Here is a 72,089-nt window from a genome sequence, read left to right on the forward strand (position 1 = left end):
CAATTTCAAATTTTCAAACCCCCTACCTTTCCATTGGAACTTGGTATATTGGAATTCTGATTAATGTACTTCAATATCTCACCACAAATATTGCCGCTGACTGGATGGCAAATTAGGAAACAAAATACTGATGAGCTGGCTGAGTTAAATAACCACTGACAAGCCCATTTGAACTTACTTCCCAAGTGATACCTTCTTGTTCCCAAATCTCCAAATTAAAATACTGGCTGTGACATCTGTGTTCAAAGATCTTACAGACTATTCCAAAATATATTTCATAAACTGTTATCACAAATTATATGTACCGTAGATATTCTACCTTTCAATTCAATATAGTTTGGTTAAAATGACTTATTTGACTTGAACATAGCTCAGTATTCTGTTATTCCACAAGTGTAGTTGTTCATATGATAAAGTGCTCTCTAATTGATGTATTGTGTACCTTTTGCATGCACAATTTTGAGATGGATGTGATGTCTAAAGATGACTGTAAATGTGATGAAATATTCAAAAACCCTTGCCTTGCACCTTGTAAAGCATTGTTTAGTTCTGAATGTGGGTGTTCATTCTGCCAGTATGGTGGGGAATGTTCCTGCAAGTTTTAAGGCTTCAGCTGATGTAACTTCAAACTGTCAGCTCTATAACTGTGCTATTCTATTTCAGAAGTCTCATGGCCAGGATTTAAATCTTCTAGTCAGCTCACCCCTCTGAACCCACACCGTTGTGAAAGCATGAACTCTACAAGAACATGGAACCATAGAATCCCTTCAGAGCAGAAGAAGGCCATTCGACCCGTTGAGACTGCACTGGCTCTCTGAAAGAGCGTGTTACCCATTACTTATACGAATAACATAGATTTTATGGTCAGGTGTTGTCGTATTTAGTTATGTCATTTACTAAATTTAATATCTTGTATGATTCCATCAAACAAAAGTTACACAATGTAAATATGATATTTAGAGGGTGGGTAGCACTATGGTTAGCACAGTGCAAGAGTCATGAGTTTGATTCCCGGCTTAGGTCACTGTATGTGCAGAGTCTGCATGTTCTTCTTATGTTTGCATGAGTTTCTTCCAGCTGGTCTGGTTTGCTTGGTGCTGGTTAGGTGTCTTGGCCGTGCTAAATTCTCCCTCAGTGTACCCGAACAGGTGCTGAAGTGTGGTGACGAGAGGGTTTTCACAGTAATTTTAGTGTAGTGGCTGGGCATGTGTGGGATTCGTGCATGCATTCCTGCTATGTGCACATCTCCCAGTGCCGGACTCCTAGCACCATCAGATCTGCGCTGGATCTGCAGTGGGAAGTTGCCCCAAGGGGCAAAGTGCCCATGCTCACCAGGCATCAGGCAGTGCCAAGGGGCAAGCCTATTCAGAGTGGGGCGTATTCAGGGCGGGGCCTATGGGGTGATCAGTGGAGATGGGGACTCCCGCTGCCAATCTACATTTGGATCGATCAGGGCATGAGGAAGGCCAGTGATCGGGGCAGGTTGTGGTTGGGGAGGAGGAGGTATTGGGGGGGTGATCAGCCAGGGGTGTCTGCGGGGGCCGGGGGTGGGGGTGGGGGGAGGGGAGGTGGATGCGGGGGAGGGGGGGGTGAGTCTGGGTCTGCTGGGTGGGGTGAGAGGTCAGCAGGGGGGATCCTCAGTGAGGTGGAAGTCTGTCTGTTGAGGGGCATCAGGGTGTCAAAATCCAATTTCTTCCTTTAGGAAAGGTCGAGGTAACTGTCTACTGTACTCTGGAGTCTTTCTAAAGTCCTGAATTACAATGTAGATCTCATTGTTCAATGCATAGTATTATATATTTATTAGTTCTGCCTTGTCACCACGCATGCAGCTAATAATGAACTCAGAAATCAGTCGGAATTTTCATATCTGATTTTCCTACATCTCAAGCTCCACTCATTCTACATCAACTTGTGTTCTGAAAATGCATGAAGTTAAAGCTACGGTATATTACTTTCAATCATTATGGAACTTTCGATTCTAATGCAGGGCAGCAATTCCCTCTTGGGAGTGCCAATTTATTATAATTTCTTGCAGAAGGCAGTCTTATAAATATAAATGGTAATTACAGAGGGAAAGCCATTCCTAGCTCTCCTTGGGGTTGCCATTTATGAAATATGTCATCCATATATGCATCATGTTTGTGGCCCAACAGTGGAAATAAGCCAACCAGAGCTGCCACTTATATCACAGAGCACAATCTCAGGTGATAATGGATAAATAAATTATTAATAGCCGCTTGACCCAAATTGTATTTTTGCTGTTCCAATGAAGATTTCCGCATGGCTTGCCTTGGCACAATGATGCGCACCAAAGGAAAATGTACATGCTATCTCCAAGTGAATTGTTGATGAAGGGATGATCATTATCTGCAATGTCAGAAACTGGTTGACATAAAGCAAAAAAAAAGTGACCCGCTGACAAGAATTTCATGAAACGTAGGGATTGACATCTGGCATCTACTAGCCAACACAGTGGCCCAGTCATTAGCACAGCTGCCTTGCAGCTCCAGGGACCCGGGTTTGATTCCTGGCTTGAGTCGCTGTTTGTGTGAAGCTTGCACATTCTCCCCATGTCTGCATGGGTATCCTCTAGGTGCTCCGGTTTCCTCCTACAGTCCAAAGATGTGCGGGTAAGGTGCATTGGTCATGCTAAGTTGCCCCTTAGTGTCCTGGGATGCATAGATTAGTGGGGTAAATATGTGGGTTTACGGGGATAGGGCCTTGGTGGGATTGTTGTTGGTGCAGACTCAATGGGCCAAATGGCCTCCTTCTGCACTGTAGGGTTGGTTTTTATGTTTCTAACTGTGAATGTCTGAGATCCTAAAAATATTCAACACTTCCCGCTACCCATTCCTAAATATTAGACATGAAACAAATCTGAGAAATTGCCCAATATGATGACAGAAGCATTCAAATGTTGAATAAAAATACTCAGCCAGAACACATAATTACCACTGTTGCAATTATGCTCATCCTGGAACATTTTGTACTGTACATGTTACCTGGGTGACTTCAGTGTAATTTTTCTGAGCCAAGATTCCACACAAGCGAATAACTTTCTGTTCACTCCAACTGTGCATCAATTGCAATCTTATTTAAATGCATGACCAGACACAACATCAGCAGCATACTTATTAATCCATTGTGTTCTCACTTATACCAGAAATCCAGCTTTTTGTCTTTTTGTTTTCAAGTAATTTTTTCCCCAGTACAGTGGCAGTAGCAGTTGATAAAAGCACATTGTGGAGAACAGTAGGTTTTACTTCTTTTCAACAAAGATTGTTCCGGTCACAACTGATCAAAACAATATTTTTTTACAGATCTGGACATATATCAGAATTTTCCTATCCCTTTCGCCATGGGGACCGTAGCGGGTGGGGAGTAGACCATGAAAAGATCTATTGACCTTGGGCAGGATTTTCCAATTTTGGGGTGAGCACAGCTGGAAAATCCATCCCATCAATGTCTCTGCTTGATTTTGTAGCAATCTCTATTTTAAAATGGCAATCCCCTATCAAAGACATGCACAATCCATTCAAGCCAAATAATATTAAGTTTAAATTAATGACATACAAAATGAATACATGGAAACACATGCTCTAACATTTGAATCTGACTGCAGGTTGCAATCAAATCCATTTATGACTAACTATCATCAGAAGTTTTAATTGGCCATTTTTACAGAAATAATCAGTAAGTACATTCTGTAACAATCAACACGTGCTTGGTTTAGCTTAGAAAGGAAAACAAAATATTTTGCAATATCCTGCTATTGCATGTTTACTTGCTTTTGAGTTGGTTGCAGAATTGATAGTATGCAAGAATGAACCAGCCATTTTGACAACTGGTCAGGTTGTAGGAAGCACCATGAGCAATCCTATTACAACTGTTAATTTATTTTGGCAAACAGCTATATGTTCATCAGAATTCAATTGTAGTCTGTGGATATGTTTCTTATCAACATCAGCGCCTGATTTTACCATTGCGTTGCGCCCGTTTTTGGGCATGGAGACTTGGTAAAGTTGGGCGTGAGACAAGAAGCACGATCCCTGCCAATTCCCCCTTTACCACGGCCCGAAAATGGATGCGATCGAGACTGTGCCAGAAACAGGCGCGACGTCAATTTAAATGCATTTACATGCACTTAAATTGACTTAATGCGCTGGGCACCCATACTTACCTACATTTCCTCCTTTACCACAATGTTCGCCTATCCAGATTCGGCGCGAAACAGACATGCTCGACAAAGGTCTGTTTTGGGTGCTCCAGCTTTTCAGCTTCTGAAGAGGTAAGTTCAGAACTTCAAATGGCTCTCCTATCAGATCAGTGGTGGAGGTGACTGGGGAGGGTGGAATGGGGGGGCCAAGGGGCAGTGCTGGGGAGGGAGGCAGGCCAGATCATTCTCTGGTGGGGGGTGGGGGGACATTGGCGGGTCAGATCATTCTGTGGTGTGGGGGAGGAGGAGGGAGGCCAGATGGTCCTCTGATGGGATGGGGGAGGAGAAGGGAGGCCAAATCATTCTCTGGTGGTGGGGGGCGGGGTGAGGAGGAGGGAGGCCAGATGGATCTCTGGTAGGAGGGGCAGCACAGGGAGGAGGGAGGGCCAGATCATTCTCTGGTGGGGCGGGGAGGAGAAGGGAGACCAATTTGTTTTCTGGTTGGGGGGAAGAGAGGCCAGATGTCCTCTGGTGGAGGGGGTGTAGGGAAGGGCCAGATCATTCTCTAGTGGGGAGGGAGGGCAGATGGTTCTGCTGCCACTCTGTGGGAGATCAGTGGGGGGGGGGGAGGTGGGGAGGGGGCGGGTGTTGATGGTGGGGAAGGGGTCAGGTGGTCGCAATCGGTCTGGGTAGTGGGCAGTGGTGGTAGATAAGAGACAATTATATTGTGGGGATAGTGATAATATCTGCGGGGACCATCTCTCCTAGGCCATTTTATCTGTTTTTTGTGGCCCGGGACTGATGTGACGGGGAGCATTTTTCAAATTTTTTGTGAATGCGCATGATCAGAGAAGCAGGGGTTTGGGTGCGATAAAACCCACCCGCAGTACGATTCAGACTCGCGACTTTTTTTTCAGGCTGAGTGCGTCTGAGAGCACCAGAGAGTGGGGTTTACAAGTCGGATCTGAATCACGCCCAGATTCAGCATGGTAAAAATGGTAAAACCGAGCCCATTATATCATTTGGGTATGAAGTGGACCCCAACAAGCTAGATCTCATCTTTGGAAACTACAGATCTATTTTGAATAAACTCAGGTGTGTAACTGTTGGTATTGAGTTAAGAAAATGAGACCTGAAGCATCAGAATGTTTTATTGCCCTTAATATAATATTGTGCCTGGTCATTTTATGCTATAATAACTTATATAAGTCATATTGACTTATCCAGGATTATGGTTTATCCTTTATGAGTATTTTCAACATGAAAGTTATCAACAAATATTTTGATAATTTGTGATATGTTCAATTTTTGTGGGTCTATTTGTATTTCACTATTATTTTTCTATGGCTGCAGGAATTTCACTATTTCCTTGCATTGATGTTGCAATTGGATGGCATTTTTCTTTTCGATTGAAGGTATTCAAAATTTGTAGATATTTCCCCTTCAACGATGATAGTTATTCCTTTAAACATTATGAGCATTTTACATCTCTGAGAGTAGGTTCACGCTGCTTACATCTACTTGTATGCATCTTCTTCTGATCTGGATCAAATTCCCTCTCAACTTAAAGCTAATTATTCAACTCCCCTCTCCAGTGTTTCAGCCTCTTTACAAGCCTCTGCCATCTGATTGATTGCTCTTCCTGCCAACATGCCATCCAACTTCATCCCACCTATTCCCTCCCTCCTGTCTGTCAGGAACAGGCACTTGCAATTTAAGCCTAATTTTACACAATAATTTCAGCCTCAATGATTATTTCCTTTTCACTGGATCGAATTTTAGGCCCTGCTGTCATTGACGTTGGGCTGGAAAACGTGGCTTGCTTTCAGTGGGAATGGAAAATCCTGCCAATGGGAGGAGCTGTAAAATTCTGCACCATTATTTGGCATCCTGAATGTGTAATCTTGCATGAATAAAATGTCAAACTTATTTTGCATAGTTGCACTTGCCACTTCCTCAATTTCGGAGGCAAGCGAAATGTTAGAAACTAAAAACATACTTGGTTACAACATGTCAACAATGTCCTCTTCATACATCCTCAATTATCAGTTTACATCAATGGTTTTTAAATGATGTGGAAATCTCCATTTAAAGCTCTTTCATGTGTTGCATTCTGTCCTTTTACCCCTTTAACTGATAAGAGCAAAGTATCCTCTTCTTGATGGCTGTAAAGGTCTCAAGAGAAAATAAAGTTGGTGCTTTCACTCCAGTCCCATTGGGAATATATCCAGCCTATAAAACTGCCCATAATTGGCAGACTCACTCAGAGGAGCCATAAGATCAGATGGAGTAGGAAATAGAAATGTCACACTGATAGAGCAGAGAGTCTTAGTTTGCAACTAAACCATGACCTCGCCATTTGAGACGCTAACAAGTGGAGGTAGAAAAAGACAAAATAAGTCTCTCTCACATACCAAGAAACCTCAGTCTTACATTTAACTCACTCTTTTACCGCATCAAATTTAAAAAGATTTCACTACACATATATTGCAGTAACAAAAGCTGTTTAAGATAAAAGGGGAGGGGGGAGGAATTTATTTTTATTCTTGGACTTTGATTGACAATGGAAAGGCTGTATGAAAGACAATGGCACAACTGAGTGACTTGCTGAGTCACTTCAGAAACCATTTAAAGTCAACCGGATTGTGTGGGTTTGAAGTCACTTATTGGCCTATTCGTGGTAGATCCCCATTCCTGATTGGAATTAAGCCACTAGGGTTCTAACAACAATCCAGGGCTTTCCATGGACATTTTCTTTTGATACCTGAGTACAAATTACTAGATATATTGAATGATATGTTATTAAAGGGTTTCAACTGTTGTGACTTGTTAGCAGGTGAGGTTCCCCAATTTGTTAAATCCTGGATGAGATACTCCCAAATTGTTATGCCCTAGGCAAGGAAGGACGAAGTCACTCCCTTTCTCCATCTCTTTGTTCGTGGCCTCATCTCCATGGCTTGTAGAGTCTGGTCGGGCAGCATGTAAAAGATAGGTGGATGCCTCTTCCACAAAGAGCGCCAAAGAGCCATTGCAAGGAAATGAATGAATCCTGGCCAGGAAGCCCTATCTGCTGAAACCGTGACTGATGAAATGGTTCTACATTACCACAATAGAGCATAGGGAAGGTAAAACTGCATCCATGCAGTGGCACAGTAAGTGGTTTGGAGGACTAAGTGTATACACACCTGCGGCAAGATTCTCGGGTTTCCCAGCCACGTGTTTCCCACTGGCAGGAGGGGGTGCATTGTTTGCTGGATTCTCTGGTTTCACCAATTTCAATGGGAATTCCCACTGATGTCACTCCACACCAGCAGGAAATCTGTGATTGGAGGTGCACTGCTGGCAGGACTGGAGAATCAATCCTGGTGTATGCATACTAAAGTGAGTGCCCTACACACTGCTTTAGATAAACATTGTAGTGATCTGCTGTACACGGCAAAATTTCACTCCATAGGAATGGCTCACTTTGGGCTTAGCATGGAGGAGCTCAACTATCATGCCCATGGGCCCAGAGGACAGCACAGCAGCCAGTAAAGGTCAAATGGCTCAGGTAATTCCTGTGCACTGCTCCCTCTGCCCCATCAAAATCAACACCAACTCCCAACACACCTTCCCCAATTTTGTTCCAACAGAGGGATAGAGATAAATAAAAGAGTTGGAACAATTTTACCTCAAAATGCCAGGCAAGATTATAGCTTATGCAGCTGAACTACCATGAAGAGACTATGGGAAAGGAGCAGGCGAGTGGGAAGAATCGCATATCCCATTGAAATACCCAGTGTAGGCACCATGGGTCAAACAGCTTCCTATGCTGCACAACCTGATTCTACAAATTGTATTCAATTCAAAGGGTGGCATGGTAGCACAGTGGTTAGCACTGCTGCCTTGCAGCGCCAGTGACTCAGGTTTGATTCCTGGCTTGGGTCACTGTGCATGTGAAGTTTGCACGTTCTACCCATGTCTGCGTGGGTTTCCTCCGGGCACTCTGGTTTCCTCCAACATTCTGAGAGACATTCTGGCTAGGCGTATTGACCCGAACAGGCACCAGGCTGTGGTGACTGGGGGAATTTCACAGTAACTTCATTGCAGTGTTATTATAAGCCTTACTTGTGGCTAATAAATAAACTTCACTGTTCATTGCAACAGTGATTTGTATTTTAGCTCTAAAATGCAAAGGCAATCTCAAAAGATAGCAGCCAAAAATAATTATTGTGGAAGTTACATTTGACAGTAGTTCAGTTTAGTCATGTACAGGAGCACTGCTTTGCAAGGCTCCTGCAGAAATATAATTGAATAAATTGAGAATTGTGCTGAAGAAAACATTGTGGGCTGATAGTTGCTTATATTTCTTCTGTAGCCCAAGGCTATGTCCGAGTCCTTTGATCTGGCTGATTTCCCCGTTCTGAGTTGCATAAAGCATCAACAGGAAGCCAGCACAAAGAACCATCACCTCCTTCACTGTTTAATCAAAAGAATCATTTCAAAAATTAACACATGCTCATTAAAAAAATACCATTACCCCAGAGAAGAGAGGTAGTGACTTCTCAATGATTTACTTCAAAGCAAAAACTCCTTTACTAATCCTTCAGGACTAAATTAGAAACAAATCAAAGTACAAAATGATGCATTTGTTCACATTTTTCGACTCTAAATGAAAATGTGCCAGCTGTGAAGGGTCTTTTTTTAAAAAAATGTGCAGAAAATCATTGATTTGGGCCTCAATTCATCAGAAATGCAGCGGAATAGGTACTGTGCACAAAAGATGTGGTGAATATTTTAAGCATTCTTTGAAAAATATTAATTTGTTATTCATGCATTTGAGATTGTAAGTTGTAATGGTTTGAAATTAATTATATTTGATTAATGCATTGCCAGAGAGTTCAAAGAAGACAGTAATCACATAAGTTTTTTTAATTTTCATGAGATAGTAACTATTTGTTTGTCCGTGCGCAAGATATGTTCCAAATTATTAAAGACTAATTACATAGTTATTTTTCCAATGCTTCACATGTACCTGATTTAAATATAACTTTGGTTATATAGTGGGGACCATTGAGTATGAGTTTCCCTGGTAACGGATATGGCCTGTCCAGCTGGAACTCATTCCCTGAGCCATTTATAAGGCAGGCCCAAGACTGAACCTGCTGAACTGTTGTCCCAGGCAGGGACCAGTGTGTGCACCCCGTGGTAGTGGTTTTAATTTGCCTTCTGAAATAAACTGTGTTTCTTTCCAATTGCATTTCCTGAGTCATTACAGGGGAAAGAGTCTTTCAATTCTTGCCATAAAACTGGTCAATTGGCTGGTCATAACATATGCTGAATTGTCTTTCTGTATCAATTTTTGACAGGCATGGTCTTTGAACTGTCACTCACAGTTAGATCAGAGAGTCAATGGCGGATTGTAAAGCAGCTGCGTTTATTCAGCCAGCTAGATGATTTAATTAAGGTTGGGCCACCATTGTCAGTTTCAAGTTCAAAGGGCCAATGTGGACTTTTTTTCCATTTACAAGCAGGCTACAGATATTCTGATAAAAACATCTACTATTATTGGACTTTCATAGACTATGGGTAGGATTTTCCAGCCACGCTCACTCCAAAGCTGGAAAATCCCACCTGAGTTCAACGGAACTTTCCATGTTCCACCCTTGCCCACCATGATTCCCGTGGGGGGTGGAATGGTAAAATTCACCCCATGATTCAGCTTAGGGCTTTTTGTTCCAACCAACTTTTCTCTTGGATGTTTATGGGAATGTGGGCCCTTGAGAAAGAACTGGCGAGTGACATTCTTGAACCGTTTATGTGAAGCAGGAATCCCACAGTGTTGTTAGGGAGGGAGTAGAGATTGTCGGTTTGAAAGGTGCTGTTGAAGAAGTTTTGGCAATTTGCTGCAGTGCATCTCTGTAGAGGGTACACACTGCTAACATTGTGCACTGATAGTGGATGTTTAAGGCTACGGATAGAGTGTTGATTAAACAGAGTGTGTCTTAATGGATGCTATTGAGCTTTTTGAATGTTGGAGTTGCAGAGTATACCATCATGCTGCTGATTCCTGCCTTATAGATGGTGGGAAGACTTGAGGAATTCTTCAGAGTTACTCAATGCAGGATTCCCAGACTCTGCCCTGCTCTTGTAGTCACAGCATTTTTGTGGCTAGTTAAGGTTCTGGTCAGTGGTAATCCTGAGGACATTGACGGTGATGAATTAAGTGACATTAATAACATTGAATGTCAAGGACGGTGCAAATCTGAAATAAAACAGGAAATACTGAATAAACTCAGCAGGACTCAAAATATTTATTCTGTATCTCTCTCCACTGATGCTGCCAGACCTGTTGAGTTTATCTTGCATTTTCTGTTTTCGTAAAATCTCTTTACTTTAGCTCAAGCAAGACATGTCTGAGGCAGCGTTGTTTCACTAAGAATGGGGTTACTGACCCTTGCCACATCATCTAACCAGTCCTACAGACATATAGCAGGGTAAGGATGAGGTGCCAGTGATTGTGTACACTGTTTCATCAAAGTTCCCACCCGAGTCTTTTGCAGTTGAACCCGTCTTCAAGCTCATCCTTCATTAAGTTGGTAAAATACTACCCTTTCCAACACTTTCCAACTATCCCCACTGCTTGTTCCCAGTGACTCAGACAAGCCTTATCCTGATTCTGTTCCACCCTATAACATAAAAACAATATCAATGTCTGAGCTAGTGATGTGTTTTTCAGGTCAAGTGATCATGCTCTTTCAAGTGAGGCTGCACTATCTGGCCAAGTGAGAAATCTTGGGAACACAGTAGGCTGGGAGACTCAAGTGGAGATGGTGTAACGGGCTTTTTCTTTGGGTGCCACAGCCTCGGCGTGTCTCCGGCCACCAGATCTCCTGCTCTGTCAGCTTCTTGCCAGATATCGGCGCAGAACTGAATAATTACCATCTCATTTGGGCCCGGGACTGAAGACTCTGGGTCCACTAGAGTCTCCCTCCAGCGGGATTCACAACAGCTCCTCACTAATGGAGAGCTGGCAGCCTGAACCCGATGAAGTGAAGGAAGGGCTCATGGAGGTCATTCCACAATGTCCAGGGGGCATCTTGGCACTGCTGAGCAGACATGGGGCGTGGGGAGATCAGAACTGCTGGGGGGTGGGAGGTGGGGGGGTGGGGGGTGAGGGGGGGTGGAATCAAGGTGGGCTAGGTAGGGCGGGGGTGCGGGTTTGATGGGTGGTCGTACAGCTAGTAATGCGAGTGTTGCAGGGCTGGCCAGCAATCAGAAAGCTGGCATGTGCAGTGCCCACTCAGTACTATGCTGCTGGCCTCTCCAGCAGGAATAGGCCTCACCCACTGATTTTTAATGACATTCACGTCGGTACACTCACAGTGCACAAAGTGTGAGAGATTCATTTTGAAACTCTGGCTTTAAAAAAAGTGGGATTTTCTCTAGTTTTTGCACAAAGATGAGAGTTAGAATTTCATTTGGGAGAACTCCACCCATTGAGTAGCTGAAAGCAAAAATTAAGAATTTTTCAGGGGTTGGTGATTGGTGGCTGCTATTGGTGTGGGGAAAGAGTGGAGGGTCATGTGGAAAGTGAAAAGTAAGAGGTCCATGGGCCACCCTCTGTATCTTTGTCATTATGCCAGATAGCAGGATGAAAGTGAAGTTTTTTAAAGCAGGAAGATACCATCATCCTTCACCTTCTTGGTGACATCACACGCAACAACCTCACTGACTGTGAATCCTATAATTCAGCGCATCGTCTCCTGCAAAAGGCTCAGAAGATGCGAGCATTCCTGTTCAACACCGGTTCTGTTCTGCTCCATGCAGTTTTGTACCACATTGTTTTGCAAGGCAGAGGGGAAAATGTCACTGTCTGTGTTAATGGACGGAATTTTCCTGTCCCGCCTACCACGGGAATTGTAGCAGGTGGGACATGGACTACGCAAGTTCCTTTGACCTCAGACAGGATTTTCTGACTTTGGGTCGAGCGTGGTTGGAAATTCCCGCCCAATATGCTTGGGTAATCTTCCTGTCTTAGCTGAATAGCTAGATGTATATGGAGGAAACGAGGGTTGATTAGTGCATGAGGAGAAAATGGACATTGGAATGTTAGGCACGAGACTTGATTGGCAATGGGTGAGTGCAGGGTGCGGAAGAAGGGATGTAAACAATGAAAAACCTTGGGGTCAATGGGCTGAGGGTGGGGTCATACTCAGTGTTGTAAATGGAGCTTTAATTGTTGGCCAGACTGAGCAACTAGAATTTCAGACCTGAAAAACCAGGTTTTAATACAATTGGAACTGTCTCTGACTGACACTTCCAATTTTTTTTAAAGCTGGTCTTTCATGTCAGTTTAATTGACAGTTGCTACGCTGCTGCATCCAACCTTGAGGCAGCTTCATGGTCCTGATTTTATTTTTAAGAAGCCTGACAGCAAACACTGAAGCTGCACAAAGTTCAGCAGCAGTAGTTAATTCTATTCACAGCAACTGTCACCAGAATACTCATGATTGAAGAGCTGATTGAAAAACCAGTGCAATCTTGAGAGCTTTTTCAGAGCTAATTAAATGGTGGGAGGAATGGGATGAGGATTGGGTGGGAGTGGGGCGGGGGGAGGGTGCCTTTAAATTAATTTTGGATGGATGAGATATGCTGGGATAGATGGTCTTTGTCACCCATAATTACGATTGGGACAGGGAGTAGAATCATGGCTGGAGTTATGTTTATTATGCGGCTAATTGAAGTTTACTACATGCAATCTTTGTGGTGTGAACTAGCCAGGAATGCATTATGGGCTCAAAGTGAATCAGTAACTTGTTTTTACACTGCATTGAGAGTCTTCTCCAATGACTTCAATCTTGTGTTCTTTGCCTACTTATTTGTTGTCCCATTCTACCATAGTTCTTTTTATGAATTATTTGGGGTATTGAAATATTGTGATAAAATTGTGTTGCATAGTTGATATTTAAAAAAATATTGTGATGTGGAGAAGATTTCACTGGAGTCTTCAGACTTGCTGATAAGAAAGTATAAAGTATAATTGTGAACTATTCAGGCTTTGTTCTCAGGTCTCTCAATAGTTTTATTACACAGACATACCTCAGGCCTCCAATGCTTCTCACTGACAGTGAAGGCTTACGTTGTTCAATCATTCCACTTTGTTGCTCAGAAATCAATTGATCCTTCTTGTTAAATTACTGATAATCTAGGATCCATTTAAATCCCTTACATTAAATAATAATATTGAATAATACCATGCACAAAAGTAGGAGAAAGTTTTCTAGTTCTTCCAAAGATTGGAAAAGGTCCTGTGCAGTTTAAATAGTCTACGTGACCACAGCATGTGCCAAAGCATTTAGCAGCCAATGACCTACACTTAAAGTGTAGCTACTGCAATAAATCTGATGGTTATAACCTTTTCTTTCAAAAGCTGGTCAGCCAGAAAGCTTCAAAAGGTCTTTCCCCATCTCAGCAACTGTAAGGTTTATTTTTTTAACATTGACCGTCAGTTAAGCTTTCATTTGCTAAGATTCAGAATGGGCAGAAGAACACTGATTGGAGTAGTAGCAAAAATAGAACTACTCCTTGAAATACAGAGGCCAGAACTCTCTCGTCTTGCCCACTACAGGAATTGCAGGAGGTGGGAGGCAGACTATGCAAAGGTCCATTGAGTTAAGGTGGGATTTTCTGGTTTTGAGGCAAGTGTGGCTGGAGATTCTTTCCCTCCCACACTGGATAAATATTCCTTTTTCTTTAATTTCTTTGATTCTTTGCTGATTTGCTTGCAACATAGTTGTTCCAATGGCTGAGAATGGTGCTGCCCGTTCCTCTCTCCCTCATGCTGATTAGTCTGTAAAGGTGATCAATGCACTTCATTGGTACATAAACAGAAACAAACAAGTTATGAACAGATCTGCAAATGTGAGTGTGCACTGCAGAGAGCTTCCTTTTGAAGCTCTTATATTATCTTCCATTGGGACAATCTAATGAGACTGTGCATTCAGTGACCACATTAGTCTTTACTCTAGTTCCTCCAATCACTGGTTACTTTCCTCCTGCTCTTGCCACTCATCTAGAGACAAAACATGTGACTGACAGAGCAGGATGGCAGGAGAGAGAGAATCCATGATTGAAGGAACTGGAGCAGTTATCCAGTTCATTCCACCTGGCCACGGTGCACTAAGCGATTTGTCACCAGATCTTCTGGATGGCCAAGGGGAAGAAACAGAAAATGAGAGAACAGGAGGGAGTCTTTGTCAGTAATGAGGTTGGAGCAGGCCTGGGAGAGATTTCAGTTAGTTTCGCAGGAGGCCACACTCAACTTCCATCTGCGTCCCCAGCACAAAGCACTCCCAAGGAACTGGAACTTCACTTCTAGTGAGACAGAGTAATATTGAGTGAGGTAAGTAAGTGCTGTGTGAGTGTGCCTGGGGAGAGAGAGAAGTGAGCCTAGATTTCAACAAATGAATGGGAGCATACTCACTGCCCTTTGCACCACCCCACCATCCTCCCCACCCCCTCCCCATTCCTCTCCGAACTGCCCTCACTCTTTCCCTTCTATAACTCTTCAACAGTATTACAATATGAGCTGCAGAATGGAGATTGCTTTTTGTTTCTTTATAGAGTAGGTGAAGTATAGAAAACAAATTTTGCAATTTGGATTAAAAATATTGAATCTTTCCCTCAAATATGAATTTACTATCATCATGGTACAATGTGCATAACATTAATAAAGACAAAAGCAGTCATCAAAATCAGTATTATCATCTATACAGTGTTATAAATAATAATGGAATATTTTTCTGTCAAATCAACAAGATTACACAAAACTGATAAAATAAAATATGTACTCTCTGGTTTGCCTAATAATCACCTATAAGGTGCCACAAACAAAAACATTGCATTATATCTTCACTGCTCTAAATATTGATATCCCATGCTAATAATATATCAGATGATATTTGTATCCAAATGCCAACAATAAGCATTATCATTTTACACCGACTTTTCTGTGATTCTTTGCTGAATTGATTGCTGAATCTCGAAAGAGGAAACAAATAACATGCATGATTGAGGGGGGAGGGTTAAAGGAAGGGGTTGGAGGTAGGTTGCTGGGGAATAAGGGCCGCAGAAACATGAGAAGTGTGAACACATACCCACGATTTGGCTCCCTGTTCCTGGGCTAATGATGATGAATTGAGCTACACTAGGAGGCTAAAGATGCAATGGGTTGGAGAACTCTTTGAAGAGCCATTCACTGTCCTTGACCACCTGCATGAGGTCAATGACCATTTTCTGGCATTGCAGCCAGGCCTTTGGGGTCAGACTCCAGGAATTAACCTGAACATTTAAAAGTGTCTTTGAGCACTGAGACAACGCAGTTCAGCACACCACATCAATGAGTTTACAACACATACTGTTGGATATTTAGCATCAATTAAACAATAATCCTCATACAAGTTACACAAATATGTCATCAATAAAGAGAATAGCAACTTGCACAATGCAAAAGCTAGTCAGATTCTTGTTGGGTTTTCCTACTCTCTGCAATTGTAATTGATCACATATATATATATATATATACCACTGCATTTGTCAACACCGGATAAGTTGGGCTTCCTCTCATGTTGACATACCATAAAATCAACAGCTATAAAACATGTGTGCCAATTATGTTCTTATTTCATGAAAAAGTTGCTGCAATTAAAAATAATTTTTGAAACAATGGCCATGCTACGCCAAGGCACTAGAAACTAATGAGCAAGCTTTAATGAAACGAAAAATTCCAAACAGCATTCTAGTCTAAAAATATCAAGCAGAAGTAGGTAGCTTATTAAGGCACAAGGGAATATGTCTATTGTAAGCACAGCTTTGTCAGTATCAGTGGAAGTAACAATGAATGTTTACACTCTTAACATCTTCCCAACTTAGAACAGTAAATTAATTAATTTCAGCCCATTGCAGTATGGGGATGTCTTCAGCATGCTACATTTAAATGGTGAAGCAAAAGCACCTCCATATTTATTACAGTACAACACAACAGCAACCAGAAGGATTAGATCTTGAAAGCCCCGAATGAAACATTTGTTTCAGTTTGGATGACTTATCCTCATTGAAAGACTCAAAAGAACATGCAGGTAAAATTTGATGGGAGGAATATTTGCATGATTGGGTTTGCTCGAGATGTAGGATCCTCATTTGTCCTCTTAATTATCTTTTCATAGGGAATCTTAGAAGGAGTTGCAAGGTTTGTCTAAAAGACGTTAGTGACTATGATCTTAAGTCATGGATGACATTTCAATTAGCTGGTAAGTTTTGTGCATGCAACTTGCAAGTTTATTTTTGTTATATTTTCTCCATAACATTGTCATGTACTTTGGCTCCAATATATTGAGGACATATTAGATTCTTTCAACAGGGAAGGATCAAAAGCATAGTTCCACACTGATGCAGAACATGGGCTTGATAGATGCAGCATTTTAATTTAATCCCGCAACATTTTATCTAATGATGGCCGCGTTTCTCCCAAAGTGCTGAATTGGCAGGAAAACTGCTCTAGATCCTGACTGTTTTGTCAGTTCAATTTCTCACCCGAATCTCTCCACTCTGTGCACTGCAGAGGTCCCAATCAGGAATATTATTAAAAACCCAGAGGGGGCACAGTCTGACAGTTCTGGAAATCTGTGCATGCGCAGTGGCTCTGATCTCCTTGTTTGCTGGCTAGCTCAATTGCTGGCCAGCCCCCAGGACACCCTCAGTGTTGCCCCTCCGACTCTCCCTGACGGCCTGATTGTGGCATCCAAAATAATTCCCAGGCCACCCCTGACACCCCCCCCCCCCACCCCCCACCGCCAACCCCCCTGCCCGTCCTGGAGCACCCTGTTGTCCAGCTCGCCCACCCAGCAGTGGCAGTCCCCATAGACCCCTCACCCCAGCAGACTCCCCCTCACTGACTCCACCTCCCTGGAATCAGAACCCCACCCTGGAAAGAGACTACTCCTCCCCTAGCCTGCCCCAATCGCTGCCCTCCCTCCATCCCACATCGATCCTGTCTGCAGAGTGGCAGCAGGACCCCCTCCCCCAACCCCAACAATTGCCCCAAGGCCCTGTCCACAGTGGGCCCCAACCCCTTGGCACTGGTCAATGCCCAATTGCCGGTGTCGAAGTACCCTCAGGGCATGGGCACTTTGCCGCTTGGGCAATGCCAGGGGGAACAGGCTGGCACTGCCAGAGTGCCCACGCCCAGGTGACATCACCATCCCTCTTCGCCCGACACCCGGGCAGCTTCAATTGTCCCCACTTCATTCCGGTGGGGTATCCTGCTAGTTCCCCAAATGTGGGGAGCTAGTCTAAACCCAGCTGGAATGAAGTACCCCTAGCGATGTGGGAGATTCAATCGGGACCAGTAAATTCCTGATAATTAGATTTAAATGACATTTAAACATATTTAAAAAAGATTCAAATAACTTATCTGTCTTCCTGCCGGTTTGCAGTGTGGTCTGGCCGGCAACTGTTCGTTGGATCTGGGAGTTGCACATGCATTCCCGGAGTATGTGCAAATCCCGGAATGAGGCCGGCGACACTCATCTTCCACTGCAACCTGCCAGAAATGTTGTGGGCCGCGATAGGAGAATTGCAGCTGATATATGTAGCTTCTCTATTTTCGGTAACTAAGGAGAACTTGAACTTGATTCAAAAATCACTATATTATTTTGTTCAATCTAATACCCAGGTCAATGCAAGTTTCACTTAGGAATATTCTGACTTTAGATGTTCTTCTGATCTTCTGAAATGCAAAATTTCCAAATATAAGTTACAAATAAAAATGGATATGATCATGCAGTTTTCTGTAAAGGCCTCATTTTAGTGTTATTTTGTGTCTTGGTAACAAAAACTAGGGATATAGGATTGAAGTTGCATAGAAACATGAAAATGTACAGAGCAGAGAAAGGTCATCATGCTTGTGACAACTCTCTGAAGGAAATATCAATCTCATCCCATTACTTTGCCCTTTCCTTATACCTTTTTCACCAGCTTCACCAGTTCACTACTCAATTTTAGCATCTAATATTCCAACTTATTACTTCACCAAGTGTTGTGTTGATCATGTCATTACTAACATTTCAGCTTCCTACCACAGGCTCAATATAGCAAATTACAATATTAATTGTTCATGTGCTAATGAATTACATTTTTTAGGTCAGTGTTTCAAAATATAACTATCAAGCACTTAACCTGCACTCTTTCTAAAATCAGATTTAAAGGAGTCCTTTAATGAGCTACGGAGAAAACTCCAACCAAACTGACATGAACACCAACCTGTAAAAATTTGGTCTAAACTGCTCTACTTATGCAGTATCAGCCATGACCGAATGCGGAGCAGACTCAATGCGCCAAATAGCCTATTTCTGCTCCTGTACTTTATGAACTTATGAATAATTTAAACATGGGAGTGTAAGAATCTGTAGGATGGTAAGAGACAATTTAGGTCCATCTGTATGCTCCCTCAGATTAGTCTTTTGGACCTACTAACTAATTATGCAACCAGTTATTAATATAGTTCCCTCTTAAATTTGTACTTCTCATTAAATATCCGCCTTAAAGTATTTGAACGTCGTTGTTTAACAAATCTAACTTCTCATTGTCATTTTTATTCTACACTTTCATACCTTCACCATTATTTTCCATCACAGCATTTTCTCGTTTTTTTCTGATTAATGACTGCCATGCATTGATTGATCTGATACATACAAAAAAAAGCAGAAATTTATTTGGTTTAAATATTGTTATTGGGACAGACAAATGCATCTAGGAGCACACAAACATGCAGCATACTTTAATGTCACTTAGAAGTTTATGTATTTATTAGTCACAGGTGAGCTGACATTAATACTGCAGTGAAGTTACTGTGAAAATTCCCTAGTTGCAACATTCCAGCACCTGTTCAGATACACTGAGGGAGAATTTAACATGGCTAATGAGCCTAACCAGCACATCTTTTGGACTGTGGGAGGAAAACAAAGCACCTGGAGGAAACCCATGCAGGTATGGTAAGAACATGCAAACTTCACACAGACAGTGACCCAGGTCCCTGCTACTGCGAGGCAGCAGTGCTAACCATTGCGCTACCGTGCCATCTTGTTATGAGAAGTATAGTTTAATAGTAGGCACTATTAATGGAGACACCAATGTGGTGTGCTATTGTTTGCTAACAATATAATTTGAAGATTTTGTAACCCTCACTGTTTTATCACTGGCTGTACCTGCTGCCAATGCTGTGATATGCAGTAGGAAGCATGGACAACATCTTTTAGGGGGCAATGTGCTTGTTCAGCCATCACAACTTGGAATTGCAAATATTACAATCCTGACAGCTTCAAGTTAACACCTTTCATGAAAGGGAATCAGCCTCTTTATAATGTTTGCAATTCTGCCCTTCCCGTGATCTATGAATCTCTTGCTCCGAGCCTCTTCCCCTTACTCCAGGTCTGTCACTGGGAACAAGCTGTGGAGATGCAAATGGAATTGTGACCATCACTGGGTAGATCAGAAGCCCCCCCTCCCTCCCCATCCCAATCTCTGGATACTGAACCCCAGCTGCCTGCCTGCTGCTCGGCTCAGCAACTCAGTCAACAGCTTCAGGATCTGAATAAGATCCAACCGACACTGTCTCCCGCAGTTACGTCATTGGATTTTGTTCATGGTATTGGCAGTCATCCTGCACAGCCATATTGCGTTTGCAGGATACATGGGCCAGAATTCTCTGACTGTTCCTGTCGTGCTTCCATTGTCAATGAGGATTTGGCGCTCAGCTGGCACGAACGGATGGAAAATTTTGCCCATGGAATTTATCATCTTATTACTGCAATTTTGAAAGACAACTTTTGTTTTCTATTGTTTCACACCAAAGAAAGACTTCTCTCGTAATCCATGAAGACATTATTCCTTTATAGTTTTCTGTGCAATATTACAGAAGGGAACTAGAAGTAGAGATAAGCTAGTTTACCACTGAATAAAATATATGTTAGCACATGTGCACTGAGAATTCAAATCAAACCAGAATTAAGTCTGAGGCAATCTATCATTAAAGTCATCTATTAATGTTATACATAGAAACCTGAGATATCTCACCAACCTATCTGTATCATAACATAGTCTGCATCATCGTACAAACAATTTAATAAAACTTTGTCAAAGATAGGGTAAACCACTTTAAGTTTTGGAAAGAAAAATCATACAGCATCTATGACAGATGGCAGAAGAAAGACTTGAACAGTTTATTTGTGTTGATTTAACGTGCCTGTCATATATAGTATATAACACAGAGTAGAGATTGTAAGGCTAGAGGTATAAGGAAACATTCGGTATTTCTGAGGAAATCATAAACCACAAATGAGGAGCTTTAGTGAACTTTTGGCATTATCTCTGAATTTCTAAATAGCAGGCACCAGGTGTCTATGATGACTCAAAACTCGATGAGAGTGTAAATGGTGAGGAGGGTGTTAAGAGGCTGCAAGGCGATTTGGACAGGTTGAGTGAGTAGGCAAACACATGGCAGATGCAGTATAATATGGATATCTGTGAAGTTACATATTTTGATAGGAAAAACAGAAAGGCAGAGTTTTATTTAAATGGTGATAAATTGGGAAATGTTGATGTACAAAGAGATTTGGGTATCCTTGTACACCAATCACTGAAAGCAAGCATGCAGGTGCAGCAAGCAGTTAGGAAGACAAATGGTAATTTGACCTTCATAGCAAGAGTACTTGAGTACAGGAGCAAGGATGACTAACTACAGCTGTACAGGACCCTGGTAAGACTACACCTGGATTAGTACATAAAGTCAAGTTACCATACTCCCAGCTGTCTATAGTCTGCTCTCCCCTTTGAGGAGGGAGCTGACTGGTGGCTATTTAACCTGAGGATCATGACAGGCAGAGGGACAAGCTTGAGAAGGCAGGGCCTTCATGAATAACCTCAGCCGGTATGGTAACTGAACCTATGCTCCAAATCACCAACCAGCTGTCCAGCTAAACGAGGTAACTGATCCCCAATCAGATTACTATGCGCAGTTTTGCTCCCCTTATCTAAGAAAGGATATGCTTCCCATTGTGGGAATGCAGTGAAAGTTCACCAGACTGATTCCTGGAATGGCAGGATTGTCGTATGAAGAGAAATTGGATCGAATGGGCATAAATTCAGTGGAATTGAGAAGAATGTTAGGGGACTTCATTGAAATGTATACATTTTTGACAGGGCTGGATCAACTGGATGCAGGGATGTTGTTTTGTTTGGCTGTGGAGGGGTTCTAGAACAAGGTTCACAGTCTCAGGATACAGGTTGATAAGCGGGTGATGAACCTATGGAATTGTCTATCACAGAAAGCTGAGGAGGCTAAGTCAGTGAATATATTTAAGAAAGAAATAGATGGTTCTGCCATTTATTGTACAGCTCTCCCCTGCATTAGTCCTACCAAAATGCATCAATTCACATTTATCTGGATTAAATTCCATGTGCCATTTCTCCACCCAATTTTCCAGCCTATCTATTTCCTGCTGTTTTCTCCGACAATGTTCATCGCTATCCGCAAGTCCAGCCATCTTCGTGTCATCCGCAAACTTACTGATCACACCAGTTATACCTTCTTCCAGATCATTTATATATATCACAAATAGCAGAGGTCCCAGTACAGAGCCCTGCGGAACACTACTGGTCACAGACCTCCAGCCGGAAAAAGACCCTTCCACTACTACTCTCTGTCTTCTGTGGCTAAGCCTGTTCTCTACCCATCTAGCCACCTTTCCTTTTATCCCATGAGATTTAACCTTTTGCACCAACCTGCCATGAGGGACTTTGTCAAACACTTTACTAAAGTCCATATAGATGACATCTACAGCTTTACCCTCGTCAACCGTTTTTGTCACCTCCTCAAAAAACTCCACCAAATTTGTGAGGCATGACCTCCCTCTTACAAAACCATGCTGTCTATCACTAATGAGAATATTCCGTTCTAAATGCGCATAGGTCCTATCTCTAAGAATCCTGTCCAACAATTTCCCTACCACGGATGTCAAGCTCACCGGCCTATAGTTACCCGGGTTATCCTTGCTACCCTTCTTAAATAATGGTACCACATTCGCTATCCTCATCTCCTGAACTCCACAAAGCCTGTCCACCATCTACAATGCACAAATGTGATGGCATTCTCTCTGCTTGCCTGGATAAGTGCATTTCCAACAACACTCAAGAAGCTTGACACCATCCTCGGCAAAGCAGCCCACTTGATTGGTACCCCATCCACAAACATTTACTCCCTTCACCAGAAACATACCAAGACTTTTTTACCAGCACCTCCCAAACCCACAATTACTACCATTTAGAAGGACAAGGGCAGCAGACATATTGGAACACTACCGTCTGGAAGTTCCCCTCTAAGTCACTCACCACCTTGGAAATATATCACTGTTTCTTCACTGTCATTGCAACTCCTTCAATAACAACACTGTGGGTATGTCTGCTACAGTTCAAGAACAGTAAGAAGTCTCACAACACCAGGTTGAAGCCCAACAGGTTTATTTGGTAGCAAACATCACGTTTGCTACCAAATAAACCTGTTGGACTTTAAACTGGTGTTATGAGACTTCTTACTGTGTTTACCTCAGTCCAACGCCGGCATCTCCACATCATGGTTCAAGAAGGCAGCTCAACATCATCATCCTAAGGGCAATTAGGGATGGGCAATAAAATACTGGCCCAGCCATCAAAGGCCACATTCCTTGAACTATATTTTAAATATCCTGTATAACTGAAGCATAACTCCTTCCTTTTATGTTAAATTCTTTTCATATTAAAGACAGCATTCCATTGGCCTTCTCAATTACTGTATCAAAACTGTGTGTTTGGTGTTTCTTACAGCTTACATTTTTTTGGCGCTCACTATTAAAAAAGAAACTCACCTTAAGCAGCCAGACTTCTGCATGATATGTCTGAATATTTCTTAAGTCACATTCAAGAATTAAAAAAAAATCAGAAGTTTATTTTTTCCCCTAAAATAATCACAGCTTTACTCATGAAGGAAGCAGAGCAGGAGCTATAAACAAAATAATCTTCAAAATAAAAATAAACATGCATTTTGAGATTGCACATTTGTCATATTAAAACCTGCCATTTCACTCAGATTGCTGATCAAGTGCTGATTAAACTGTTCTCGAATTCTGGCATTTCCTATATTTGTGTCAGATTTTCAGCATTGGAAACTTTTACTCTTTCTATTACTGTTTAAAACTGCATTTAGAAAATAACTCATTGTGCCATCGAAAACAGCTAAGTACACTTCATACAGCAAATGTTATAGGCTCTGACAACATTACATCTGTATTGCTGAAATTTAGGGTACTCCACAACCAGTTGCACTTCTAACTGAGTTGATCCAATATAGCTAAGGCATTGGCATTTACCTGAAAGTGTGAAAAATTGTCTAGTACTGTCTTGCCCACAAAAAGCAGAAAAAGTCTAATCCAGCCAATTCCCGCATTGTCAGTCAGCTCTCAATCATCTGTAGGTTTATGGATACTGTCATTATCAATGCTTTCAGTGGCAATTACTCAGAATTAATCAGCTTACCAATGTTTAATTTTGTTTCCTCTTATTGACCCGACAGCCAAAACCCTACCACCTCGCTTGCACTGTTTCGGGGGCAGGTGTGGTTCCCAGAATGGAAATCTCTGTTGGCCTTGGGTGGGACTTTACGATCTCGCCCGAGCGAGACAGTGAAATCCTGCCTTACATCTCCAAACCTCATTACGATTGTCATCCAAACATGGAATATGTAGTTAACTTTTGTAAGTGAGGTGAGAGTAACTACCCTTGAGGTCAAGACAGCATTTGACCGAGTGTGGCAGCAAAGAACCCAAGTGAAACTGAAGTCATTGAGGTCAAGAAAAATGCTCCACTGCCTGGAGTCATACCTCGGACAAAGAAAGATGGTTATGGTTGTTGGAGGCCAACCATTTCAGCCCCAGGAAGCAGTTTTTCAAGACAGCATCAATGATTCAACCATCTTCAGTTGTTTTATCAATAGTCTTCCCTCCATAAGTCAGCAGAGACAAAGTTTGCTGATGATTCCACAGTGTTCAGTACCATTCACAAAGGCTCAGTTACTGAAGTAGTTCATACCAACATGCTTCAAATTCCTGGACAATATTTAGGTTTGGGCTGATAAGTGGGAAATAACTTCCATACCACACAAGTACTAGACAATGAGCATCTCTAACTGGAGTATAGTCCAACTGCATCTCCTTGATATTCAATGACATTAACACTACTTACTCCACCACCATCAATGTTCTCAGGTGTACCATTATCAGAAACTCAATTTAACTAGCCACGTAAATACTGTAACCACAAGAATGAGTCATCGGCTGGGAATACTGCATTGAGTGACTCTGATAAGTCCCCCGAATCTTTTCGGCATCCACAAGGCACAATTCAGCTCCTACATTATTCAAAAAGCACAACGCCATCCATTAAAAAGTAGTCTTTTTAATCAGCACCCTATCTACTGTCTTAAACATCCACTCAGTCTGTTACTAGTACAGAGTGGCACAGGGTATACCCTCCACAAGATGCACTGCAGCAAATTACAATGGCTTCGTCAACAGCATTTTCCAAATCTACAATCTCTAATGCCTAGAAGGACAAGGACAGCACCATCAACTGTAAGATCCCCTCAAAGTTACACACCTTCCTGACTTGGAAATATATTTGCATTGTTTTATTGTTGCTGGGTTGAAATACTGGAACTCCCTCCCTAACAACACTGTAGGATTCCTGTTTCACATAAACGGTTCAAGAATGTCACTCAACAGTTCTTTCTCAAGGACCCACATTCCATGAACATCCAAGAAAAAAGTTGGTTGGAACAAAAAGTCCTAACCTGAATCATAGGGTGAATTTTCCCAATTATTTCACCACGGGAATTGTAATGGGCGAGGATGGAACATGGAAAGGTCTATTGAACTTGGGTGAGATTTTCCAGCTTTGGGGTGAGTGTGGCTGGAAAATCCTGCCCATAGTGTTTAGTTTATGAAAGTCCAATAATTGTAGATTTTTATGTCAGAATATCTATAGCCTGCATGAAAAGAGAAAAAAGTCCACATTAGCCCTTTGAACTTGAAACTGGCAATGGTGGCCCAACCTTAATTAAATCATCTAGCTGGCTGAATAGATAAAGCTACTTTACAATCTGCCATTGACTCTCTGATCTAACTGTGAATGACAGTTCAGAGACCGTGCCTGTCAAAAATTGCTACAGAAAGACAAGGTAGACCTACCTTATAAAAGGCTCAGGTAATGCTTTCCAGCTCAGCAGACCACTGCTTGTCACCCGGAGAACTCATACTCAACAAGGCCCACAAGAAGATCAATCAATGATTCCCTATGGAGGTTATTGCACATCTTTCTCACATGATGTGTCCAGATGCAATAATTTGTATTACTAGGTATTTGAGAATATATTGGTTTAGCTATCCACCTGCAGTGGGCAAGCAGAGCTCCATTTTGTTTACTCGAGTCAAACAAAACTTTAGCATTTGCTGACAAACTATTTCTTTTCACAGCTTTTGGTTGTAATACATACTCTTTAACTAGTAAAGCATGTTAGCAATTAAACTTTTTGCAACAGCACTGCCACTGACTCAATTTAAACAATGCTTTGTGACACAGCTGATACATAATAAATTATCGCTGGAAGTGATCTGAGATCTGAAGTAAGACCCCAGTACACAACTATTCCAACAACATTTGGTAGCGATTGGAGTAAAAGTGGAATTAGCAATCTGTAATGACACACACTTTGTTAGGAACATAAAAGGGTTTTACTAACAAGGAAAAATTTGTAGAGGCTGACAACCTCGCTGGCCATCTTGGATCAGCCCACCTGCTGCCTCAGTCCTTACAAGTCCGTTACATGCCTTCAGACTGTCTTCTGCCTGACTGAGCTCCACCCCCTGGGTTGATGACCCACTCTCAGCCCTAATTAGTTCCTCAAGCTAGATGACTTTCTTCTGCAGTCCTGCTTTTAAACTGCAAAAAAAAGCTCAAAAAAAATGGGTGGCATGGTAGCACAGTGGTTAGCATTGCTTTTTCACAGTGCCAGGGAACCTGGTTCAATTCGTGTCTTGGGTCATTGTCTGTGTGGAGTTTGCATGTTCTCCTTGTGTCTGTGTGGAGTTTGCACATTCTCCCTGTGTCTGTATGTGTTTTGTCCAGGTGCTCCAGTTTCCTCCTACATTCTGAAAGATGTGTTGTTTAGGTGCATTGACCCAAATAGATGCTGGAATGTGGCAACTAAGGGAATTTCACAGTAACTTCATTGCAGTGTTAATGTAAGCCTTACTTGTGACTAATAAATAATACTTAAAATTTGTAAACTGTTGCACAAAATGGGGAAGGTGCATGTTTATTCTTTTACTGCTTATAGCATTGATGTCAACAAATAAAAGCCAGGAACGATCAGATAATCGGAGTTACAGATGGTTCAGAAGTTAATTCAAAATTTGACCAGAAACTTAGATTAGCTCAGCAATTGACTGAAAGTTCCAGATGTTTGTTCTTTCCACTAAAGGGCTGTAATCACTTGTTTGCACATACACGTTGTGGGTTGTGGGCTTAGGAAAAGTATGACAAGCCCTCACCATCACTGGCGGCACATTCCTTATTTAACTAATGGAAAGAACGTTCAGATAATGTCAAGGATAAATAACATTCTGATAAGTTGGCAGATGCTCCCGACTTCTCTTGCTATAACCACTTAGTGTCCACCACAGGAAATGTTCAATGTACATTTCTGTACGAGCTTTTACACATCTATGGAGGGTTAAAATTGTAAATATGTTTCTCTGGAATTATGAGCTTGCTTTGCTGTTCAGTATACAATGAACATAGCATGTTCAAAGTAAATTGCTTTTACAGTTTTGTTTGAACCTAACTCACTCAACCAAAGACAAGCATTCCAATGTTAGATTTTGAGGCAACTTTGTTCATATTCACAATATTTATTTAAAGCTTTTTCAATGAGATTTCTTTAATATTCTCTTATTTGAACATGCAGTCATTCAGGTCATTAATTAAAGTTCTAATTACATTTCAGCAAATCATCAATCAATGCCATTCCGTTGTACTACTAAACTTCAAAGCAGTAACTAAATCATTTATCAAGGACTGCTAGAGGATAGATGGCTGCTTATCTAAATGGATTTCTTACTTTGACATTTCTTTGTATTTTTCGTTTAGATTTTCCTAAACCAATACTTATGTTGACATACCTTTTGAACAGAGGTTTGTCGACTGCTCCAAAACTAGTTTTAAGTCTGCCACATTCACTTATGCATATGTGAATCTGGTCTTGAATTGCCAGTGCATGTTACTGGAAAGGTACTGTCATCACCTTGTGGTAATATCATTATTATTTCCTTGCACTGAATCAGCAAGGTTTAATCATTTTTCATTTTAATATGTGCAGTGTAGACCGTTGTTTACAGCATCACACACGTTCCATAATTATGATACATCTCTTTTAGCAAAGAGGGAAGCAATATTATGTCATTTGATTTGGTCTTTTATCTCTAACATAAAGTTTATTCCATTTACTTCTCAAATTTTTTTGTCTTTCTTGAAGATGGAGATCCATCTTGTCTTGGAGATATATATTTTTTATTGGAGATGTCTTATAAAACTCACTGAGAACTGATCATTGGCATGAGCAATGACAGGGTCTAAGTGGAACGTTCAAATTGGCACTTTTTGCAAACTTTCAATAAATGACTTTTATTTCTAAAGTACGTTCGATACAGCACAGCATCTCAAGGCGCTACACAGGAGCATAGTCAGACAAAATTTACACCAAGCCAAAGAACAAGATATTGGACAGATGACCAAAATTGTGGTCAGAGTTAAAAATCAGGGCAAATGTCAGCGTACAGAAGGCAATTTTGAGACAGGGAAGCTTTGTATCTGCCTGACTGTCCTCCATTCCCTGCATTCAAAAAGCAATTACAACAAAGAGGGCTTAGGCAATATTATGATGTTTGAGTTGATCTTTTACCTCAGACATTAAGTTTATTCCGTTTACTTCTCAAGTTTTGATGATTCTGTTGAAGATGGAGAGCAATCTTCTCTTTGTTAATCATTCAATTCTGATGTGGCTTACATGCATAGACTGAATATTTTATAAAGTGTAAGCAATGTTCTTTGCTTTCCTGGGATTAATTAACTTCACTTATTAATGTTACAAGTAAGCTTAGATTAACACTGCAATGAAGTTACTGTGCAAATCCCCTCCGAAGGTGACAAGCAGAGCACACTGCTGAAACATGCGTAACCAATGTGATGTTTATTGCTGTCAATTATATGTTGCCATAATAGCATCAACATTTTCTTTTTATTTTATGGTAGATATAAAACTGTGAATGATTGTAATTTGTGAAGATTATATTGTGCAGTTAACACAAATAATCATAGAAAATACACGACTAACAAAGATCAATGTCACATTTGGAATAGTCAACACTAAAAAAAACTACATCTCTTCTAAAAGAATAAAGCAAGTGACAATGCGGGCAATTTTTCCATTTTCATTCTAAGTGCTGAGCAGATTTGAAACTGGGAGAGTTTCAGATCTGACTTTTCAGCTCATTTTTCGTTCCTCCACCCAAACGTACTCAAAATTGAAATTATTCTTCTTTGAAATAGAGCCATGGGACCTTTTCACATGCACTTGAGGAGGAAATATCTGCAAAGTTCAATATCTTTTCCAAAAGACAGCACCCTCTGATAGTGCAGCACCCCTTCACTGCCATGTTGGATGGTCAGCCTTATTTTAACCTCAAGTCCCAGAATGGGAATTGTGACTCCGGGGGAAGATTGACACTGACTGAGCTATAGCTGGAGTGGAGTTGCAGTAATGGAACTACACTTGGATCAGTTCCTCACAATCAGTCCAACCAGAAAGGTGTTGTCTCCTGCCTTCACCTTCTCAGTTTGTGGCAGTGGTCCTATGGGTTGGACTTTTGTGATTTATGTCAATGACTGAGACTTGGGTGTGCTGGACACAGTTTAAAAATTTGCAAATGCACACAAAACTTGGAAGTATTGTGAACAGTGAGCAGTGTGATAAACATCAACAAGGACATGGACCGGTTAAGGGAATGGACAGACAACTGGCAGATGAAATACACAGGGAAGACTCAGAGGCCAGAACGGAATTGGCATTGGCAAGGGTCTGACAATGGGAATCTCCATTGACCTGAGGTGAGGATTTCTGGTCTTGCCCGCAAGGCCGTAAAATCCCGCCCAGAGAAGAGTGAAGTGACAGATATTTGGTTGGAGTGGCAATATAAAATAATGTTGCAATTCCAAAGCTGGTGCAAGAACACAAAGACAAAGGTGTTTATACGTATAAACCATTGAAGGTAGTTGGTTAGGTTGAGAAAATAGTTAAAAAGGCACATGTGACATTAGTGTTGATGTTTTTCTCCTATTATCTATGATCAAAGAGTTTTTATGTGAAGTTAATGTGTTTTCTTCCCCTCAGAATGGGTTGTCCCAATTTTAATACTTTTCATAGCCATCTTTTGTAAATTAAAGAATATTATTGATCAGCCTACACTTGTCCTGAAGTTTTAAATGTCACGTCATACACGCACAAGTTCATGCATGCATGTACATACATTATCGTGCCCACAAAGATTAGATACAAATAAAGAAAAACACAATTTGCAAGTAATCTTATTCCAGTCTATTTTCAGCAGGCCTGCAGTTTCTGAGATGAATTAATACTTTGGGTGAAGTTGAGATTGTGTAAAATAGACAATTCTGAGTAAGTTGTGTGCATTCTTGTAGTTAAATTGACCAGAGTTCAGCTCTCACATGAATTTGAAGATGGAACAGGTTGAGGGGGAGAATCCTTCTCCCAAGTTCAAGTGTAGTTTCTTTACGTTGGCTACATGGATGTCTTGCAGCTGATTCAATTGCTTTTCAAATAATGTTTCAGATGATAGCTGTCATCCAGTTCCTGATTAAAATAACTTCTCTTATTTTGCAAAGGTCATAAGCATGGTTATCTGAACTATGTACCTGTGATGAGTCCAAGGTTCTTCCTAGAAAAACAGATGGTGCATTTGGCTGATACACATCCTGTGCTGTATCATTCAAATGTGGAGAGTTTTGAGCCAGCCAAGGAAGTAATTGACTGACCCATCCCATTTAAATTAGCCTCTCGTATACCCTTCAGTGAAAGACCTTGGCTGCCATCTAACTGCTCTGTTGGGCCCAAATACAGCAATGGTCACTAGATGCTGCAAGAGGCAAAAAACAGGATTTTCGGTGGTGACATTTCAATTTGGTATTCCCCCACCCTCTCCAATGTAGCAATCATGTTCATGTCCAGGAAGAGCGCAAGCCTGATTAGTATTTATCAAGTAAAATTGAACATAACTATAGGGCCTAACTCCACATCTTCCAACCTCATCATATCTTCCCACTCAGCTTATGTGACATCATGCCCGTGTGAATTACTACCAGTTTTCAAAAAGAGAAAACAGTCACGATGACCACACTGGAGGTGCGACAGGTAAATAAAGCCTTCGGTTGCGAGGTACACCCTGGCAGTCCCCCTCCCCCCCGATACATGTGTGGTTGTGGGGGTGGAGGGGGTGGGGGAGAGCCCATGGTACATTTACGGTGGGTTATAGCTCTGATGCTTGTGGGGATGAGGCAGGCGGGGTCCTCTGTGTTTGTGAGGGGTCAGATTGTGGGGGGAGTATTTATTAAATGCGGTTTGGGGCGCCCTTTAAAGATTGCAGTCCAATCTCTGTGGAGCCGCCCTTGACAGCTCTATTAGGCCCTCCCACCAGGGTGTCAATGCAAAACCCGGCTCTATTTCTGGAGAGATTCACGTCAGTTTTCAGTCAGAGCCTGATATTGACATGTTTTGAGAAAATCCCTCCCAGCAGGTGGAATTCTCCCATCTGGGACTGAGTCCCATGATGGGGATGGGAATGTGGACTATTTCCTTCTGTGGAGGCTGATGGGAAACAATGCCATGTCTTCCAAGTCCAATTTCAGTAATTATGCACTGTGGGGGTTAATGCCATATTCTGTGGTGCGGTGAGTATGATGGCACAAGTCCTACCATCATATCTGGGTGCCATATTTAAAAGGTGTCCAACTACACTGATTCACCATTGAAGAAAGAAAATGGATCCCTAGAAAAAGTTCAATGTGAGTGAACACACGGAGGCTGGGGTAAATTGCCCCCTAGTGTCCAAAAGATGAGTAGGTTAGGTGGGTTATCTATAGTAAAAGCATGTGGTTATTGGAATTGGGTAGGGGAAGGGGTGGGATGGTCTTTTGGAGAGCCAGTGCAGAATTGATGGACCAAATGGCCTCTTTATGCACTGTAGGGATTGTATGCCTGGAAGATGGACATCCTCAATGACAGTGAAGTTGGAAGAACCAGCTTTAGATGTTCCCCCCAACCTCTGCTGTGGTACTCCAGGCTTCTGGCTCAGTAGTAGCCTCCATCCTGAATTCTAGACACAGCCCAAGGCATTGTTCAGGTGAGTGCTGACATCTGGATGCCACATTGACCCAAACGTGCTCTGGACAGATGTGTTTTCCAAAAAAACTCCTATCGATGACAAGAGTGTGCAGCATGCAGCAGACCACCACAATTCTTAACACATGTTCCATTGAGCCTCTTCCAGAGTAATCTATGCAGCAACGGTGTTATTTTAACATGCTAATAGCCTGCTCTGTTGCATAATGTGTAGCAGCACAACTGCCAGGGTGTGCCTGCTGCACATACAACTAACCAGTGAGTTTCACCTTTGGTTTTATTGACTGAACATGTACCAGGATTTGGTTCTCTGCTGACTGAATTTTTTGTGCATTGTTAGATCTTGCAATTTAGATCCAAAATATTCAGGTTTCTTTACAACCTATTATTCCAGAATTTTCTATTCAAATAGCTATTGCTATCATTGATTATTTTCTTTTACTCTGACTTCAGCTGCCTTTCACATTCCCACAACTCCTGCAAACAAGATAATAATAATTAGTAACCTTACATTCTGGCCTGCTGTGTTTTTCAATGTGTATGTGGGTCACTCACTGGAGTTAATTCATGCCCATTGTCACTCAGGAACCTCTCTTTGGTATACTATGATAGCTAGCACAGTGGACTGCTGTAGAATTATGGCACTATAAATGTTGCCAAAACACTAGGCATTGACCTGCATAACGCACTAGTCTACATTATTTGATGGGCATGGTTAATCACGCAAGTAAATCCAGACCCCGGGTTCAGGGACAATCAAATAACTTTGGCCTGGTTTCAAGCAGAGCTCAACATTTTATGTGATGAAAGCTCATTCATTCCACCATTAAAGCTCCACAAATAATCATCCACACAACTGAATCTTTCAAGCATCCGATGTTACTTAAAAATAATCCTATCAAGCGGCAAGGTAATTTACAAAAATATACATTTCAATCCTTAGCCCTTTCCATTTATATACATAACATATATATGTGCTATAAATATGAAGCTGCATTTTCTTAACTATCAAAGGGGAACACATTTAAGTTCTTTCCTGATTACCCAATATTGAAATTTCATAATGCTAATAAAAAGATGAAGGAGTTAATTTGTATTATTAGTATGCAAAAGTGGAAAAATATCAAAGCCAATGTAGGGAGAAGAGCAGCATTATGAGTCTATATCAATTATGTTAGCACACACTAAGCATAGAGTCATACATTTGTGTGACTGGACTAGAAATCATGTTATATTTGTGACTGCATTTAGTCTTTGCTTATTTGCCTTATTTAAATTACATTGACATGTATGCAACAACACAGAGTGAACAGCATTTTAATCACTTGCATTTATATGTAAGATATCACTGTGATTTTAAAAAAATAAATGCGCTGCAAATATTTTGACTCATGTATTTAAATATATTAAAATTGATGCAAAATCCTTGTGATTTCCCCTGCTGTTTTGCAATTAATCCAGTGACTATCTGAGCCACACAGCACACAAAACATCTCTTGACCCCTCCACTGTTGATAAATCGCTAGACTGCTTAACCAACATCCATTACGGGATGAGCAGAAATTTCTTTCTATTAAATATTGGGTGACTGAGACCCCAGTTTCAGAATTTTTTTGCCTAACTTCTGGCTCCATCTTTCTCCTTGGCAACAGTTTCAGATTAAGTCAGTCTGTTGCAGCCTGGGTGTCACATTTGAAGTCTCACAACACTCCACATCATGTCACATTTGATCCAGGGATGACCTCCCGCCTCATATTCAGCTGATTTACACTTCCAAAATATTGCCTGGCTTCGCCCTATCATAGTTCATCTACTGCCAAAACCGTCCTACATATCTTTGTTATGTCAAGATTTGACGATTCTCTTGCATCCCTCATTGATCTCCCATATTCGAACCGCCATAAAGTTTAGGTTATCCAAATCTCAGTCATCTGTGCCTTAACCCTTTCCCTTTCACCCTCGTGATTGTTGATCCAGCTTACTTCCAGTCAAACAAAATGCAGAAAGAATGTCAAATATCATGGTGCATACATTTTGGAAGTTCAAATTTTAGTTCATGGTTTGAAATTTAAATATAAGATATACTTAAGGAAGATTTGCGTGTTGGTGAACAAACTCCAAGTAATCACATGTCAAGGGGCGGCCTGTGTTTATTTCAGAAGATTAGGGGTGAAAGTGGAAAAACACTAAACAATGGGTGAGCCCTTTCTGAATTACTTAATGGAGATAAATTTTCTTCAGTTGTCCTCACTGAGGATTTAAATTATTCCTAGGGTATCCCAAAACAAAGGGAATGATTTGGAATGGGAAATAGTGGGCAAGATTTTCCTGGAAACCTGGTAGCAAATGATGTTGAAGCCACTATCATCAATGGCAGCTTTCTCCACTGTATATTCTGGGACATTGAAACATAACTTTGAAACATAGCAAGGGGTGGATCCTGCCAGCTGGCAGCCGAGGATTGATGTGCCATTTTCAAAGGCTGTCCTAATGCAGAGGGAGCAAATGAGATGAGATCACCCTGAACCCCACTCTGCATCTCCCAAACACTGTCCCCTGGAACTGCCCAACGTTGACCCCATGAATATATGTCAAGACATTCAAATGATATTCCCGATGTTCAACATCAAGAATTGCACCCTTTCGCTGATGGGGTGAGGGGATAATCCCATCACAAGTTTACATTGATGTAAAACATGACTTTGCATTTCTCGTGACATTTTTGCTTCCCGTTGTCAAACCTGCTCGACCGAATTGGGAGAAGAAAACCCCAATGAATGAGTTTGAATCTTTATCTGAGACATCCAGAATTGCTATCGGAATAGATTGCAGGGAGGCATTGTGGTATGATGTGTGTATGCCTTTAAGGGGGGCATATCTTAAACTGCAATCAATCATTACACACCTCAACAGGGTGTAACATACTTATCCCATGACTTGTATATAGTCAGTCTGCAAGCAGCAGTTAAAGAGATTAGATGTACAAGCCTTCTATTTCACTCCATCTGTATGTGGTTTTATCTTTAAATGAAGAACCGACAATAGTGCTTCACTAAGCCTTGTGCATGTTTGGTATATTTACCTCAAAGAGAAGAAGAATGGAACAGGTGGTACCCTTTCACTTTGGGTTTGTGTGTGTGTGTGTGTGATTTCTCACTGGAACACTTGCAGTTGGAGTCTCTGAGCAACTTTGAGACAAACAGAGAGAGAAATCTGCCAGAAGCTGTCAACCAGTAGCAAAAAGGGCTATGGGAGATTCTTAGGAAAAAAACAGTGAGGCTCATGGGTGAGCTGGAGTGTCCACAATCCTGAGGTGCTTCAGGAGTGGAGGATCGCCTTGCTGGATGCCAGTGGAAGGATCTCAAGAAATATCATACCTCGGAAAATAGCAAAGATGTTGAGTAGAATCAAAGTGAATTCCTGTGAATCAAAGTGAATTAAAGATGCTATATAAATATAAATTACTGTTGCTCATCATCTTAAGTTTGATCTTATTCTGAATTAGCTAATCTGATACACTATAACAATAGCTGAACAATGATGGGTCAGGCTTCCCATTTTATGTGGTGGCTTGTGATTCTAGTCCCATTTTGGGATCACTGGACCAGGCATACCTCTCAGATGATCCCTCTCAAATTGAAGTTGAGAAAGACAGACGCTAAATTTGCTAAATGGAACTGAAAGATGAATCCATCTCTCTCCAATGGAAAAGGCTCCCCCCGAAAGAATTACTACTGTCCAGATAGCCTTTTTAATATGTTTCACTCAGTTCAGATTATTCCACGTACTCTGTGTTCTGGAAATTCCTCTTCAGGAATGTACCTGTCCACCAAAGTATGTAAGGAGACTTGCTAAGCAATCCTAATGATGCCGAGAATCACACTGGAAGCTAATTTAAGACCATCTGTGAGGTTTATATTGTGGCTCACTTACATATACTAGAAGTGACATATATTTACACCCAGAATCTTGTGCTTTGCAGCCAGAAGGAGTATATCTGCACATTGATCTTTTTTCAATTGAACAAAAGCTTGGCGGACAGGCATTCCCTGGTTCATTCCTCATGGCAATGCCTTGCTCAATCAGATTTAACTTCCTGGTTTGAACTTGAACAAACACCTGGCAATTAACTGTTCCTGATGTATTCTCCATGGTGACACCTCTAACAATCAGAGTTCACTTGCTAACCAATCACCACTCTCCTTCCATGCAGAATAAAATATTTTTCCCTTTACCATTAAGTATTCTTACAAATGGTCCTGATGAGTGCAAGCCGAAAATCTTTGACAAAATGTCTCTTTTTCTCAGAAATACTTGAAATCTGATTTGTACATTATCTACTGCAATGGGTATTAAGGCTTAACATAATTACTGACAAATCATTTTTATACATGTTAAAGCTCAAATAGAGTTATCAATCCATATTGACTATAACATGCATGATGACATTTTAATTGGACACCAATGTTGCAGTTGTGATACAATGTTGCAGCTCATCATCCTAAATGACAAGTTGATGCCTGAAGCCAGAATTTGAGAAGGGAAGAGTACAATTAGCTAATACTTGATCTGTGGCGAACTACATACACCCCAGTTGTCCTGACTACATGTACAGAAACCAAAGAAGCATCAAAAAAGATATGCATGAGCTATGATGATTAACAGAGCTGAAAGCAAATGGACATTTGGTCAAGTCAACACAACCTGTCAAATACACAATCAAATACTACATTCTTACTAAGGATTTCAATTTATTTTAATTGATGCATTTTTGATATATATTTAAATATTAAGAAACTCTCTTAAGAAATATGCTAAATCTGATATACATGTGTACCAAATTAATTTGATAATCACAAGATATAAGCATGAATTCTTCCAAAGTATGCAATATGTGCTAATTAATCAATTATATGTTTCTAAAGATGTGAGCCATTGTCAGTGACGCCTTTCAACAGAATGAGGTAACTGACCTTGTAATTATTTGTCACTATTTTAAAATGTCAAGACTTCAAAACTTAAATTTTATTCAATTTGGCTCTTTCAAAATATATTAAGACACACCTGATGTGACGACACGTGACATTGTTGAGATTTTAGATTCTGTGCTTTAGAATACTTCAGTGTAATTTTTACCAATAATTTGCCAGTTGTGTAAGTACCATTTCTGGAAGCTGCCATGCAAAAGAAACCGAACACATCCTCACAGATAAAGAGATAAAAAGGCAAAAGATGCCAGATCTGCCTTTAATTGGCATCAATCACAGACTGTATACATTTGAGGATATAAAAAGATGGCATGGCGCAGTAAGGACGGAAGGGAAAATAAAGCGCCACTAATTGCTGTCCTGGAGAGGTGCACCATTATATAGCTGTTTAAATAAGGAGTGTCTAGTTTCCATTTGCCTTTCATAATGACAGGACGATCTTGCCCCATGTTTCCTGACTGTGCAAATGCTGGCAAGGGTTCAAGATTTTGAAGTCGGACTTCTGGTTGGCAAGAACACAGTTTTGGATCTTCCCCGCCACTCGCCAGCAACAACATCATCAGGTTCACAATCATAAAGGGTGTCAACCTGCTTTACGTGAATTTGAATCGATAAAAAATGTTATTAAACCATGTCCCTCACCAGATACTCATATATTGACCCCCATCCTCATCCCCTGCCATATACTGAGATGTCAGTGCAGTTTACGACATGTACACACAGATGTGACACTGTCATGGAGGTCTCTTCAGGGGTGCAAAGTTAAATATAGCCCCTAGAGGGGAGAGATTTAGCCTGAGAATGCCCTGGAATTCTCCCTAGCATTGTCCTTTGTATAGGTTGAACTGCCAGGTTGGCACCTTGCCCACACCAACTAGTAGTGCTAACCTGACAGTGTCAACCTGCGGCAAGGGGTGGCCCCAATGGGAGCTGCATGGGGAGGCGGATTCATTTTGATGTAGTGATAGCTGGGAGTGAATAGTGGAGCTGGGGATGCAGTTGATGGCCTTGGGGTGGCAGGCTGTGGGGATGGGGGTGAAGGTGGGTGCCATTTCAGATTGTGGGTGGGGATGGGGTGGAAGTTACCAATGATTGGGGGGAGGGGAAAGGGGAGAGGGCCTGGTGAATAGGGGAAAGAGAAAGAGGATGATGATATGGGGTTGGTCTGCGGAAGTGGCTGGTGATCGGGTAGATGTTGGTAGGAGAAATGCTGATTCTGTTTGAGAGTGGAGAGAGAAGAATTCCATGCTGGGCTGGGGGCTGGGGGGGAGGGCTTTACACTAGTTATGATCAGGATGCTCTTAAACGATGGCCGCCAATCTCTGTGCAGCCAAATTTTGCTGGCGTGTTGAGACCCCACTCCCCTGCATGAATGTCGTAAGACCTGGAGAGAAAAGTGGCATGTTTCTCTGAAGAGAAATATACCGGTCTTCTTACAATAAACAACACTCGGCCATTTTTTTGGAAGATTGGGTTCCATGTAGTTAACTCTCGACAAGGCCGTCATTGGAATCCAATAGTTGCTGAGGAGAATTTATTTTTAGTCAGGCGTTAGTTTTGATTGGTACACATGGCCTAAATAAGGTGATGGAAATAGATTTCACAAAAGGAACTTGGATTGGAAATTGAAAAGAAAAGATCCGCAGGACTAGGACCAAAGAATGGCAAAGGGAAATGAATTGGACAACCTTTTCAAAGAGACTACATGGACTCAATGGGCTGAATGGCATCTTGCTATAATACATGATTCTATGAATTGGCATCAATATCTATAAGCCAGGAAGAGAAGAGAGCAACATATGAACAAATGTTGCTGAGAGTGATTGCTGTCTAGAGATCTCTGCTGAAATGAATGAAAATCATTTGAGGACAGAATTGAATTTCATTGCTTTGCCTTCTTCACTGTTCAGTAAATGTCAAACACTCAATGGTGTTCTTCACAATAACTTGCCAATTACAGACAATGAATAGTATTTAATATTTTGGACTCTTTTCTCATGAAGACTCACAATATTATGTATAAATTACAGGAAAGTCGTACATGTAGATCCTCCTAGGGAATCAACACAACTACAGGTGTGTCACATGCTGTAAAATATCACTTCCTGCAGTGATGACTATTTAAAAATTCCATTAAAGCAATATCACAATACACACAAACTGAAATCCCACTCACCTGATGAAGGAGCAGCACTCCGAAAGCTAGTGGCGTGTGCTACCAAATAAACCTGTTGGAACTTAATCTGGTGTTGTGAGACTTCTTACCATGGTAAAGGGCCAACCATATGGATATGGACTTCTTCAGTATCTGGGGATTTTGGAATAGAACATAAGAACATAAGAAATAGGAGCAGGAGTAGGCCATCTAGCCCTTCGAGCCTGCCCCCCCCATTCAATAAGATCATGGCTGATCTGTCGTGGCTCAGTTCCACATTCCCGCCCTCTCCCCATAACCCTTAATCCCCTTGCCTATCAAAAACCTATCAACCCGCGTCTTAAAAATATTGAGCGAGGCAGCCTCCACCACTTCAACGGGCAGAGAATTCCAGAGATTCACCACCCTTTGAGTGAAGAAGTTCCTCCTCAACTCCGTTCTAAACCGCCCCCCCTTTATCTTGAGGCTGTGCCCTCTAGTCCTACTGTCCTTTCTGAGCGGGAAGAGCCTCTCCACCTCTATCCTATCCATCCCATTCATCATCTTATACGTCTCAATGAGATCTCCCCTCATTCTTCTAAACTCTAACGAGTACAAGCCTAGTTTATTCAGCCTCTCCTCATAGTTCAACCCCCTCAACTCCGGAATCAGCCTAGTAAACCTCCTCTGCACTCCCTCCAAGGCCAAAATATCCTTGCGTAAGTGCGGCGACCAAAACTGCACACAGTACTCCAGCTGCAGCCTCACCAGTGCCCTATACAGCTGCAGCAAGACTTCCCTACTTTTATATTCAATCCCCCTCGCTATGAAGGCCAGCACCCCATTCGCCTTCCTGACCACCTGCTGCACCTGCAGGCTGGGTTTTTGCGACTCATGCATAAGGACCCCAAGGTCCCTCTGCACCGTCGCATGCTGCAGTTTTTCGCCATGTAAGTAATAGTCCTTCCTACCATTATTCCTACCAAAGTGGACAACCTCACATTTGCCAACATTAAATTCCATTTGCCAGTTCCTGGCCCATTCGCCCAGCCTATCTAGATCCTCCTGCAGACTCTCCACACCCTCCGCACAATTTGCTGTTCCACCAATCTTGGTGTCATCAGCAAATTTCAACACCATACACTCGGTTCCCTCCTCCAGATCATCTATATAAATGGTAAATAGCTGAGGCCCCAGCACCGACCCCTGGGGCACTCCACTTGTCACCAACCGCCAATCCGAATAGCACCCATTGACCCCCACTCTCTGCCTCCTATTTGACAGCCAATCCTCTATCCATGCTAACACCCTACCCCCAACTCCATGCCCCCTGACCTTCTGTAATAACCTCTTGTGAGGCACCTTGTCAAACGCCTTCTGAAAATCAAGAAACACCACATCCACCGGCTCTCCTCTATCCACCGCCCTAGACACATCCTCATAGAACTTTAATAAATTCGTCAGACACGACTTCCCCTTAACGAAACCGTGCTGCGTCTGCTCTACCAAACAACTCTCCTCAAGATGCCTCGCTATTTTCTCCTTGATCACGGATTCTAACATTTTTCCTACAACAGACGTTAAACTAACCGGCCTATAATTCCCCGCCTTTTGCCTGCCACCCTTCTTAAACAACGGCGTAACATTAGCCGTTTTCCAATCTTCCGGCACTTCCCCGGAATCCAGCGATGTTTGGAAAATAATCACCAAGGCATCCACTATCACCTCCGCCATTTCTTTCAGAACCCTTGGATGCATTCCATCTGGTCCTGGGGACTTGTCCACAATCAGTCCCTCCAGTCTGTCGAGCACCGCCTCTCTAGTAACAATAATGTCATTCAGGCCCTTCACTCCTACCACCTTTCCATCGCTAACACCCGGCAAATTATTCACGTCCTCCTCCGTGAAGACCGAAACAAAAAAGTTATTCAGGGCCTCAGCCATTTCCCCATCCCCTACCACTAAGTCCCCCCTCTCATCCTCTAAGGGTTCAACGTTCACCCTAGCCAGCCTCTTCCTTTTTATGTATTTATAAAAACTCTTGCTATCCTTTTTTATATTAAGCGCTAGCCCAGCTTCATAGTTTCTCCTACCCTTCTTTATCAACTTCTTTGTCATTCTTTGTTGACATTTAAACCTCTCCCAATCCTCATCTCGCCCACTACTCTTAGCTACTCTAAACGTATCCACTTCTAATTTAACACTTTCCTTTACCTCCTTCGTTATCCACGGCTGACTATCTCTCCTCCTACGATCCTTTTTAACCATCGGAATAAATTTCTGCTGAGCACCAAGAAAGATGTCCTTAAAGATCCTCCACTGCTCCTCAGCAGACCTACCTTCCAACGCATTCCCCCAATCAACATTCGCCAATTCCTCCCTCACCCTACCATACTCCCCTCTGTTCAAACAAAGGACACATGTCCGGGAACCCACTTTCTCCTCCTCCATCTGCATCAGAAACTCCACCATACAATGATCACTCTTCCCAAGAGGATCCTTCACCACAAGGTCCCTAATTCTACCCGCCTCATTACATAACACCAGATCCAAGATAGCTCGCTCCCTCGTCAGCTCCAACACACACTGTTCGAGGAAACTATCCCGGTAGCTTCAATAGGACTGAACACTGTGCAAACATTAGTGAATAACACCATTTCTGGCCTTTTGATTAAGGCAAGGTCAATGATAAAGCCACTGAATATGGGTGAGTGGAGGACACTACCCTGGAGAATTCTAACAATAATGTCCTGTGGCTGAGATGATTGACCTCCAATAACTACAACCATATTCCTTTGTGCCAGGTATGACACAAACCAGTGGAGAGTTTTCCCCAATTTACAACATCTATTTTACTAGAGTTCCTTGATGCCACACTTAGACAAATGCTGCATTGATGTCAAGGGCACTCATTTTTACCTCACCTCTTGAATTCAGCTCTTTTGTCTCTATTTGTACTAAGGCTGTAATGGGATCAGGAGCTGAGTGGTCCTTGTGGAACACAATCGATGAGAAGGTTATTGCTGAATAAGAGCTGCTTGATAGCACTGTCAAAGATTCCTTACATCACTACATTGATGACTGAGAGTAGACTGATGGGGCAGTAATTGGCTGGGTTGGATGTGTTCTGCTTAGTTTGGACTGAACATATCTGGACAATTTTCCACATAGCTAGGTAGATGCAAGTGTTGTCGAAATAGTAAAACAACTTGGTTAGTGACATAACTAGTTTTGGAATGCATGTCTTCACTTTGACTGCCCAGGCGTTAACAGAACACATGTCCTTCACCTTGTCTTCAGTCATCTCTCGATATCACAAAGGACTTAACTAAATTGGTTGAAGATTGTCAGTTGTGATATTTGGGTCCTCAGAAGGAGGCCAATATGAATCATCCATGCAGAACTTCTGACCGAAGTCGATTTCCCGCTGTGGGGATGTTTTTGCAGCCTCCTCCTTTGATTCAATTGTTTAATTTTTCACAATCATTCACAACTGGATCTGGCAAGACTCCAGGGCTCTGATCTGATCTTTTGGTTGTAGGATCACTTAATTCTGTACAACACATGCTGCTGCTGTGGATTAGTATGCATGTAGTTCTGTGCATTAGCCTCACCAGGTTGACATCTCATCTTTAGTTATACCTGGTATTGTTTCTGGCATATCCACCTGCACTCTGTATTGAATCAGGGTTGATCCCCCAGCATGATGGCAATGTTAAGGTGAGGGATATGCTGAGTGACAAGGTTATAGATTACTGTTCAACACAATTCTGCTGTTGCTGATGTTTCATGGATGCTCAGTTTAGAGTTTCCAGATCTGTTTGAAATCTATTCCATTTGGCACAGCGATAGTGCTACACAACATAGCTGACAGTATCCTCAGCATGATATGTGACTTTGACTTCAGAATGACTGTTTAGTGCTCATTCCTACTAATGGTGTCATGGGACAGATGCATCTGTGGTAGGTAGATTGGTAAGCACAAGGTCAAGTAACCTTTCTGTCTTGTTCACTCCCTCACCATCTGCCCACATCAGTCCAGCAGTTATATCCTTCAGGGCTCAGCGAGTGCAGTCAGTGGTGCTGCAATCAAAGCCACTCTTTATGATGGACATTGAGGTTCCCCACCCAGACTTTATTATTCTCAGTGTTTCTTCCAAGTGGTGCTCAACAAGGAGGAGTACTGACTCACCAGCCGAGATGGGAATCAGCCAGGAGATTTCCTTGGCCATGTTTCATCTCATGGGTTTGGAGTCAATGTTGGGAACTCCTAGGGAAATTCCCTCCTGACTGTACACCACAGTGCTGTAATCTTTGGTGAGTCAGCCCTACCAGTGGGGCAGGACAAATCCAGGACTGGTGATGGTGGTGTCTGTGACATTGTCAGTCAGTATGACTATATAAGGCTTGGCTAGTCAGTGGGATAGCGTTCCCAATTTTGGAACAATCCCCCTAGATGTCAGGAAGGAGAGATTTGCAGGGTGGACTGGACATAATGTGCCATTGTTGTTTCCTGTGCCCAGCTCGATAACGGGTCCAATATTAGGCTTGATTCCTTTTCACTATTTCTATGGCGAAAATTATTTTCCGATCATATTCGCTGCTGTCATTTTCTCTGACAGTCGATGCTGGTAATGATTCTGTATTTGCCATTTGTACCGCCTGTGAGCCCATCTTTTGTTTATTTACCTATCCCATGGCTAGCCCCTTCGTGTTGTATCATCATCCCATTGGTCACTCCTTCTTCCACCCTATCACAGACTTGCCCCTTTGTTCTTCCTGCCCCCTTTTCCTGCTTCTATACCTGCTTCAACCTGTTCCACCTGTAACCTTTTCCAGTGCTGACAAAGGGCCACAGATCTGAACTATTAATCCTGTTTTTCTTTATATAGATACAGCTGGATCAGCTGGCCAGGGATTTCCAGGATTTTCTGCTTTTATTTCAGATTTCCAGCATCTACACATCCAATAATGTTTGTATTGAATCTCACCAAAATAAACACAGTCATGTTTATTAGCCATTTCACAATCAGGCATTGAGCATTACTTCTAATGTTGCTTTCTCACCTCACCACAATTTGGAAGTGAGAAACATTTGAGCTGGAATGAGGGAAATAATTTTGTCAGTTTTTTATTTGGTAATGACAAATTATTAGGTAGGAAAGAAACTTTATGACTTATTGATGCATTCTATTGCATATGCACCTATTATCTATTGTACAGGAAGAGACATTGAAAACTCATTCAGTCCATAAAGGTCTTTTTACTCCACAGGAATTTCCTTTTACTCAACTTTCTGAAACCATCAATATTACCCCTTCTTTCTCTTCATACATTGAACAACTTTCCTTGAATGCATCAATACTATTCACCTCAAGTACTCTGTGAGGTCTTGATTACATGTTCCAGTCACTTTCCATGTAAAGAAATTTCTAATAATGCGTTTATTAATTACTGTCATATATTTATGGCTTCTGGTTTTGGTCACTGTTCCATGTGAAAACACCTTCACTGTGTCAACTATATCAAATGCTTCCATAATCTTAAAGATCTCTATTAAGTCAGCCTCAGTCTGTACAATTGTTTCTGATAGGTACAACCTTTCAGTTCTTGTGTTGTTTTCTTACATCTCTTCTGCACCTTCTTGCTTGCCTTCATATCCTCACTATAATATGGAGACCAGAACTGTTCACAGAGCACTAAGTAGTGGTCATGTTCTATGTTTTTTAAAAACTTTTGAATGATTGATGCATGTTTTAGAAACATTGCAGAATGTATCTTTGGAATATAATATTCTTGTCTTCTATCGAAAGACGATCAACACGATTAAAGTTTTTGGCAAACTGAATCAACTACTCCTTTCACTGTTGAATTGTAGTATGTTTATTATTATTTGCCATCTAGTTTCAATAGAAAATTATATTAATAAGGCCATACATCATGTGTCTATGTCTAAGGATCCAAGGTTTAGCAAATTGGTTGATATCTGATCTTCATAAATATACCCTGCTGGTGCTGACACAACAGCATTCTGATTTTTTGAAAATTAATTGTTCAAAGGTTTAAGATTAAGATTTAAGATTAAGAATAGTTCCCAGGTTTAAGATTAAGGGTTAAGCTTTTTTTAACACAACCAAGTTTCTTATCAAAATTTGAAACTAAAGCTTTTTCATGCTGCTTTGATTCTAAGTACACAAGCTACAATATTCCACCTGTATCAAAGTGAATCATAAAAAAAAAACTTGATTTTGTTTTTTTTTACTTAATTTATTTGTTGTTGAAGTCAATATGTTGGCTTGTGTGTTTCTTTTCCAAGTCAATATTTTGCATTTGAGTTGAACAGAAAAAGGCAAGTGCCAATGTATACAACATCACTGAAAATCAATTCTTTATGATAATAAAATCCTTTTAAAATGAACCTATTAATTGTCAAGATAGCTGACTGGCAATGATGCCAGGATTAGTGAACTCTCCTCCAATTTCTTTGTATTTAATTTTCTTAATTACCAATAATTCCTTCTGTATCCATTTGATAACCATGATGTGGAGATGCCGGCATTGGACTGGGATAAACACAGTAAGAAGTCTCACAACACCAGGTTAAAGTCCAACAGATTTATTTGGTAGCACAAGCCACTCTATTATATGTCCTGTTTGTGAACAAAACTCCCACTTGTACATTTCATGGGATAACACTGCAGCAACACCAAACAGAGAGACATCATAGGTCAACACCAGTTTCTTTGAAGGGTTAAAACATCCTCACAAGCATTCAATAGACTGGCATTTTACTCTCACGGGGAACCTAGATGATGCCCCCTAGTCATCACCTTGAACTGGGTGAATGATGACAGACTTCACCACAGTGCCTTGCAATGGGAGTCACAATAGTGTCATCTCTATGTTATGTAGAGGTGAGAATGAACCTTGGAGTTCAATGCTTTGGGGCAACACTTCCAAGGACTGCTGTGCTACTGTGCTATTGTGCTACTGAATGGCATCCAAATTGGATACCATTCAGCAGCACAATGCTGACTTAGATGGAACAATTGACTCATTGAGAGAGGGTCAGGGAACTGATCAGGCAACTGGCTTCCCCACATGGCAAGCGAGGTAAATTTAGTTCATGTGAAGACTGCAATTAGCATGTCACTTTTATTCTGAGAGGGCACCTTTATTACCCCAGCTCACAGGGCTGCAGATGAAATGAACCTTCCAATTGGAACAACCGGCCACTAGTCATTAATCCATGATGGTCTGGCCTCCATAATCAGTGACCTTGAACTTCCATATACCTGATGCCCTCTGAGGCTGCCTGACTATGGGGGATTCATTCTCACTGCCATTAACACTGCCCCCCCAACCCCCACCCCCCCCCCCCACCCCCACCCCCCCCAGCCCCCACCCCCACCTGTGTGAGAGTCTTCAAGTCTCATGAGGCTGGAAAACACCTGTTGTCAGAATCCCCCTACTCTGCCCATGTAGTCTTGCCTCCCATGGGACCCCATTCACGAAGATCAGAGCTGCCTCAGATGTTGACCATGTGGATTCATTTCCTCCCACCCACTTCCTAGCCATCCCTCTAAGTCCCTCAGTGTTTATATCGCTACAACCCCAGAAAGGAGGACACAAGTAGCACTGCCTGCATATCAGCTGCCCAACCCTTTAAACGTAAAGACCGACAGACATGAAGGGCCTCTAATGTCAGCAAGCCAGCCCCAGCACTGAGTTGAACTTCTCTGGGTCTCTGTGTCCTCTCTGGTGTCCCCTCTGCCATGGGCACCCTGAAGAATGATGGCAACCTGAGTGCTCACCTCTGAAAACCCCCTTTGGAGATGGAGTCATCAGGTTCTCATTTTTATAAAGCTGCTGCTGGAGTGACATGGTGTCGGAGACAGATGAATATTTGGTGAATGGGGAGGTCCTGAAGGGAGGGCTTGCTAATGAGATTATAATGTATTAAAATGAGATTTTCGGCCTGCCACAGTGGATTTCTCATCATGCCATTGGCAAAAGACCTGGAAAATCAGAAATTGTGTATGAGCTGGAGAGAATCACATTTTCCTATTTGAATTTTCCACCCACATCACTGTTCTCACTGACAGGTAACATGGACTTAAAATTGCCCCCATCTTCTTAAATATATTCAGACATTTCAGAGATGCCCAACCTCATGACCCTTAATTTAATTGCACCATGGATGAGCTTAATAGAATTTGAAGATTTGTAATGAAATAGAGACAAATAAAATTATTTTTGAAATATTAATTTGTTGAAAAGTGTCAATATAAATATTTCAGGTCTGCTTCATTTTCTGTGAAAATACAATGCTTGTTATAGATGTATAGCTAAAAGAACAAATTTTGTTATGCATTTTGTTAATTGGGAGTCACCTTCAATGTTTGGTAGCATTGTCAAGGAAAATTATTGGATTCCACTGGCAAATATAATTCAAAATGTACTGATATCTGCAATACATGAGCTTCAGTCAAACACTACACAAAGCAGTTGCAAATTGCTACTGCGACATATGAGAACCACTTTGATCTGTGATAAAAGGAGTCACTGTCAGACGAGCTGCAGATTTGCTGTTGATGCATTGAAAATGTAGATGCTCATCAAATGCAAAACAACCTATATTATTCTTTCTGGGGAGAGTGTCAATTTCTGCTGCTATTGTGGCACCAAATAGTCCTATATTGTCCCTTATTGTAAATGATCTTTGAGGCCTTTCATTGGTGGAGAATACTAAGATGAATAATTGAAAATGCAGTCACTGCAGTTGTTTGAAATGCCTCCACTTTGACTTCAGTTGGTAGAATTGATGGACAGGGTACAGTCAGCACAACTACTCTATAGAGACACAACATTTCAACAAAATCACTTCTATCTCCTCCATTACAGCCCAACTAAAGTCAACTCTCCAACAGCATCAGCTCAGTGTTAATAATAGTAATGTCATTTCTTCTGATAATTATTTGAAGACATGTTGGATGACTTTGTTTTAAAAAACAGCATTCCAAATGGCTCTTGATTTTGAACTTTCATAACTGTACTGTGCCTTGTAAGTTAATGTTATTTGCCAAGTTGGATATACAACACATCCTTCCTTCATCCAAATCATTGATAATTATAGTGCAAAGTTGAAGCCCCAAGAGCGGCTCCCAGAACATCCCTAGTTACATTCTACCAATCAGATTGTACCCAATCTCCCAACTGTGCCTTATTGGAATAAAAATAAGGTGGATTCAACAAATGTCAGACAATGTGATTGGTGAGATCGCCACTGAGGCAGATTCCTCCATTCCTCCTGAAATATAGAATACCACTATAATAACATGTACAAGCACATCAAGAGCTTGGCAACTTTAAGCAAACTAATCTGATTGGAAATCCACAGACCCAGGTAAAAAGTTGTTTATTACACTTTGCCCAATATTACTGTCCATTCTCTTCAAGAGAGAATAGAATCAGAGTGAAAAGCCTGATGCTATGATTTTTCCAGCTGGTGCGTTAAGGTAATGCAATGCCCACTGTGTTAGCGTATTATCCTGCAAATGCCACATAAGTAAAACTACAATAGTAACTATATTATCTAAACCTTTTTGTAAAAATTGAACAGGTAATTTGAATAAATATACAAAAGCCTGCCAATGTAGTTACATTACAAATAAATAGCAATGGTATTCAGAAAATACTAAAATTGGGTACATTTGAGCTATGTCTTTATAGTTTCATACAAAACAGCCATTACCATGGTTTGAAAATAATCTCTGCATGTGTTGAAAACTAATTTTTTACGATTGTCAAAAGGTTAATTATAACACAGGAGTTCCAATATTTTGATAAGGCCTGTAAAATCCGATTGATTTCTGTGCTTTCATTAGGAAGGAGTTGCCTGTGGCAGCTTTGGTCCAACGATAGAATAAATTTTTCCTTATTGCGCAAGGTAGTAATGGTAAGGCTACACATTCCCATAGGTTTGCCTTTACCCTGCGAGAGCCTTGCACAGAGAATCAGTTTATAGGAAATGTGCTGCAGATAGCCTGCCAATTATAATTTAGAAAGGTTTGGATCTGTATTTTTGCCCAGGGATTTGTTTTTTTTTGTGGAAACTCCATTCTAAAAAGGCATTTCTCTCCTGCTGTCACTTCACCAACTGGCATTTAAATGTCATGTATTTGAATCATTTTGTGAAAAGCCTAGCTCACAGCATTTATCTGTCACTCTGAACTAGCAGAGAAAAAGGAAGTGCAGAAGAATGTTAAAAATTTGTACTCAATAATACATTGACATGATATAGTAAAAGTCATCTTCATTTTCAAATATATTAACAAGGTTACAAATGAAAATGGAAACAAAATTAAAGAAACAAGATTTGCCAAAAAAAAGCATAAAGTGACAAATATTAAGCAAATGAAATTGATGGAAAGAAAATTGAGTATCAAAAATCAACGGTTCCCATAACATAATGCCAGCAAACATTAGGGCAGTGGTCTTCAAATTTAAACATGGATACAGAAAGGCCAGGTTATTAAATTTCGTTGGAGTTCTTAGATTCTCGACCCACCCAAATTATCATTGCAGAAGGTGACATTGGCGAAAGGGCACAGGCTTCCAAGACCAAGAGCTTCTGTGTTGCAAATATGACACAGAGTTGACATAGGGTTTAATTTGAGGGCTCAAATTTGGAATCAGGACCTCAAGGAAGTTGAGCAAGGCAGATTTCTTTTCCAGTTGAGTGACACATTGTAAATTCGTTCATTTTGGGTGTGGTTCTGCCAAAGGTTCTTGCTTTTTCCAATGAACAAATGCACAGTATGCCCCCTCCTACTGAATGTGGCACACACCCAGGTTATTTAACTTTGGAATCTTCCCTTCTCCTTCTGACCCCACAACTTTGTCAGACTTTCAACTTCTCTACTCCTGAAAGAAAATGATGGATGGCAATAGATTTATATGTTTGAGTGTAAGTATGTCTCCATTATTTTAGCAAAAATGTTATTTCATTTAAGAAAACTCAGCGTGACAATGAGTAACATTTCAAACTGAACCATTTGCACTTGTCTTTCTGCTTTTGCACTGCTGAGGTCAGGGTAGGTGGACAGAACAGTTACTGAGAGAAATAAAATGTCAGATCATTAATTTCTCAGTGAAATGAAGTCATTCTGGGTTCAATTTCTGAGTTTGCACTGGTGATGAGGACCTGGCAGCCCGCAAGGACAGACAGGACGATTCATTCACCAGGCATAGGAGAGTGCCACAGGACAGGGCCAGAATGGGGAAAGGCCTGTAGGGGGCAGGACCTGTGGGGAGTGAGATTGATGACGATGTGATAGCCTGCTACCTCTCTCCTTTCGACAGTATCAGGAGAGAGGCCAGCAATCAGGGCTGATCATCGGGATGGGGTGGATTGGGGGTGCAGGAAGTGGGTGGGGTGAGTCGAAGCTGGCCTAAACACGTCCGATGGGCCAGCGATTAGGGTGTGGAGGAGGGGAGAGGGAGGTCACACTGCCAGCAATGGGGGATTGAGGGACTGGCCAGCGATCGGATGGCCGGAAGTACGGAGCTACTGTGCGTCCGCCGATCTTGGTGCTGATGTATTGGTACATGCACAGTGGCCTGCTCAGTGCTATGCTGCCGGTCTCTCCAGCGGGAATAGTATGCGTGGCACCCGCCCACCACTTTTCATCACAATTCACGCTGAGGCACACTGCAGTGCGCAGAGTGTGAGAGATTCATTTTGAAAATCCCGCTGAGAAAAATATCACTGGGACTTATTCCAATTTTTATGCAAATTCGACACTTAAAATTTTCTTGGGAGAATTCCACCCAGAATGCTTACCAGTTAATCTCTCAGTGGCATCAATCAAGGAAATGTAAAGGTTAAATTCAGTATTCAAGCAGGTTCAAAACCATCAGATAACTAAAGCTTAGTGGAGGATTATAGGGAAATGCAGTGAGGTGGTGAAGGGAGACGGCGCGGTGGGAGGTTGGAGGGGCGATATTTGGAGATGAGGGATGCTGGGGAGATGTGAGGTGTAGGCGTAGATGAAGGAAAGAAGTGCTTGTGGGAAGGGACCTGTGGATGAATAGGTTCTGCATCTCCTGTGCTTGCATGGGAAAATGTTTCTGACCACTCACTTCCTCCAAATAAAAGGTATCATTGTAGAAATCTATATGGGTGCCTTGCATTTTGTGGGATATATGGAATATTCCATGCTCCAGACTTACTCCTTCCCTCAACTCTTTCCTGCGCTTTGATAATATTATTGCCGCTCCTTTCTGCTCTTGGTCTGAACGGTAAAATTTCAGCAACGTAACTTCATATTTCCATCCCTCCCTCACCATCACATTGTCCGTCTTTGAGTCCTTGGGCAGAATTCTCCCATCCTGCAGCAGGTTTGATAACAGGCGGGAGTAGGAAATTTGCCAGTGTAGCAATTCTCTCAATGGTGGGTTAGTTTTCCTGCTGGCTGGTGGTGTGAATGCCATTTGCGTTTATTTGCATTTCATGAATGCTCATTAAAACAGCTGCCCACTGGCTTCCGATCAGGCTTCCCAATCATGCATCACATCAGTGTGAAATTACATTAGTCTAAATCCCAACTGCTAAAGAGAAGCATGCTCAACGTGGTCCTCAGTTTGCCAGAGACTTTAAGGGGAGTGCAACAAAGCCTTTCTGCCAAAGTGCTGCAGTCCTCTTGAGGCTCTGTACATTACGCTGCTGTGGCAGACCAGTTCCTGCGCTCCATCTCCATGGGCAGCACCCTGCTGTTGTACCCTATCCCTCCTGTTTCACTGACAGGGATCAGTACTGCACCCAAGGTTGGGGTTTACAGGAGTCTCCTTCCCCTTTGTGCCACTTACCAGTGTCTATCTGTGCTGTGGGATTCGTGCAACCACCACAACAGAGGTCTGAAATTCAATCGAGGACTGGACTGTGAGGTAAGGTTAGGGCAGGGTTGAGGGTGTTGCTGATGAAGACAAGAGGGCAATGTGGAAGGAGGGCTGTGCGAGGAGGGTGGGTGGGGCAGGGGCTAGGGTGAGGGCTTATGATGATAGGCAGAGGGGCAACAAGATAGAGGGTGAAGATGAACAATGGAAGGCAGAGAGAAGACCAAGGGGAGGAATGCTGGACACCGACAAAGCTGCATGAAAAGCTCACAATCAAGGGAGTCAAAGAGATACAACATCGTTTACTGGAAGGGGATATATGAAAGCTCCAGACGTGGTGGGTAAATGTCCAAGTGGTGCTTGGGTGCCTCAAAGGTGATGGGCTCAGGGAAAGGTTATTGGATTGTGGAACAGAATTCACCTTGAGTGGGCTAGCTTTTTCCCTCTGGGTTGCTGACATCTTGTAAGAAGTCTCACAACACTAGGTTAAAGTCCAACAGGTTTATTTGGTAGCACAAGCCACAAGCTTTTGAAGCACTGTTCCTTCATCAGCTGAGTGGCAGTTGTGTTCACAAACAGGGCATATATAAACACAAGCTCAATTTACAGGATTATGGTTGAATGCTAGCCTTTACAGGTAATCAAGTCTTAAAGGGACAGACAATGTGAGTGGAGAGAGAGTTAAGCACAGGTTAAAGAGATGTGTATTGTCTTCAGCCAGGAAGTAAGTGATATTTTGCAAGCCCAGGCAAGTCGTGGGGGTTACAGATAGTGTGACATGAACCCAAGATTCCGGTTGAGGCCCTCGTCATGTATGCAGAACTTGGCTATTAGTCTCTGCTCAACGATTCTGCGCTGTCGTGTGTCATGAAGGCTGCCTTGGAGAACGCTTACCTGAAGATCAAAGGCTGAATGCTCATGATTGCTGAAGTGTTCCCCAACAGGAAGGGAACAGTCCTGCCTGGTGATTGTCCAGCGGTGTTCATTCATCTGTTGTAGTGTCTGTGGCAATGAAGTAGCATCTCCACATCATTCCTTACATCCTTGCCAGGTGACTCAGAGGGGAGATCATATGTGGCTAATTAATAAAGGTCTACGTGCAGAATCTGGTGTAGCCGTTCTGGCCAGTGGATAAGGCTTTGCTAGAGCCACCCATTACCATACTTCATCTCAAAAATAGAGGACTTTGCCCTTACTTTTTCTTCCTTACCTTCAATGTATCAATTTCTGGTTCGATCTATATCTGATTTGACTTGATTTATTATTGTCACATGTATTAGTACACATTGAAAGGTATTGTTTATTGCGTGCTATATAGACAAGGCATACCATTCACAGAGAAGGAAAGGAGGGCGTACAGAATGTAGCGTTACAGTCATAGCTATGGTGTAGAGAAAAATCGACTTAATATGAAGTAGGTTCATTCAAAAGTCTGATGGCAGTAGTGAAGAAACGATTCTTGAGTCAAAGAATAAAGAACAGCACAGCACAGGGAAAGGCCTTTTGGCCCTCCAAGACTCTGCTGATCACATTGTCCTATCTAAACTAACCGCCTGTATTCCTCAGTTCCCCGCCTGTTCATGTGTCTATCCAGTTAAGTCTTAAAATATCACTAATGTGTCTGTCTCAACCATTTCACTTAGCAGTGCATTCCGAGCTCCCACCACTCTCTGTAAAAAACTATCAGTAGTGACTATATTAACTATACATCCATTGATCCCCTTATGTACATTCATTACATTTGGTCCTATCCTATCTCTAGGAAGAACTTTATTCTAGTGTCTCAATTTCTCCTTCTGATCTGAGGATGTTACCTTTGAAGCTCGGAGTTCCAGCATATCTTTTCCTCTCCTCAACCAAGGATTTTTATTTACCTTGGTTGAACGGGACTTCAGTCATGTGTGTCCCATTTCCCACACTTCTGTTTCCACTTCTTTCTTTTCCTTCTCAGAGTCACAATAATGACCCGCTTGCCTTCAACTCCACCCTACCAGTGTTTCCTCCACCATTTTACCAACTTCTGGTATGACGCTACCACAAAACAAATCTTTCTGGCCATCTCCACTTCAGCATTCTGAAGGGATTGTGCACTCTGGAATATCCTAATCTACCTTTTTTTTATCCCCAACACCATCCTCCTTCTAGTTGCTTACCATTTAAATTATCTGTCTCATTTCCACTTTAACCTCTCCATCCTTAGCATCTTACATTGGTCCAGTGAAGTTCAATGTAAACCTGAGGAGCATAAAAACATATAAGAAATAGGGGCATGAGTAGGCCATTTGGTCCTCAACCCTACTGCACATTCAGTAAGATCACTAAATCCACTGTCCACAGCAACATCCAACCCCCACCCCACTCCACTTCCCAGAACACTTGACTCCCTTGTCAATCAAAAATCTGTCTAACTCAAATTTTAATACATTCACTGATACCCAGCCTCCAAGAGGGAGGAGAATTCCAAATATTAACAAATTTCTAAGAGAAGAAATTCCTCCTCATATCCATCTTAAATGGGAGACCCTTATTTTGTAGATCTGCATTAACCCACATGAGGAAACATTCTGTCAGCACCCACTCTGACAATCCCATTCAGAACCTTATATGTTTCAATAAACTCACCTCTTTCATTGTGGCACAGTGGTTAGAACTGCTGCCTCTCAGTGCACACAACCTGGGTTCGATTCCTGTCTTAGGCCACTGTGTATGCAGAGTCTCCATGTTCTCTCCATGTCTGTGTGTGTTTCCTCCAGATGCTCCAGTTTCCTAAACATTCTGAAAGATGTGCTAGTTAGGTGCTTTGGCCATGCTAAATTTTCCCTCAGTGTGCTTGAATAGGCACCAGAGTGTGGCAACTAGGGGATTTTCATAGTAACTTCATTGCAGTGTTAATGTGAGCATACTTGTGACACTAATAAATAAACTTTAGAACTTTTATTCTTCTAAACTCCAATGAGCACAGACCCAACATTTCCTTTAGTTCATTCTTTCATGTTATGTGGGCGTCACTGACAAGACCATTGGTTGTTGCCCATCCCTAATTGAACTGTGTTGTTTAGTTGGCCAATACAGAGCACAATTATTAATCAATCACATGGCTGTAGGTCTGGAGTTACATGAAGGCCAGACCAGGTGAGGATGGCAGATTTCTCCTCCTAAAGGGCATTGCATGGGCTTTTACCGGCAATTGACGACAGTTTTCATAGTTACCATCACTTGGATTAGCTTTATATTCCAGATTTGCGAGCTGAGTTTAAACTCTATCAGCTGGACTTGAAACCAGAGCATTGCCTTGAGGGCTCTGGATTACAATCCACTGACACTAAGCCACTATCTCCCCCAATTCTGATCAACCTTTCCTCATGTGACAAACCCTTCCTGCCAGGCATCAGTTCAGTGGACTCTCTGTCAACTGCTTCCAGTGCAGGTATATTCCTCCTTAACAAGGCACAGCAGCCCTCCAGACTCAATATTGTGTTCCAAAATTTCAGATCATAACAGTTAGTCCCATTTTTGCAGACAGCAGTTGTTAGTAATGATTCTGTTCTTGCCATTTACACCTCCTCAAGACCCACCTTTTACAGCAGTACTGGCCCCTTTTACCTGCACTATCATCCCTTTAGTTAGTTCAATCACTCCTCCCCTCCCTGCAGCACCCACACCCGCCCCCCCTCACCTCATCCCCTGTGCAATCACGGACCATCTCTTCTGCACTTTCCCCCGTCTCGCTGTCCTTTTTATCTGCCTCTGTTCTTGCTCATAACCTATTCGATCTGAATCATTGTCCAGTTCTGACAAAAGGTCACAGTCTTTAAAATTAACTCTTTTACTTTCACCACAAATACTGCCTCACCTCCTGAACATTTCCAGCATTTTCTGGCATTTCAGATTTCCATTTTCCACAGTGTTTTGCCTTTGGGATTTTTTTTCAGTCAGGTTTCTATTCAGCATAGAACTGTTAATAATTCAGCACAATTTAGCAGTCTATCCCACAGAAGCCACAGGATATCTGGTATGGGAAATAGAAACATTGCATCCATACAGTATGGAACAGCACTTATTCTGATTTGTCATTTGTGCACTATTTACATATACCACATTTAACAACTGTGTCTGTTTAGGTATTCAAAACATGTAAAATGGGCAAACTCTGCTACCAGGTGATGCATGCTTTTGAAATGTATAATATAAGCAAATAACAAATAAAACAATATAATATAAGAAATGACAGAACATTAGTAATAAAAACAAACCATTGCCACAAAGCCAATACCCAGTTTTCTCTGAAATGAGGATTTGGCTGAAATGCACCTACTTAAGATTTTGTCTCATCTCAGCATACAACACCTTGAGGAACATACTGACATTGAGAATCAAATCAAATGTCAAATCTCTGGAGCAAGGACAATGTATTAGTCATTCTACTTTGTGGTATCTGGGGATGGCTGTCAATGTCCCTGTGACTACCTCTGCAATTGAAACGAGTACTTGTTCTCACGTATCATGACCACACAGAGGACATGATATTGAGACTGTTTGCAACTGGTTTTTGAGCACAGTGTGTGCCCTTAGATACCCACAATGGCAGCTTTGGCATGTGTGCCTATTTGTGGGTAAAATGCAATGAATGCCATGATGGTGAGGGTCTCAGTGAGCGACTGGTGAACATGCAACCCTGACAGCAGTGTCATTTCAAAACCCAAGACTTCAGCACTTCCCCTCTCTTATCATATGTTCAACAGCAGGAAGGACCCCTTAATGACTGGTTGATTTCTTCTGTCTGCTGCTTCAATTCTACAATTGCTTGCTGCTCCGAGTTATGTCAAGTTGAAGAAGTCTACAGGCGGTGGCTGTCAGATACTGAAGGATTTTATCTGACTTTAAGAATGCGAGAGCATAAGAAATAAGAGCTGGAGAGGATCAAAAGTCCCTTGAATCTGTTTCGCCGTTCCATGTGATCATGGCTGAATTGTTGCCACAACTCCAATTTCCCCTCCCAAATTCCTTAATTCCCTGAGAGATAAAATAAAACCTGTCTACCTCAACATCAAACATACTCAACAATGAAGCATCCACAACCCTCTCGTGTTGAGATTTTCAAAGATTGAATGATTCAAAGATTCAATCATTCCCTTGAGTGAAGATCTTTCACCTCATCTCAATTCCAAATCATTGATCCCTTATCCTGTGGCAATGACCCTGTGTTCTAGATACTCCAGGCTGGGGAAACAACCCCTTAGCATCTTCCCTGTCAAACCTGTTCAGGGTCTCATATGTTTCAATGAGATTACTTCTTTTTCTGAATTCCAAAGGACGTAAACCCAGATAACTCATGCTTTCATCATAAGACAATCTTCCCAACTCACAAACTAATCAAGTGAGTGTTATCTCTACTATCTCCAAAAGAAACATACCCCTCTGTAAATATGGAGAACAAAATGGTGTATAGCACTTTGGATCTAGTCTTAACAAACCTCACTCTGACTGTAACAAGACTTCCTTATTCTTGTCTTCTAGTCCCCCTGCAATAAAGGTTAATCTCATTGAGACGTATAAGATGATGAATGGGATGGATAGGATAGAGGTGGAGAGACTCTTCCCGCTCAGAAAGGATAGTAGGACTAGGGGGCACAGCCTCAAGATAAAGGGGGGGCGGTTTAGAACGGAGTTGAGGAGGAACTTCTTCACTCAAAGGGTGGTGAATCTCTGGAATTCTCTGCCTGTTGAAGTGGTGGAGGCTACCTCGCTAAATATTTTTAAGACGCGGGTTGATGGGTTTTTGATAAGAGAGGGGATTAAGGGTTATGGGGAGAGGGCGGGAATGTGGAACTGAGCCACGACAGATCAGCCATGATCTTATTGAATGGCGGGGCAGGCTCGAAGGGCTAGATGGCCTATTCCTGCTCCTATTTCTTATGTTCTTATGTTCTTAACATGCATTTCCATTCCTAATTATTTGCTGTACCTGCACGATAGTTTTTTGTATTCCTCGTCCAAGTTTCTCGAACATCAATGGGTAGAATTTTCAGACTTTTTAAAGCATTCTGTTTTACTATTTCTACTACTGAAGTAATAAGTTCACACTTACCCTTATTTTACCTCATCTGCCACTCTGTTGCCTACTGACTTAACCTTTGCAACATCTTTGTGCCTTCTTCAGAGCTAAATTCCCCCCCCCACAACTTTTTATTGTCAACAATTTAAGTATTTTACTCTTGGTCTCTTCGTCAAAATGATTAACATAGATTATGAATAGCTGAGGTCCCAGCACTAGTTACAGCCTGCCAACTTTAAAATTTTCCCTTTATCTTTGCACTCTGCTTCAATCTGTTAACCAATCCTCCATCCATACTAATTTATTATTCCCAATGCTATGAGTATTGATGTTGTGCATTCACCTTGTTAATGGCACTTCATTAAATGTCTTTTGGAAATCTATTTATGCTATATCTATAGACTCCCCTTTATCTATCCTTCCAGTTCCATCTAGCTGGGTACAGAAATATGCAAACCCTTGGAACAGTAAATGACTTGAAGAATGATGAGATATCATACAGACCACAATAAGTTGCTGGAAGAGAAAGGAAGAGGGGGAGAAAGATACTCAGTAGGGCATCATATCTACCCCAGCTGTTTGAGAAACAATTCAGTGGAGAACAATGTGTAAAATATTTGGACCTCAGTAAGGATGTCCTGACTGAAACCTTTTACCTCTTATCGCCACAACTTCAATTATTCTGTCTGGGCTCTTTCTAGCCTGGGCTTGAGATATTTATAACATGTCACAATTTGCCATCCTTTGTTCTATAAGGAAGGACAGTAAGGATGGCTAATTTCATTTTATTCTCTCTGACAATGAGTACAAGCTTTTCCATGGTGCAGGACACCATTGGCTACTTGCACAGGCTTTGCAGGGGCTGCATGGCTACTTTGAAAGGTATTGGAATGAAAAGGGGTTTCCACTCCATCATTATTCATCAGCTATGCAATGATAGGCAGAGAATCATCGAATCCCTACAGCGCAGGAAGAGGGCAATCGAGCCTGCACTGACAACAATCCCACTATGGTCCTATCCCATAACACAACACATTCACCCTGCTAATCTCCCTGATACTAAGGGGAAACTGTGTATGACCAATTAACCTAACCCACACATCTTTGGACTGTGGAAGGAAACCAAAGCACCTTGAGTAAACCCACTCTGACAGAGGGAGAATGTGCAAACTCCAAATTACTTGAGGCTTGAATTGAACCCGAGTCTTGGTGCTGTGAGACAGCAGTGCTAACCAGTGTCACCCAATCTTGCAAGACAATGTCTGGTACACTGATAACACAGTAAGAAGTCTCACAACACCAGGTTAAAGTCCAGCCAGTTTATTTGATAGTAAACACACAAGCTTTTGGAAACGCAGTTCCTGAAGAAGGAACAGCGTTTCCAAAAGCTTGTGGGTTTACTATCAAATAAACTGGTTGGACTTTAACCTGCTGTTGTGAGGCTTCTTACTGTATTTACCCCAGTCCAATGCCGGCACCTCCACATCATACTGATAATAGTCATGATGTGTTCATTCTGCATCAGCCTACAGCCAGCCACAACAAAGGATTGATACTTCATTGCAACATTACCATGGAGCTCTGACAAAGGGGTCATCCTCACTCAAAACAATCACTTTATTCTCTCCATAGATGTTGTCAGACCTGCTGAGGTTTTTCAGCATTTTCCGTTTTTGTAAAAGGATTGTTACTGGTTGATAAAGTGTTTTTGTGAGATAACCCGTTACTTCAGTTCATGCACATATACTCAGCAACCATACTTTGAGAGAAATGCTGCTGCATGAAATGTAATAGAACAGACAATTATTTAACCAAAACAACATTTCTGTGTCTACACTGCTCTTGAGCAGCCCTGTCTTACTCAGCAGAGTGGGATGTCTGGATTTGTGGTGGTCAACTGCATATTATTGGGGAGCAGAAGCATGAGGAAGAGGTAAAAGAGAAGTAAGTTCCTACTACCTCTAGTTATGGCTTATTTTGTCCAGCAACAGAGAGGGAAGTGTGGCAATGAATGTTCTTAATTGGTTGCTGAGGCTGTCATAATTGATTAGATGCCAGTATGTGGAACCTATGAAATGTGAATGTGAAGTTTCCAGCAGTGCTAAGTATGTGAGGATGGGGCGGAGTATATGACTAGGAGTAATGAGTCCTGATTGAGAATGCTGGCATGATTTGGGATTTGGTGATTTCAGCAGTATCTGAGTCTTAAGCATTCCTATGTGATCACTGAGTTTCCTGCAGCACTCTATTCAGTTAATTGATGCTTGACTGGGTGGCACAATGGTTAGCACTGCTGCCTCACAGCACCAGGGACCTGGGTTCATAATCCCAGCTTGGGTCACTGTCTGTGTGGAGTCTCTACATTCTCCCTGTGTCTGTGTCGGTTTTCCCTGGGTGCTCTAGTTTCCTCCCACAGTCTGAATAATGTGCTAGTCATGCTTAATTCTCCCTCAGTGTACCCAAACAGGGCTGGGTGGGTGACTGGGGGATTTTCACAGTAACTTCATTGCAGTGCTAATGTAAGCCTACTTGTGATGCTATTAAATAAACTTTAAAATTTTTAAACTCCCTGCATTGATTTCATTGACCATCCACTCTGACTGATTTTTCAGCATATGTTCTGAGGGCCTCCTGACCCTGTGGGGATATGGAATATCTCTCCTACATTTCATCACTGCCACTCATCCTTCAGTTCAGTATTCAAAAGACTTGAATACTATTTTCTCCTCTGTTGTGCTTTTCATCAACACTTTCCAGGTCAGATGCACTTTTTGCACAATTGCTAGCAGCTGCGCCAGCTATAATGCATCTCCCTTTAAGAGGTACAGACCAGCTTTAAATGATGCTGGTAGTCACTCATAATGTTGTCCCCTGTTGATGTGTCTACTCAATCAATAGCATATTTGCACCTGAAATCACTGAAATAGGTAGGAAGCATGATGCTGTTTGCATTGTAATCAACCATTTCATTTTGCAAACATTTAGACCTAGCCTGAACTCAAGTCACTTCCTTTATTTCTTCACCTAAGTTGCATTCACCAAGGACTACAGGGATAGCGCAGGAAAATGGTGTTGAGAGAGAAGATCAAATCAGCCATAATTTCACTGAACAGCAGAGTGGGCTGAATGGTCTACTCCTGATCCTATCCTTATATTCTTAAGCATTCAAGCCTCTAAAATGGTGACTTTAATGGGAAATAACATCAAGACGTGCAGCAGCAAAATGTATGTTGGGGAAAGTGAGTTGAACAAGAACTGATATTTATATAGTAGTTTACACATGATGAAACACCATCCACTTGCATTTTGTGAAAAGGTGGACACCTGAAAGAAAATAAATGGATAAAAATGTTTGTTATAACAAATGTGTGAATGAGTGAAGAGTTTTATACAGGCAGGGAAAAGACCAAGGATTCTTGGACAGAGGATCCGCAGGGCAGATGTATAGTAGCTGAAAGAACAGTGACCGATGAGAATGGAATGAGAAATAGACCTGTGTCTAAGGAGCATATAGTGTGTGCAGTTGATAACAAATGGAGGAGATTCCAAAGATTGGGGATGTAGTGATGTAAAATGAAGATGAGGATCCATTAGGCAGAATGGTAGCACTGTGGTTACCACTGCTGCCTCACAGCACCAGGGACCTTTGTTCGATTCCCAGCTTGGGTCACGGTCTGAGTCGAGTTTGCAATTTCTCCCCATGTCTGCGTGGGTTTCCTCCAGGTGCTCTGGTTTCCACCCACAGTCCAAAGATGTGCTGGTAAGCCATGTTAAATTTCCCATTAATGTCAGGGGTTAGGATTTGGGTTAGAGGTTAGGCTCGGGTAAATACATGGGGATATAGGGATTGGGCCTGGGTGGAATTGTGGTCGGTGCAGTTTCAATGGGCTAAATAGCCTCCTTCTGCATTGTAGGATCCTATGATTCGATCTGTAGCTAACAGATTTCTCTTGACAATAGAAACCTAGCTTTGTGTGTGGTGAGATATTGAATGAGTCGAAACCCATATATGATGGAGATTCAGAGAGGTAAAGGAAAGAAAAGGAAGAGTCTTATTATGGAGTGCCTTTCACAACCTTCAACAATGAAGCATTTTAAAAATACCTTTACTGTTTTACCTGACAGCTCTCCTTTTCACATATATTTCATGTCCATCTGACAGGACAGATTGGGTTTCGGTCCACCTGTCGTTAGCCTGTGATTTTTTACTCAAGTCTCTGTTGGGGGTTTAAGCCTTTTGATGGATGTCTTAATGGATACTGTCACAACAAAGGGCTGTTAGTCTCATGGCTATAACTCAGCGTATAGTTCACACACGAGTGGCTTTTATAATTATAAGCTTTATTACAGTGGCTGATCCAGTCTTCCATTTATAGGAAATGACATGCAAATAATAAAACCCGGTTACCTTGGAGAGCATTTGCTGTTGTCAGCGAGCAGCAGAACTGGAGTTCAGTTCCTGCCATTTGCATTTCTCCAGATCCTCAAGAATGTCCTGAAAATAACATGCACTCTCTCCATTCTTATTTAGACAGTACTGTAACACAACATTAGCCCATGCTTACATTATAAGGAGCTTAGCCGAGCTGGAGATTTATACTATTTCCAGATTTTGCTTTATAAATCACTTAGACAAAGTTTCATCTGGTTCCTTATGCTATTGTTCATATATGGAGAGACGATTCATGCTGGGATATAGATCAATTTATTAACTTACCTCAAAATATTATGATAAAAAACATCAACAAAAATGAACGCACGTAATAAAATGTTTCAAAGTGCTTCACTGCAACATTATAAAACAAAGTCGACACTGAGACGTCAAACAAGATGTTATACCAGATGACCATAAGCTTGGTCAAAGAGGCAGGATTTAAATGCAGAAAGAGAGGTTGCGACATGGAGATCGAGGGGCAGGAAGGGATGGTAGAGCTGGGGGCCGAGGGAACTGAAGGTTTAGCCACCAATGTTGAAGTGATTAAAATCCAATACGGTTTTAAGAGGCCAGAATAAGAGGAGCATAGTTTCAGGAACAAACCTACACCAAGGTTGCAAATAGGTTGGTTTAATTTCAGACTGTTGCCAAAGAGAGGATGGAGTTAAAAGCTAAAGAAAGAGTTTGGGACAGGATGAAAAATAATGGCTTGGGGTTAGCCCGGGGAGATCTGGTAGGCCAGTGATTGGGTGGTAGTGGTGTGAATTTGGAAAGGCCAGCAATCAGGGGCGGTTGCGGGGCTGGCCAGCAATCAGGTGGCTGGCGGGGGGGCAGTGCATATGCGCCAATCTCCGCTGACAGATTGGCACATGCGCAATGGCCTGCACAGCACTATGTTGCTTTTCTCTAAGGTGGGAATTGGCCCTGACCACTACTGACTAGAGTGGATCACGTTGAGGTACTCAGCAATCCACAGAGTGTTGGACATTTGTTCTGCTAAGTAGGCCCAAAAAATAGGTGGGAAATATTTCTATGCCAGCAGTGAGGTGGGGTGGGGACTGAGCTGGACAGGAAGAACATTGGCAGGATTTTCTCTAACAGAGCCCACTGGGCAGAAAGATTGACAAAAGAGAGGGACAGGGCAATTGGGTTACTGCACAAATTGAACCAGTACCAAGTGCCACAATAAGAGACAGATATAGAGAGCAGCTGATGGCTTATCTGAGACAATGTCAAGCTTGGTACGGTGGCAAGAGTACAGGAAGTGCAAGGAGTATTGAAGGTTTGGGGTAGGGAATTAGAAGTGTAGATTACCCTGGAGGACAGACTTAAAAGATTGTCCCTTTGAGGAAGGGTCACATGACCTTGAAAATCAATTGGGGATCAGGGAGGGGGATCACCATAATGAGCGTGGGTTTTTATTCTGGAACTATCTCAGGAGCTGACTGCAGTCATGAAGCTGCAAGCCTCTGTGAAGTCTTTATCTATAAATGAATATGTTATTTTTTTCCTTAAGATTATTATATTAGCGACAAGAGTAAAATCAAGCCTTGAACTGTGAGTACAAATTTCCACTGAAGCTAACTTAAAACAGTGGAGAGTAATTGCAAAAATGCCCCTATTTGGATGGATAGATCCTTTCAATGCCCCCCGGAGTACTGAACATAATGATGGCATTGCTGCAACTGCCTCAGTACTCAATGCCGACAACTGCCAGTCTCCGTATGCAATTTTGCAACTCATCCGCTTCATCCTGGACCAAAATGTCTTCATCTTCAACAACCAGTTCTTCATCCAGACACACGGAACAGCCATGGGGACCAAATTTGCACCTCAATATGCCAATATCTTCATGCACAGGTTTGAACAAGTTCTCCTCACTGCACAGGATCTTCAATTGATGCTATACACTTGATACATCGATGATATTTTCTTCCTTTGGACAATCACTGAAACAACGATATGATGACATCAACAAATTCCATCCCACCATCAGACTCACCATGGACTACTCTCCGGAATCAATTGCATTCTTTTACACACGCATCTCCATCAAGGACGGTCACCTCAGCACTTCACTACCGCAAGCCCACAGATAAACTCACGATGCTCCACTTCTCCAGCTTCCACCCTAAACACGTTAAAGAAGCCATCTCCAGCAGGCAAGCCTTCTGTAAACAGAATCTACTCTGATGAGGAGGATCACAACAGACACCTCTAGATGCTGAAAGATGCTCTCATAAGAACAGCATACAGCACTTGACTCATCGATCAACGATTCCGATGCGCCATAACGAAAAACCGCACTAATCGCCTCAGAAGGCAAACACGGGACACAACAAACAGAGTGCCCTTCATCGTCCAGTACTTCCCCAGAGCGGAGAAGCTACAACATCTTCTCCGGAACCTTCAACATGACATTGATGAAGACAAACATCTCGCCAAGGTCATCCCCACACCCCCACTTCTTGACTTCAAACAGCCGCACAACCTCAAACAGACCATTGTCCGTAGCAAATTACCCAGCCTTCAGGAGAACAGTGACCACAACATCACACAACTCTGCCACAGCAATCACTGCATGACATACCGGATCATTGACACGGATGCCATCATCTCACGTGAGAACACCATTCACCAGGTACACAGTACATACTCCTGCAACTTGGCCAACATTGTCTACCTAATACGCCGCAGGAAAGGATGTCCCGAGGCATGGTACATTGGAGAGACCATGCAGACACTATGACAACAGACGAACAAACACTGCTCGACAATTACCAGGCAAGAGTGTTCTCTTAATGTCGGGGAACACTTCAGTGGTCAGGTGCATTCGACCTCTTATCTTCAGGTAAATGTTCTCCAAGGTGACCTTCACGACACATGACAATGCAGAGTCGTTGAGCAGAGACTGATAGCCAAGTTCCACACACATGAGGATGGCCTCAACCGGGATCTTGAGTTCATGTCACACCATTTGTGACCCCCATGACTTGCCTGGGCTTCAAGATCTCACTAACTGTCCTGGCTGGAGACAATACACATTTCTTTAACCTGTGCTTAACCCTCTCTTCACTTATATTGTCTGTATCTTTAAGACTTGATTACCTATAAAGACTCAGATTCCAACCATTATTTTGCAAATTGAGTTTGTGTATTTGTATGGTCTGTTTGTGAACAGAACTCCCACTCACCTGACGAAGGAGCAGTGCTCTGAAAGCTAGTAGCTTTTGCTACCAAATAAATCTGTTGGACTTTAACCTAGTGTTGTGAGACTTCTTACTGCGTTTACCTCAGTGCAACGCCAGCATCTCCACATCATGTACTGAACATAATACAGAGAGCCTTTGGGCTAATAATTTCACGCCAATCAACAGAGGAGAAGGGTGTGTGGAACCCAGACTTACAATTCATTTTGCGGTCTCTCAATTCCAAGTATGCCTGACTCCAAATTGCAGAGGTTTAAGTTTAATTCAAGGAGGAAAGCCCTAGGGGAAATTATTGCAATTTATATCACCAATTTGAACAGTGTGATTTTGGAGTTACTTTCAATGATATGCTGCGGAACAGATCAGTCTGTGGGGTGAATAATGAAGCTATTCAAGGGAAATTATTAGGAAGGAAGATATAAATTTTAAGCGAGCATTCGAGATAGCGCTGCCAATAGAGAGTGCTGAAAAGCATGCACAAGAGTTATAAAGCATGCAAAATCATGCAATTCGCCAGTTAGGGTGGGAACCTGCAGTGGTTCCAAAAACATAGATGCAGTATTGAAGAGGTAAGCGATTGAGCCACAAGTAAAACAAGAAGCTTCAAAAGAGGAGATCAATCATCAAAGATTGAAACAGAATGTTACTGTTGTGGGGTAACAGCTCCTCTAAATCCTGCAGGTATAAAGAGACTAGATGTTTTTTCTTTCACAAGAAAGGCCGTTTAAGGCAGCCATGCAAAAGCAAATCAATCTCCCCAGTGGCAGATTAAGTAGTGCAACACAAGTATATAATGTGGAAGAAGCTGGCACCAATGATTTAGATGTTTTATGTGAAAGCAGACAAGATAGCCCCATTATGGTAACACTCCTGGTAAATGAAAAGCCTCTTAAGATGGAAGTAGGTGCCAGGGCATCTGCTACTGTGGTAGGAAAACATATGTTACAGTACTTGATAGAAGGAACCCAGCCATTGAATTTAAAGAGTACTGCAACAAAGTTAACAAGTTAAATAGGAGAAGCCATAAAAATAATGGGCATGATAACAGTACCTGTAAACTATGGGCAAAAGTCTGCCCAGCCCCGAGTAATAATAGTATCAGACTGTAAGAGCATTTTTATGGACCATATATTATGCTGGCTTCCTCTCTTAATTGTAGCTCAGCTAATACAAAGACTCATAGTGACAAGTATTCTGGTTAAAAATGTATCTTTATTTTCCAAGCTTGGTCAACATACGAGGGAAACAGATTTGGGCCAGTTCCAAATCTACTCTGAAACTACATCACTCTCAGTATTATAATGATGTAATTTTTGAAAGTCATTTGCCCACCTCTTTCTCACCCCAGCCAAGTATTAGGCAATCATTATTAGCATGGATGATTTATCTCGGCGAATAACTTTTACCCTCTGACAGCGTGGGACTACATGAGTTCACAACTTTGAAAGTCTTTCTCACAGTCACCTGGCACTGTGTCTCCAGACCTTCTTATCTAGTGTAATGTGTATCCTATTCAATATAACTGTCTGGGATCCCTGGTGTCTCCTTGGTCAGTGAATATTCTACTCATTAAGACTATCTAGAGATACTGAGAAGAGTTGCTCTTTGTTTCACTTATTAGCTGCATTGTTCCGAGGAACATGGCTTTTTTTACTTGACAATGTCCCATCATGCCTTTGAACATTGTGCCATTAGCCATGGTGTAGCTTTTAATACAGAATAAATTATGTTTTCAAAAATGCATGTCTAAATTCTCTAACAGTGGTTATATATGCCTCAATGCAAACAGTTCATTTGTAGACTATATTCCAGGCACTTTAACAATTTTCTACATTCTATTCACTCTGATTTAATTAATCATGATCTGTTTGCCTTTTAAGTCCAAATTATTCTAAACACCCTCTTACGCAGATGAAGGACAAAATCTTCTGGGCCATGATTGGCTTAAGAAAATCAAGTTGAATTGGAGTGAGATAGCTTAGGTTTGAGAAGGAGAACTGCTCAAACTGATGAAGAAATATAAGAGGCTTCAGTGAAGAGCTAGGCAAGGTAAAAGGCCTGCAGGCAATAATCTATGTGAATCCAGAGGCTCTCTCTCAATTTCTGGGGGCAAGAACAGTACCATATACATTACTAGAAAAGGTAGGTACTGATTAAAAGAGATTGGAAGAATTGGACATTATCCAGACAATTTAGCTTGCTGAATGGGCAGCACCAATAGTCCCTGTTTTGAAGCCAGATACAACTGTCTACGTTTGTAGGGACTACAAGTTAACAATTAATCAGGCTACCTGTATGCAAAGCTGGCTGGAGGTCAATCCTAAACAAAGCTGGATATGAGTCATGCACATCAACAACTTGAATTAGGCAATGCTTTCCATGGTTATGCCATGATAAACACACACAAAGGTTTGTTCCAGTATATGTTTATGCCCATTGTGTGTTATAAGCACGTGCTATTTTCCAGAGGACTATGGAAATTCTGTTGCAAGGGCTGCCACAAGCTATAGTATACCTTGATGTTGCTCTTATAACTGGATGGATAGACCTGCGCCCCTAGCTAACTTAAAGGAGGTGATAAAGAGTTATCAAGAGGTTGGAGTTCACCTCAAGAAGGAGAAATGTACTTTTCAAGCATAGGAGGTTACACAAGTATTGACAAGGTCAGAGCCATAAAGGAGTCACTAGCCCACAAAAACACATCAGAGCTCAAGTCATTTTTAGGAATGGTGATATACTATGGGTTTTTTTTAAATGAAATTTGCCAACGTTGTTGGCCCCCTTTCATATCCTGCTAAAGATGCACCAGTATTAGTTTGGAAGATGTCCTAGAAAAAAGCTTTCAACAGAGTAAAGCAATTACTGTGTTTTTCAAACTTGTTAGTACATTTTGACCTGTCCAAGAAACTAATGTTGACCTGCGATGGCATTGGTGTGGTGTTTTCTGATGAGATGGGCAATGATTCTGAAAAGCCAATACTGTATTTTTCGAAAACCCTCTCAGAAGCCAAAAAAGACTACTCATAAATTGAGAAAGAAGGATTATTCATAGTTTTCTACAAGAATTTTTACGCTGGGCACTTTACCATTATTTCTGATCACTAGTCGCCTTTGGGTCATTTTAGTGAAGACAAGGCTATTCCACCAATCACATTGGCAGGAATTCAGCGTTGGGCATTAATTCTCTCCACCTATGAATATCACAAACACTGGCCTGGAACACACAATGAATGCGGATGCACTTAATCGCCTACATTTGCAAGACACTATTGCACCTCCCCCAGTACCAAAATAAATTGTCATGGCATCGAACTTTTGGAAGTGGATTGAGTTAAGTCCCTGGAATTTTGTTGACCAGAATTTTATCAGTACTCCCGCCCTAATTCCGGGGGTGGACGAGGCTTGGAGAAGAGTATTTTCTATTGGCCTCAGGCGGGATTGCACGATCCTCAGGCGAATGAGCCAGTAAAATTCTGCCCGATCAGTGGCCAGGGATCAGAATTTGTGACGGGGATTGAAGTTTTGTCTTTTCCCCTTTATGTTCCAAATCTGGACCCTGTCTAATCAAGTGGACATGCAAGGAAAGATTGTCCAGAAATACATTAACCATTTGAGAGAGTGAGAGTAGCCCCAGCAGCCTGTGCTGCCATCAGGTGCTATATTGCCACCTGGGAATGTTGTTGACTATTTTAAGCACTGAACCACCTGGCCATCCTATGGAATCAACATGTCTATGGAAACAGAGAGAACAGAACTACCTGTACTTAAGAGGCACTTGTCATTGTGTTTTCAACTGACAGCATTCCTGTGGAAGTATCCCAGGCAGAGCAGTTATGCCAAACCAGAAAGATTCAGAAACCCCTGAAAGATTTCACTTATAACTGACTAAATTCATGTACTAAATGTTTAATGATCTTTGGCTGTGCAAATTGAGTATTGACATTTGTATGAAGGAACATAAAGTGGGAAAGACATGGTGATTATCCCTTTAAAGATCAATTTGCAGAGTATGTGTCACATGACCCAGGGAACCAGTTAGGGAGCAGGATGGGGGACCACCCCGGTAAGTTTGGGTTCCAGAATCATTTTGGGAGCTAGCTGTAGTTACAAGGCCACAAACCTCTGTAGAGCTTTCACTTGTAAATAAACGTGTTGTTACTTTTCTCTTAACTGGTAAACACAAATTATTACAGAAATATGGTGAGAAAAGAGAAGAATCTTGGAAAGTTAAAGAGAAAATATGATAAAAATAAAACGTGCACAACACCATTTGAAAACACAGCACCAGATTCCATGTGTCCTCTCACAACATCAGATTTAACTCAGCACTTTAATCCTCTACTGTCTCTGAATTTTCATGCTGTTTGTCTGACATCCAGTATTACACATCAAATGTTTCCTCTAACTAAATATTGGGAAGACAAAAAAACTTCAATCCCCATCACAAATTCTGTTCCCCGGCTACTGATTTAACTCTTTTCCTGACAGTCTGAAGCTAGACCACAATATTTGTAAGCTTGGCAATCTATTTGATTTGAGCTGACCTTCTACCCCTACATTGGCTCAATCACCACACCTCCTACTCCCATTTAAGTAACGTTGACAATTTTCACACCTTCTTCAACTCACAACTCTAATCTCTGCAGTTCCATAAATCTCTGAGATATCCACACTCCTCCAATTCTGGTGTCTTGAGCATCCTTGCTTTTTAATGGCTTCACCATTTGTGGCCACACTATCAGTTGCCTTGGTCCTAAGCTCTGGAATACTGTCCCTTTGTCTTTGTGCCTCTCTGTCTCACTTTCCTTTAAGGCACAGATAGAACATGTAAATCTTTGAGAATAATGGAGTAAAAATGCAGTATAATGAGGGATATGCAGGGAAAGCCACCAGGAGATGTGTTTAAAATGAGACAGGGAGAGAGATATGAAGGGAGCATTTCTACATATGACAGTGGTAGGTTAGGGAACAGAAAAATCTCTGTCACCGGCTTATGAGTTTCTGTCCTTACCACTGTAGATATAAATTTGAAATAATCAAAACACTGGCAAGTCACTTGACAATCTGGAGTAAAATAATGGATACCTTCAAAAGATTGCAAATAACAGATAGATGAACAAGTGCTCCAAAATCTGTATTCCATCTCATGCCAGCTGTGCTCGGACGCTTAAAAAAAGAACCTCACAATTCCCAACAAATTACTTCCCTTCTATTCACCAGGTATTCTGTGACAAATTACATCAAAATATATTCCATGGAGTTCTATGCATTCTTGCAACTGAGATAAACAGGATATACAATGTAAATGCACTCTGAGGTTTTCATGGCTTGGAAACATCCTTGAGCACTGGCATCTGTTCAGTAGTTGCCTACACTCGCTATCAAATTTCCATAAATCTTGTGATTCATTTGCATGCCAATCTTGGAACTGAAATACCCTTGCATGAAGTAGAATATCATGCATCTCTTTGCTGAATGCTTCATTGTTAAATCCTTCTCTCAAATTTCCAGGGAGCGGTAGAAGTGATCCCAGTAATTGGAATGGTCCCTGACAACAATTTGTAATGTATTAATTAATTATGATGCCCAATGTACAGAAAGTGACAGTGTTGTGCACAGAGATTTTGGTTGCCTTGCTGGTGCTAATTGCTCCTTAAGGAAATGGCATTCAGGCACTTGAGGGCAGCCATGGCACAGACACTGCACCCTGTTATCATTTTGTATCCAATTAGCTTAACTATTCCACGCAGTGGCTGAGATCAGCTCCTGGTCATTTGACAGAATTAAACACTTTGTACTTTGCACATCAATAGACAATCTTATGAAAGACACCCACAGATTTTTATAACTCTGGAGTACAGTGGTAGTAACTGCGTTAGCCCACAAAGTGTGGTGAATATGCTTGGTGAACAACAAGTACAAATAATCACATGGGAAGATGGTATGGTGGCAATGACAGAATATGGATTAAAACGACGAAGACTGGGCTTAAAATTCGAGGATATAAAGGGCTGAATTTCACGTGCTCCTGGTGGCATGCCTGACTCAGATAAAACGGTTTTTGGCAAGAGGTGCAGAAGGATGTGAGGAGGAACGTCTTAATGCAGGAAGTGGTCATGGCCTTGAATTCACCGCCTATGAGGGTAATGGAACTTGGAGCTGATCAGTGTTTCAAACGGCAGTTGAAAGGGTAATTGAGGGAAGTAAAGGTTCAGGACTGTGTTTGTACATTGCAGGGCTATGTAGAAATCCATTAAGTGCATCTTGGATGAGAGAGCAAGTGTGGACTCAGTTAGCTAAATGGCCTTTCCCTGTGTTAATCTGACTCTAGAACTGGAACAGAGAGGTGCTTCCACCCACTGACTGAGGAGCCCATTTGTGCTGGCCTGGGAAATGACAACCAGAATTTATGGTTGGCAGGCATTTAAATGTCTGAGGTTGTGGCTATCCCTCCCCTTTATCCCCAGTCTTCACAACACCTCCGCTCTGCCCATATGGATGTCACACCTCCATGAGTTGCTAACTAATCAGATGGTCAGCAGCTTTCATGATCCAGCAACATCAAAGAAAATAATGGCCTATGCTGGGACTGCAGTTGATCCTCAATGATAAATAGT

The sequence above is a fragment of the Carcharhinus amblyrhynchos genome, chromosome 4 (genome assembly GCF_965287045.1).
Source record: "Carcharhinus amblyrhynchos chromosome 4, sCarAmb.v2.hapA, whole genome shotgun sequence".
In the NCBI taxonomy this organism is placed as follows: domain Eukaryota; kingdom Metazoa; phylum Chordata; class Chondrichthyes; order Carcharhiniformes; family Carcharhinidae; genus Carcharhinus; species Carcharhinus amblyrhynchos.